The sequence below is a fragment of the Musca autumnalis genome, unplaced genomic scaffold, assembly GCF_047663935.1.
Source record: "Musca autumnalis isolate F117 unplaced genomic scaffold, ASM4766393v1 scaffold_3, whole genome shotgun sequence".
NCBI lineage: Eukaryota > Metazoa > Arthropoda > Insecta > Diptera > Muscidae > Musca > Musca autumnalis.
This window is the reverse complement of record NW_027411866.1, coordinates 250,000,393-250,054,446: the sequence shown is the minus strand read 5'-3', so window position 1 is coordinate 250,054,446 and position 54,054 is coordinate 250,000,393. Positions and strand designations below refer to the sequence as shown.

The 54,054-nt window shown below is 37.0% G+C and overlaps 1 protein-coding gene across 1 annotated transcript; it reads right to left on the bottom strand.

Annotated features, from left to right (window-relative positions):
• Positions 1-9,872: 9,872 nt before the first annotated feature.
• On the bottom strand, positions 9,873-50,974 carry org-1 (T-box transcription factor 1). Its single transcript, XM_073973518.1, has 6 exons — positions 49,817-50,974; positions 33,168-33,663; positions 32,521-32,677; positions 31,963-32,124; positions 13,839-13,906; positions 9,873-11,160 (listed from the first exon to the last, which is right to left on the bottom strand). Exons 1-6 carry the CDS (start codon positions 50,019-50,021, stop codon positions 10,206-10,208), a joined length of 2,043 nt encoding a protein of 680 aa, XP_073829619.1. The 5' UTR covers positions 50,022-50,974; the 3' UTR covers positions 9,873-10,205.
• Positions 50,975-54,054: the final 3,080 nt, after the last annotated feature.

The window sequence follows — 54,054 nt, the reverse complement described above, 5'->3', positions numbered from 1 at the left end:
AAAGAACAAATTTTCACCCATTCCTGACTACAAAACGTGGATTTTTAAAGAACAAATTTTCAACCATTCCTGGACCACAAAACGTGAATTTTTAAAGAACAAATTTTCAACCATTCCTGGACCACAAAACGTGGATTTTTAAAGAACAAATTTTCAACCATTCCTGGATCACAAAACGTGGATTTTTAAAGAACAAATTTTCAACCATTCCTGGACCACAAAACGTGGATTTTTAAAGAACAAATTTTCAACCATTCCTGGACCACAAAACGTGGATTTTTAAAGAACAAATTTTCAACCATTCCTGGACCACAAAACGTGGATTTTTAAAGAACAAATTTTCAACCATTCCTGGACCACAAAACGTGGATTTTTAAAGAACAAATTTTTAACCATTCCTGGACCACAAAACGTGGATTTTTAAAGAACAAATTTTCAACCATTCCTGGACCATAAAACGTGGATTTTTAAAGAACAAATTTTCAGCCATTCCTGGACCACAAAACGTGGATTTTTAAAGAACAAATTTTCAGCCATTCCTGGACCACAAAACGTGGATTTTTAAAGAACAAATTTTCAACCATTCCTGGACCACAAAGCGTGGATTTTTAAAGAACAAATTTTCAACCATTCCTGGACCACAAAACGTGAATTTTTAAAGAACAAATTTTTAACCATTCCTGGACCACAAAACGTGGATTTTTAAAGAACAAATTTTCAACCATTCCTGGACCATAAAACGTGGATTTTTAAAGAACAAATTTTCAACCATTCCTGGACCACAAAGCGTGGATTTTTAAAGAACAAATTTTCAACCATTCCTGGACCACAAAACGTGGATTTTTAAAGAACAAATTTTTCACCCATTCCTGAACTTTTGTCACGCATCCCTGGGTCCCAAAATGTGAATTTTTAATGAAAAATGTTCAAAAAACGTGCATTTTTAATGCAAATTTGTTCATCCTATTGACCACCTGGTTTGTTCGTTCAAAGTCTTGGCATTTCTGTCATATGAACCGTCAAGAGGTTCATATGAAAGCGGCAATGTTATTAATATTGGAGATTTTTATTAAATTTGCAGGCTCTGAAAGAGGACTTTGATTTTTATAATTAATACTAATGTATGTATTCAACTTTGTTATTGTTTGTACTTTAACTTTCGTGCTTTTATTCCCTCTAAATGTTTTTTGTTTTCCCTACAAGTCTTGTACTTTCCCCAAAATTTCAATATTCCATTAAAATCATATCATTCAGCAGTGATTACCTAAACGTTCAATAAGATTAATGAATGTGTTTTATAAACATAATATTTTTCAGTTTTTTTTACGTAGCCATTCTATAGATAGATTTTCTTTACCACCAAACAGACTACGTATTCACGAAATAGTTTGTCTATTTTTAGCATTCCACATTTTCAAAAAAAAAAAAAAATTAAATATTTTTGCCTCATCTTGAATTTATTATTAAAGGACTTTGCCGACCAACATGACCTTGACTTCATTAATCGATTTGTGGTGTCATTTACAAAACAAAACATTTTGTTTGGAAGCAAAACTAAATTCCGTGTGTTTGAATACTCAAATCATGGACAAGAGTGACACATTTGTGACAGGCACATATCAAAGCGCGCACACGCTAAAATGTCAAAAAGTGAACACCAGAGAGAAACATCATTAGTTACAGATGTTTATGGGAAATTATCATTAACTGTGTAGCATCCCAGCAAACCAAATGTCGGATGTCCGACATATCGAAACAATTTCGGAAGCAAAATCGTTCAGATTTCGTATCGATTTCTATACGATTTTTCGTAGGGGAACTCGTTCAGATTTCGTTCCGATATCGGAGAAATGTTTTTCTTCCGATTTCGTTACGAATTCGGATCGATATGTCGGAAACAATTTTCCCTTCGCACAACAACCACCTTTTGTATATATCTAACAAGTAACATTTTAGTTTGTTGTCGAAAAACAACATGGTTGGTTATAAAATTCGTATATACAATTTTTAAATATTTTAAATATAAATGCAACATATAATAATTCAAGCTAGTGCTGATAGATTCAACATATTCGTACACAAAGTTTACATTGTTCTACTATAACTACAAAATGATAACAACAGTGAAAATCATTAGATATCTTTGAAATTAAAATCTTCCAATAAAAAAAAAATTAACAATAAAAAAGAGGCATCAGAGAAAAATTTTTTCCTTCGATAATCATACGAAATTATTCCAAAATTGTTCAGAAACCTTTACGAAAGTTCGGAAGGTACCTCAGATGTTCATACGACATTATTCCGAAATCGTTCAGAAATCTGTACGAAAATTCGGAGGAAGAAATTCGAATTCCGAATTTCCCAAGGATTTTCTTTCGATTTCGTTGCGAATTCTGACCGAAATCGATCCGATTTCGCTCCGACATTTCGTTCCGAAATTATGTCAACCACTTCATACAACTTTCGTTAAGATATCGTTACGATTTCGGATCAGATATCGGACGTAACGTCCGAAATTTGTTCCGATTTCGTTACGATATCGGTACGATTGGTTCGCTGGGATACTCGTCCTCCTCCTCCGCTTTATGCCACATTGCGACAAATGTCATGCAATGTTTACATGAAATGTAAACAAACTTAAGGTATTTTCAAAAAAATGTGTTCACATTAGTGACAGTGATATTCTGAATAAAAATTTAAAACTAATTAGAAGTGAGGAAGACTACATAAAGCATTCTATATCTCTATTTGTAATTAAATCTATTGGAATTCTGTGTTGGGGCGCTAAAGGTTTCATTGAAGAAAAACAAGCCGCGTAGAGATGCGGCGACTTGACTTAAAACCGGAAGAATATGCAACTTAATGGATTAAGCCAGAAATCCTCTTATGTGACGAGGCCAAGGTAATAAAAACCTCATGCATTCTCTCTTATTTTTTATTTTCCATTGATTAGCAGTGGAAACGGTATCGTTTAAATGCTACTGCAACTGAGAATCACATGGTTAGATGATCGTCATCCCAGTCGTTTCAACCAAAACTCATTTTTTCATTCGTAAAATGTGTTCCATACACGATGCGACCATCTGTATAATCTGAATATTACTTTAAATTAAAGACGCGGTTTCTCACTACAGAGTACAGAGTATCTCATTAAAGTTATCAACTTGCTACTAGCCACCCTCATTGTTCCTAAAATCTGGAAAATAGGTAGGGTTGTCCCGCTACTGAAGCCAGGCAAGGTTGCCAGCAAAAGTCGGAAATAGCTATCCAGTTGTCGATCATGAGCAGGGATTCCGTAAGCAGCACAGCACGATAACAGCGCATCATGCTATCTCCACACATATTTGTCGAGAACTCTACCAGAGACAGCCGTGTGATACCACAGTGATGGTGGTCGAAAAATAAATGCCTTATAGATACGCCTTTTTGGCAGATTCTTACATAAAGGTATAATTAACAAGTTAAAAAGTTTTAGTCGGCTTGCCGACAAAGATATATCCTCAGCCTGTGTAGACTGAAAAATTGTGGGTGTATGAACCGAAAAAAATATGGATTGGATTAAAGCTCAAAAATTGAGAAGATATTGATAGATAGGGCTTTTATGCCATACTTGCCTACGAAAAACAGTATTCGGTTTGAGCTCTCCAGCCTGTACATACGGTGTCAAAGGGGGTTTTTACAACTTTTGGGCTGTTTCCTCAAGAAGTGCGGACTTGCCCCTGAAAAAAACATGTAGGTCGTAATTAGGACAGCGAATGCAAGTTGCTTCAACAGAAATCGAAGTGTTTCGAGGCAGGTCTTAAAGTGAACTTATCCGAAAATTTGTGTGGGAGGTACCCGAGGTAGTGGACAAATATAGTCCATATTCAAACCTCATCTATATCTGGTAGATATTTTAGCATGTGTAAAGTATGGACCAAATCGGTCACTCCCATCAAGAGTTATCGTGTGCACAATTTTTCCGAACATTTTTTAACTTTTGTGGGGTAGGTACCTGAAGGAGTGAAACGATATGACTTACCTTCAAACTGAAACTAAGTTTGCACAAAATATTACAAAGACTAAATTGTGGACCGAATCGGCAGATCCGTTCGAGAGTTATCTTGCGCTCCAACCACTACACACGGTGTCATAGGTCTTTTTTTGTACCTTTCAGCCTATTTTCTCAGGAAGTATGGACTTGCCCCTGTTACAAAAAATTTCATAACGATTCGTGAGGTGTCACTAAACTGCACTTATTTCAAATTTTGTGTGGGAGGTACCTGACGGAGTGGACCGATATAATCCATATTCAAACCTGATGTATGCCTAGAGGTAGTATTACCATATGCAAAGTTTGGTTCAATTCGGTTACTCCCTTCGAGAGTTATCGTGCGCATAAATTTTGCGACAATTTTTGAACATTTGTGGGGGAGGTACCTGAAGGAGTGGATATATATGGCCCATCTTCGAACTTAAATCAAATTTGGACAAAATATTTGAACCGAAACGATTGATCCGTTCAAGAGTTATCGTGCGCACAAGCCAGACCGACAGACGGACTGACATTGGTAGATCTACTCAAAATTGTCTGAAACGGATATCGTACAAACATACTTGGGGTCTAAAACCATTATTTCGATGAGGCAAATTTTTTGTCGTATCAATGTGTAAATACCCTCTTTAGCCTAAAGGCTGAGGGTATAAAAATGGCTTTACCTGTACTGCGATTCTCTAACTAATTTTTTGAGTTACCGATAATTGTCGGTAAAATTAAAATGCTTATAATTTCGGTAATTACCGATGTTTTTCGGTAAGTTAGCGACGAATAAAAAATCTTCGCAAAGTTCTACCGCTAGCAAGAGTGTTGTCAACTTTTATTTTAACTTTTCATTCATAATTTTGCGTTTTAATTTTACCGATTTTCGGCGGTAGCTCAAAAATATGTTAGAGAATCGCACTACTGGGCTTAAAGATCAGAATACACAAATTTATGGGATACCAATCATTATATATTGCTTGAGGTAACAGCCAGAGTGTTAAACAAATCTAATCACTTAGACGAGAGTTCAATGTCGATGGTAGAAGAATTCCGACCAAAACTGCCTCAAAATTCTAGGTTCATTCTACTATGTGAACTGGAAATAATACAAACTACAACTGAATCGTGTATATACCCTTGCCTAAAAGCTTAATCAAATCGATTCGAGAGCAGATTGTAAAATGGACTTATCCGAAATTGTGTGTGGGAGGTAGTCGAGGGAGTGGACCGATAGAGTCAATATTGGAACCTAACCTAAGTCTGGTTGCGATTTCACGATGTGCAAAGTATGGACCAATTCGGTTACTCCCTTCAAGAGTTATTTTCCGAACATTTTTGAATTTTTGTGGGGGAGTGGACCGATATGGCTCATCTTCGAACTTGAACTAAGTTTGTACAAAATATTACGAAAGCCAAATTTCGGACCAAATCGGTTTAAAACGGATTTTGTCCTATCATACTTGGGGTCTAAAACCATTATTTCGATGAAGCACATTTTGCCCGTATGAATGTGTATATACCATCGTTAGCATAAATGCTGAGGGTATAAAAAGAACCTATGTACATTTTAAAGCGTATTTATTGTACGTGATTAGAAAATACAGCTCGTGCAATTTAAAAATGTTGTCTAAACTCCTCAGAATACATGATATCGCTTACATAGTAAGTCCTCTACAGAACATTTGCCCTACAAGCCAAACTAAGAATAGATTTGCATTCTACTCTATTTGTTGCGTTTCTTCCCAAATGTGGAATATCGTGCATTTTTATTTCGTTTTCCACTTGTTTATTCTATCGAAGCCTTGGTCTTCCATTTGTCAGTACTATGTAAAGTGTTATTTATAGGAAGATGTGCCTGTCATCAGTTCGATGTTTTACTTTTTGGTAGAATTTTCGGACTTCATTCTGGCTCCTGTACATTTCGATTTTTTCACACTCCCGCACTTTCATTTCTCTCTTTTGCCAGCGAAAAATGCGTTTTTCCTCTCCTTTTCTCCCGATACCTCTCTACAGTAGCCGATACCTCTCTCGTGCGCTACGCGTTGCTACTTATTGTAGAGCACTGTTGGGTAGAAATGCTCGGCCTCATACACAAAAGTGTACAAAATACATGAGTCTCTCGCAATTTACCCTCCATTGTTGTAGAGCAATGGTGGGCAAATTGCGAGAGACTCATGTATTTTTTACACTTTTGTGTATGAGGCCGAGCATTTCTGCCCAACAGTGTTGTAGAGTAGCATTTTTTCTTCGGTAGCAGCACGACATCTCTCTTGCGACAGTTTGCAGGAAGTGGGTAATAATTTGTCACTGTACTGATATGTTATCGGGGCGAGGAGTGTTTTGATTAAGCCATTGCACCAGTTGAGTGGAATATGCTATGGATATCTGTTGTAATTGCAGCTTATCGATGCACTGTGGGGCCAACGTTAGGGTTTTGAGGCAAAAAGTCACAGGGGCAAGCTAGACCTTCAAAATTTCGTGCAGATATTTATAATCGGCCTAGAAACGAATCTGCTAAATTTGGTTGATATCGGTTTATATATATGTAGATATAACTATCATATATATGTTCACCCGATTTCAAGTAATTTATGGACCAAACACGCAAATTCTCTCCAATTATGATGAAATTTGGACAATGCTACCGAATTCTGACTATAAATAAGTTTACCAAGTTATATTGAAATCGGTTCAGAATTGGATATAGCTCCCATATATATAAATTCGCCCGATTTGAGGTATTTAGTGCACCAATCACGCTCTGTCGGTCCAATTTTGATAAAATTTGGAATATATTACGGAATTTGCACTAGAAAAGAGTTTGCAAAGTTATACTGAAATTGGTTCAGATTTGTTGTACACAAAATTTGCACAATAAGTCCGATCTGGATTAAATTCCGTACTTCTGGCCGAAGAGTCGAGCCCGTAAATTGTTGTTATATTCAGTTCAGAGTTAACTATAGCCCCCTTATATATTTTCATCCCACTTAATGTTAAGTTGATAAGATAGGGTATCACATAGTCGGTCACGTCGGAATTTGGTATTTTCCTGCGAACAGAAGTTTTTTTATTTGGTTAAGCCTTGAACAAATATTAATAAATTGTTGTTTAACTCCCGTCATGTAGTTGTGTTTGACACTTCTATTAAATTTCGCAGAAATCTAGTCTATAACAAGTTTACGTTTTCCAACCAAAAATTAAAAATATGCAAAATTCAAAGTTTTACGAAATCTGGAAACTGATTTCTTTTTAATTCTCAAAATTTCTTTTCAGAAACTGTTAGCTGATATCGTCATCTTCGACCAATAATATATTTTAACGAGAATACGCCCCGATACCGAAAGTTCTAATCCAAAGAACACTTGGACGATACCACAGACTACTTAAAAAAACTTCACTTACTGACACAACAAATTATTGACCACATCTAATATTAGATTTGAATGTTTAATAATAATCTTAATTTACATACGATTACCCGAATTTTCCATTTTTACAAAAAATATATAATATCAACAGATCAGGTTTTGACGGCAAAATAACTAAATTGTTTAATGACGACTGCATGTAAATTATGACATCTTTGACAACTTGGCATGTTCCGTTTTGTACTGTGGATAATTTCCCGACTGTTGGCCCAAAGAAATTCTTATTTCTTATTTCGAATTTTGGCAATAAAGCTGGTGTTGAAGAATTTTGCTTATACCGGGGTTAAGCAGGAGTCCGGATGTTTTAACTCATGCTTTTTATCATGGAAGCTGCTATAATACAGTACGCCACCTTTAGGTGTTCTTGCTAAACCTTTCCCATCCACCGTATTTCCTGGCATATGTTGAATATACGGACTGGATTCGGATCGATGATAAAAAAAAATTTCGGTTTGAAGGAAAATTTTGTTCGCGTTAGCCGAGATTTGTTCCTGTCCATAGGAGAAAGTCTTAAATCCCCGGCCGAAGGCCGGCTATATATGAAAAAATGTCTATTTAAACTAAACATATCGTCAGAACCAAGGGATTTTTTGAACTTTCGGAGCCTATATCTCGGGAAGTATGGACTTCCTGCCCATGATATATATGTTGGCGTGATTAGCACTGCAAGCCCTATCTATGGGAAAAATATCAGGTCGATCCGAATCCAGTCCAAACATTCATCCTGCTCCTATTTCCTTGATGGCAACAGTATCGGCCTTGATTTTTTCAAGTACATCTGACATACGTAAACTGCACCTTCTCTATAAAGAGTGCGAACGTTCTGGATGGATACACGCAGATCATGGTAGTTACAACATTTGTGTGGTCGTCAACTTTATAAGTGTTTGTTTTTCTTTTTTTTCATAGAACTATTTTTTCAGTTGGCACCACTGCGAGGTCAGTGTCCACTTGAAATGAAAGTAAACTAATGGTATCGCAGTAAAAAATATTAGCTTCCAAGGCATATTTATAGAAGAGAGAAGTGACAATCAGCTGTAGTTATACTTTTTTGTAAATTTGGTTTTCAACATGCAATAGAGTCCACTCATAAAATTTGAAACTTCGAAATTTGCTACCATAAAATACTTCATACCACCCAATGACCGCTATCATCATACATATCTCTTCGAATTTGGTGTATCGTATCGTCTGGATACTTTTCAACACCTTGTTCAATGGTGCTATCTTCTAGCAAATTTTACTTTTACTTTATAACTATACCTGTTAGCAATAACACTGCGTATTTGTTTTTTTAAAATTATTATTTATATAAATAGGTCGATCGTGACATAACTGGAATTTTTTCTAAAAATCGAAGTTGTTTCGATTTTTTGCATGGTTTAATAAGCAACGTTGTGGTCGAAAGGGTTAAAAAATATTTTTTGTAAAATTTATAAAAAAAATGCGTATACGTAATATCACACGTTAGTCTGTATGACGTTACTCATACGTGTTGGAACTAGTATAGTACTACTAACTAGATTGCACAACTCTAGTAAAATGGTTCTAAAATCACAATTTGAAATATATGGTCCAACATAGCAATTTTACAACAGGCCGCCGAATTTTCCGATGCTTTCTTATATTCACTATGATTAGCCTTATTAGGCGAAGTCTGTACATAATTAACACGATCATTATTCGAATGTCAGGATATAAAGTTTGGTAGTTTTTCATTCGCACACATTTTCGTTTCGACATACAGAAACAGGCTGTTAATTCTTTTCAATTCAATTTTTATTTGTTACGGATTTTACTATTCTTGAGTAAAAATATCTTTCTTAATTTTGTTGTCCTCACTTCGATGATGAATGTCAAATAACAAGAATATTATGAGATAATTATATAATAACGATGTCGGTATACTTAATGTACCCCTTGCCGCACATTTTTATTCAAATATTTATCAATTATGAGCAATTTTGTACCTATTTAACAAAACCGGTTAACCGGGTTTGAAACATTTTAAAAACCGAACACCGGTTGTTAAAAGAGTGAAAATTTCGGTTAACCGAAAACCGTTTTGTTTGGAAAAACCGGTTTTAACCGGACTACTGTCAAAAATTTTAGACTCGGACTAACGTAATTTAAACTCTGTAATTTTGATAACCTCTTTTAAATGGTCCTGTAGCGGCTTACGCAGCAGCGGAAGTAAGTAGGTCCAAATTAACATTAGATAATTTTCTTTGGGGCAATTCTCAGTTTGACGGAGAGATAGATGATGCATAATGGGAATTTTTTAATCTCAGCACCCTACCTTCTCTTGCCCACAAACTGACAACTGCCGCAAGAAAAATTGCCTAATGGAAATCTGGATTAGGTAAGTAAGGTATCTGGTGTCGAAGACCTGACGCCCGACGCCGTTAAAATAAAACTACTAATTTTAGTTAAAATTAGAAATTATTTACAAGTTTTATTAATAAAATAAAAAATAATAGTTTAATTAAAATTATTAAAAAATTGACTAAATGAGAGAGAGAGCTAACTGTGTGTTGTTGTTTCTTTGGTTTCAGAAAATCTTTGGTTTAGATATAAAATCTAAGGTTAACTAAACTTTGGCTTTGATATGTTTAATACTTTTCATTGGTATTTTTCACCAGAAGTCCAATACAATATACATTCCTCCTTGTCCTCATGCTTCTTGGCAAATACTATTTCAACAGTTCAGACAATAATACTATTGATGTGATTAGAGTGTGTGCGTTAAAACCTTCTTATCTTGGCACCAAATCAATGTAACCACCTGGTCGCATCATTTGATGGGCTGCCGAACCATAAAAACTTTGATAACTGCTCATACCATAGGAATTGCTTGAGGGTGAAACGCTGTTACCACCAGCCAAACCTGTTGGCGAATTGCTATTGGGAACTGCATGACCATGGGCTTGACGCATATGTCCTGTAACTTTAATTTTCTCATAGGGATTACCATAACTGTGGCCATGATAGTGGGGATTGTGATAAATTGGACCATAGTTGGAATTATCAGTGGCATAAGGTTGACTCAGCGATGAATAGATATTCGCCGAAGCCATGTGATGTTGCGTATGATGATGATGCTGAGGAGATGTTTGCGGTATGACTTGAGAGTTTAGATTTAAATTCAAATGTGTGGGATGATGATGTGGTGATGAAGCCATAAGACCAGTGGCAGAATTGCTTAAAGATGACGTAAGACCAGTTGTGGTGGCTGCAGCGGCGACATTCTGGCTGTGTGAATTGTGGCCATATGGAGAACTACCGCTACTGTGATGCGAGTGATCTGTTTTGGGTGAAATGCAATTCGTTGAATTGAGAAGGCCATTGTGGGGATTTGTGGCCAGTGTTTGATAGTTAATGAGATCAGGCGATGTACCAGTTGTAGAGGGGGTAGAGGGAGCAGTGTTCATGGTCGCATGATGATGGCTGGTGGCATTTGGGGATGTAATCATGGCACTGTGATTGTGATTATCTAGATCTGTTACAGAGATGCTGCTGGCCGTGGTGGTGTTGGCGGTCGTTTCTTTTGAATGACCCTTGAGGGCTTGTTGGTGTTGTTGTTGATGGTGGTGATGATGTTGTTGCTGCTGCTGTTGTTGGTGATGCTGTTGCTGTGCATGCTGCTTCATTCTGGCATGACTTTCATGGCTCATTTGATTCATGGCCGCCATGCCTCCTCCGTTTGGTGGTCTAGAAGAAAAAAATACAATTTTTAACATCAGTTTGGTAATTTATATCACTTTTGCATATTGTTGTTATTATTTTTGTTAACAAAGAACATTTCATAAACAATAACAATTTCTGACTACTTTGCACACACACACACACAATTCACACAAACATTCAGGGAAAATACTCTTATAAACAAATAAATGGGTCCATCTTCTTTATTGAGAATATTTTTCTTTATTATTATTGTTGTTATTTTTTGCTATTGTTTCAGCCGAAAAAATAATCCGCCACATCTAGGAAAAATATTAAAATTTTGAATTATGTATGTTTGGTGTTGTTGTTATTGTCGGGTGAGTGGCTACTCCACAAAAAGCCCTTTCGTGTTTAATTGAATATTGTTTATAACATGGCCTCAAATCGATTTCTGTTGTCGAATGGATAAAAATAGACGGACAACTAGTAATTTTATTGGTACACTGAGGCCTACATTTAATGGATTTTTAAAGATTTTTGGGAGTCACCAAAGGCCACAATAAACGTGGATTTTTTAATGATATTGGGAACCGCCAAAGTCCAAAATGAACGTGGATTTTTTAAAGATATTGGGAGCCGCCAAAACCCAAAATAAACGTGGATTTTTTAAAGATATTGGGAGCCGCCAAAACCCAAAATAAACGTGGATTTTTTTTAAAGATTTTTAAAAGCCATTAAAGGCCACAATAAACGTGGATTTTTTTTAAAGATTTTTAAAAGTCATTAAAGGTCACAATAAAAGTGGTTTTTTAAAGATTTTTAAAAGACATTAAAGGTCACAATAAACGTGGATTTTTTAAAGATTTTTGGCAGCCACCAAAGGCAATCAGAAACGTGGATTTTTTAAAGATTTTTGGCAGCCACTAATGGCCACAATAAATGTGGATTTTTTAAAGATTTTTGGCAGCCACCAAAGGCAATCAGAAACGTGGATTTTTTAAAGATTTTTGGGAGCCACCAAAGACAATCAGAAACGTGGATTTTTTAAAGAATTTTGGCAGCCACCAAAGGCAATCAGAAACGTGGATTTTTTAAAGAATTTTGGCAGCCACCAATGGCCACAATAAATTTGGATTTTTTAAAGATTTTTGGCAGCCACCTAAGGCCACAATAAACGTGGATTTTTTAAAGATTTTTGGCAGCCACCAAAAACACAATAAACGTGGATTTTTTAAAGATTTTTGACAACCACCAAAAAACACAATAAACGTGGATTTTTTAAAGATTTTTGGCAGCCACCAAAAAACACAATAAACGTGGATTTTTTAAAGATTTTTGGCAGCCACCAAAGGCCACAATAAACTTGGATTTTTTAAAGATTTTTGACAACCACCAAAAAACACAATAAACGTATTTTTTTAAAGATTAAAGATTAAATAAACGTGGATTTTTTAAAGATTTTTGGCCACCACCAAAGGCCACAATAAACGTGGATTTTTTAAAGATTTTTGGCCACCACCAAAGGCCACAATAAACGTGGATTTTTTAAAGATTTTTGGCCACCACCAAAGGCCACAATAAACGTGGATTTTTTAAAGATTTTTTGCAGCCACCAAAGGCAATCAGAAACGTGGATTTTTTAAAGATTTTTGGGAGCCACCAAAGGCAATCAGAAACGTGGATTTTTTAAAGTTTTTTGTCAGCCACTAATGGCCACAATAAATGTGGATTTTTTAAAGATTTTTGGCAGCCACTAATGGCCACAATAAATGTGGATTTTTTAAAGATTTTTGGCAGCCACCAAAGACAATCAGAAACGTGGATTTTTTAAAGATTTTTGGGAGCCACCAAAGACAATCAGAAACGTGGATTTTTTAAAGATTTTTGGCAGCCACCAAAGGCAATCAGAAACGTGGATTTTTTAAAGATTTTTGGCAGCCAGCAAAAAACACAATAAACGTGGATTTTTTAAAGATTTTTGGCAGCCACCAAAGGCCACAATAAACGTGGATTTTTTAAAGATTTTTGGCAGTCAACAAAGGCCGCAGCAAACGTAGATTTTTTAAAGATTTTTGGCAGCCACCAAAGGCCACAATAAACGTGGATTTTTTAAAGATTTTTGGCAGTCAACAAAGGCCGCAGCAAACGTAGATTTTTTAAAGATTTTTGGCAGCCACCAAAGGCCACAATAAACGTGGATTTTTTAAAGATTTGTATGTTCTTTATACCTAAAAGCAGACCCTCCTCGCAACAAAAGTCCTCAGTGTGCTTTCATAAATCTATGAATTATGGCCTTTTTGACTTGACGAAGCAAAACAACAGCAACAACAAAAAAATTGTGGGCGCATATCGTTAACACGCGGCCATAATTCATAAGAATTATTTTTATTCTTTGTACGTTTTTTTCTCACTTTTTATTCACATGTTCACATCTGAGGGAATTTCGGAAAGTTTTTTTTCGTTTCATTTTTGTTTAGTTAATGATTTGTTTGGTTTCGATTCAATTCGAGCAATATTTTTGTTGTCTTGGGAATTTATACACATCGCAAAGAGGAGTAAAGAGTTTTTTTTGTTTGCTGGGAATTCCTTCCAATCGATCTCTAATAAATAATAAATTTTTCATATGGGATCATAGATCGGTGGGTTGTTGTGTGTGCCAAGATTTGTTATTTGTTTTGAAATGCAATAAAAATTGTTTAAATTTCATTACAGAAAATACTTACGCATCACTTGTGCCATCATCTCGAAAGCCCTTGGCAAATGGATTGCTGACAATTTTTAATTGCGTTACCTAAAAGTAAAAAATGGGAAATAAATTAAAACGGTGATATGGAAAAGTTTCTTTACTTTTAAACGTATGAGTACCAAACTCATTCGTGTTTTCATTTCAAGTCTATTATTTGCATGAAACAAAAACGAAGTCGTAGTATTTTCATAATTTTTGTTTGGTTTTTTTCGTTCGTTTTCGAAGTATAACAAATTTTACTTAATTTATTTTTAACTATTCACTAGAATTTAGCATTTCATTGAGCCCTTTTGTTGAACTGAAAGAGTTTAGGACATTTCATACATTTCCAAATGTTTAGTTCAGTTTGTGTTTTATGAGTCCACATTTAACAATGAAAATGTTAAAAAAAAACTTCATATGAAATTTAAAAATTCTCAAGCAGAATGATAAATAAGACAAATGAGAACGAATACAAATGAAAATATGACATGAAATAAATGTTTGCCAAAAATACATAGAAAAATTATTGGCCATTTGTCTCAATAAACCAACATAATTTGTGTCTTTAATAATTATGTCAGGTATGACAGAAACAGAAGCAGCAGTGGCAACATTGGTATTTGTTCATTGACTTTTGCAGAAATTGCGACAAAATGAGACATCGTTCACAGGCACATGTTAAATGAAGAATTAAAATGTGTTTTTGTATACATACATACATATAAGAAATTTATGTCCGCTATTACATGTAATATTGTGTTATCAGTTAGTCTTATCAAATATATTTCTCTTCTTCAGGTAATGTGAAAGTTAAACGTGGTTAATAAATTGGCAATCTTAGTGTAATTTCAGTGTGGAGTTCATATCTCCAAATGTGTTTATTTAGTCCTTTTAAATCTGAAAAAAGTTTAGTCCATCCATAACACTTCCCTAGCTCCTTAATCTTTAACAAAAGCTTATACTTTTGTACGATTGAAAACCCTGAAAGTGACTGATGTTATACATATTCTAGTTAAATACAAAATCGAAACTGAGAAGAAACATGCAGCCGATTATATGAACTTGGAGAGATTTATATAGGACAAAGGAAAAATGAATTCTGTTAGAGAAGAGAAATATGTTCAGACCATTCCTGTGATAAAATAACATGTAAGTAAGTAACAAAGAAAGTCAAAATATCACCACGAGGAGCCAACAATATGAAAAAAATCATAAAATCAGCCGATCTGACGATTGCAAAACAAATGGCGGGGCATTACCCTCCGCAACACCATATATAAAATACTTGCACGTGTTAAAACCAGTGTGTCGGAGTCGAACCAAAAATGCATCGACCCTGGTAAGAACCACAATGTATGGATGTGAATCATTGCCCAATGGCTACATACTGCGCTCACGCCCCATCCGAAAAGAAGACAAATGAACAGTCCAAGGATATATTTTACGAACGCCTAGAGAGAGATAGGACATATGGCTGCTGTTCTGGCCAAAACATTAAGATTGTTCCAAGAGTTGTTAATGCTAAAATAGGGAGTGAACATGACTTAAGCAATGAGGCCAATCGATTTGGCAGCTTCAAAAAACAAAGTAAAAAGCAGCCCCATGTTCCAACACCTCGATATACACAAGGCTGGATGTTCCCGGATGGAAAAAAACAGAACCCATGCTGTAATTGACGGAATAATTTCTTTCAGTGTGAACAAATTGAAGAGCGAACCGTTTCCTCTAGCAGCCAAGTGGGAAAAATTTCAGAAAAAACAAGTTTAAAAGTATCAGTCGGCTTTACCCACAGAGATATACCCTCAGATTGTGAGAATTGAAACTATCATCTATTGACAATATCGAATGGATTACCTTTTCCCCAATAAGTATGTATTAGGGAGTTTTCAGATATTAGTTGTGTCTTTTTACTTTTTCAGTAATAATTATTCAGTAACATCTTTTCGGAGAGTAAGAGAGATTCTACTCTTTGATACGAAAATAGAGAAAAAAGTTAAAAGACTGCATTTAGTAAACTTTAGCAAGGTAATAGTTGATAACAAAAACAAAAACATAAATATAGCTGAATCGTAATATTTTTAGTATTTTTCCACAGAAATCAGATAAACATTTAGCAGATGATTCAAAAACAGCTGATCGAACTTGCTGAATGTTGCTGGGAAAAATTCTTTCAACAACTTTTAGAAAATTCTCAGCAAACAACTGTCAAAATTGTTCTCACTTCGCTCTCTTTTACTGAACTTTTGTGTAAAAAGGCAGCATTTAGTAACATTCCGTAATAATTATTACAAATTATCACGTAAAAAACACACCTATTGTTACCTCCTTTGTGCGTATGAACCGACAAAAATATGTATAATGGGGACAGTGAATACAAGTTGTTACAACAAAAAACCAGTAAGGAAAGGATCAATGTCGGGCGGGGCCGACTATATGATACCCTACACCACTGTGAATATGTAAAATATAAATCGGAGCTATATCCAGATCTTAACCGATTTTGATATAATTTGGCACATTTATTTCCAGACCGAATTCAGTCACTCATTCCAAATATCATTGAAATCGGACTTATATAGCGTGTTTGGAGCAGCAAATTCGCAAAATCAGCCGAAAATAGATATGGGTGCTATATTCAAATCTGAACCGATTTCGATATAATTTGGCTCATTTATTTCTAGACTGAATTCAGTCACACATTCCAAATTTCATCGAAATCGGACATATATAGCGTGTGTGGTACAGAAAATACGTGAAATCGGCCGAAAATATATATGGGAGCTATATCCAAATCTGAACCGATTTATATAATTTGGCACACTTATTTCTAGACCGAATTCAGTCAAACATTCCAAATTTCATCAAAATTGGACGTATATAGCGTGTTTGGTGCAGCAAATACGTCAAATCGGACGACAATATATACGGGAGCTATATCCAAATCTGAACCGATTTTCACCAAAAGCAATAGCGTTCTTCCTATGGCTAAAAAAGTTGTAGTCTCCAGTTTTCAGCTGAATCGGACAAAAAATGCGACCTGTACGTTGCGAACAAAAATACATGGACAGACGGACAGACAGACAGACGGACGGACATGCATAAATCGACTCAGAAAGTGATTATATGTATATCCCCTAAAGGAACTATGGGTCTATTTCGTTTCCTTTTGTATGTTACATACAAATGCACAAAGACATAATACCCCTTACCACATAGTGGTGTAGGGTATAATCAAAACTGATATGAGAGCAACTCTTAAACTGCGTACATTTTATGTGGCACGTAGCCGAAGGAGTAGGCCAATATAGTCGATATTCGAACCCGATCTATGTCTCGTAGTAATATTTCGAAGTAGAGTTGTACAATCTAGTTCATTTTAAAGATCTAGTTCAATAGCTCAGCTCTTTTAACTGAACTAGTTCAGTAATCTAGTTCATAGTTCATTATCCAGTTCAATTATTCGGATCAGAATCGTTCACGAGCTCTTAATCGTTCTCTTGATGAAAACACATACATACATACATCAAATAGGAACAAACATTAGAATAGTATATGTTAACGCCAAAATCCTGGGTCTCTGAGGTCCTTGTTGGCTTCTGGCAACTCAGGCTTTTCCCTATTTCATTTACTCTTTTTCTTTCTCACTGCCGTTCACCTACTTATATATGTATGCGTGTCGTCTGTGCTTTCTCGGACTTTCATACTTTTCTTTTTGTTCAACACAAATCACTTGCTATTCAACCATCCTGTCATTCGGTAAGAATCTGCTTTCGTAATTTTCTACTGCTATTTTCTTTCAATAAAAAGAGCTTTTTTCTGTTCAAATACACATCCTGATTCTGCCTGTGTTTTTCTTTTCTTTTCTATTTCACGCAATCCAATCTGGGAGAAATATTGTATTTCAAACAATATTTCTTTGGTTCGGGTGCTAAGCTTTCATCTTCTACAGGAAAGCATCCAACGCGTTCAAACTTGGTGTTTTCATTTGGTCCTAGCGAGCCGGATATTACTGCCCTGAAAATTCTGTTCCAGTTTGGGATTCATTGCATACAGCCTTACATTTTTCATCCCTTCATCCATCATCACCTAAGGTAAGTTTGTGATTCGTTCTTGTTTAAAAAGTGCAAATTTTTCTTCATACAAAAAGTGCATTTGCCGTCGGCAAAACATAATTTCATTTCTTTCAATACGCGGTTTCGGTGGAAGAGTGTCGGTTTTGTTTCATCTATTTTCTAAGAGAAAAGTGCAATTGTGTTTTTTTCTGTTAAAATTATCCATTCGGTGGTTATTTTAATAAAAAGATAATAATTTCTCTTTAATTCGTTAAATTCCATTGCATTTGTTGTTGCATTTACAAACAAAAAAAAAAAAAAAAAAGAATAAGAGAAGTTTTTTACTCTTTTTTTCATTCCATAAAAACATAATTGCATTATTTCTCCTTCTTTTGTGCTTTATTCCCGTATAAATTCGACGTTTCGCGCTGCATTAATTCGTGTGTGTTGATTATATACCAACAAGTGACAACAACAATTCCATTCTTTCATTATTCTCTCATTGCATTCCTTCCCGCTGGTGATATTTCGTATTTTTGTTGTTGTTACTTGTTTTCTATTCCCTCTCATACGATCATATGCTAATAGGGTTCTACACATCGATTTTCGACTCTTAGAACACAATCAAAATACAGGGTTGTCAAAATCGACACAATTCGACTTTGATATTTTGAAATTCGACTTTCACACAGGGGTCTCGAATTCGATTTTTTCTTTCCAAATAATATTAATTATTTGCATTTTTTCATATTTTTTTGATATTTTCTATTCAAAAGCAATTAAAATTATTTAATTTTCATTCGCATTGATACGATAAAATATTTTTTGAAACATAATTCTTGTTTTTTGAAAATATTTTATTTTTCAACGCATAATTATTTTTTCATATAATTATAAGTGTGATTTTGAGTACAAGTGTACTTATTTATCATAAAAATACCTTTGTAAAAGGTCTAATTTATTATCAAATTCTTGAATTTAGACTTTTTCACAATTTCAAGGATTTTTTCATACATTTCTGCCGTTTTAGTTGTCCGCTTTCTCTAAAACTGACCGTATTTTCCAGTGTTCTTTGGTTTCATTATCACTTTTGAATACTTTTCCTTGAATTCTGCCTAACAAAAAAGTTATTTCTTGCCATTTATACAGCAAATTTCTGTACTAAAGCTGTTTTTATCTCAACTTTTTTCTCGAAAGTTCCAATTTCCGTCTATTCGACGTACATTTGTTACGTTTTTGTTCATTTTTCTTTCGATTCGAAGTTATTCTCAAAATGTCTCTAGATTCGTTCATTCGTCTAGCCGACACCCTCGTGGGATTTGACTCTGATCTGGCTAATAATATTCTTCCAGTCAACTCTGTTCACTTAATTCGGCTTCATACCGAGGAAATAAAGTCTTTATGGACTAAAATTAAATCAGAGTATGACAGTTTCGTCAAAGACTATGTTTCAGAAGCCCACGAGGAAGAAGAATCAGGTGACGAAGATCAAGCTTCTGAACTGGACACAATTCGCGCTAAGTTCAAAACCATTTACCTTACTTATTGTAAGTGTATTGCCAAATTGTCCGAAATTTCAGACGAACTGCGGGCAGATGCTGCTCCTAAGCAATCTCCAGCCCAGTCTAGTCCAGTTCCTCAATCCCATTCCTCCAACATTCCTTCAGGATATTCTTTCAATTTGCCACCTTGCGATCTTGAAGTTTTTTCAGGGGATTCTATGGCATGGCCCACATTCCGTGACATGTTCACGGCTATGTACATAGATAACTCCCGTCTCAGTTCTGTGGAAAAACTGTTTCACTTGGTCCAGAAGACCAAAGGTGAAGCGAAAGAGATCGTTCAAAAGAGTCCTCTTACCAATAGTGGTTTCTCCCAAGCTTGGTCCAATCTTAGCGATCGCTATGAAAACAAGCGAGTTCTCGTCAATGGCCAGCTTAAGGTCCTCTTCAATTTACCCACTGTTCATTCCGAGTCCTCTCAGGGTCTAAAACGCCTTCAGCGCGATATAAATTCCTGCATTTCTGTCCTGAAGACCTATGATATTGATGTGAAGAGCTGGGATCCGATCTTCGTCTTCTTATGTTCCAACAGACTGCCTGATTCAACACTCACGCTTTGGGAACAAACTCTATCTGACAAGTCCAGTATTCCACGGTGGGCGGAATTGGACAAATTTCTGACCAACAGGTACCTAACGTTAGAGTCTGTTTCCGAGATGCGTAGAGGTGTTCCTGGGTCCAGTCATAAGGAAAATTCGTCCGAAGGGAAGTCGAAGCCTTCCAAGAAGTTAAGTTCGTTCCAGAGTAAGGTCTCTGATCCAAAGTGTCCCTTATGTCCGAATGAGGCTCACATTATTCGAAAGTGCCCAAAATTCCTAAGGATGAATCCTGATATTCGCAGTTCAGAGATAAAGCGACAGGGGTTATGTCTCAATTGCTTCTCAAAAACACATTCGGTCAAGAATTGTCCCAGCAAACATAACTGCTATACTTGTAATAAGCGACATAACACGCTTCTTCACAAGATTCCCGCCAATTCCGCTTCCTCCGTACCGTCTTCTGTATCTAACACAGCCTCCAATTCAAATCTCAATCCCAACTCTGCTTCATTCTCTCGTTCAGAAATACAGTCCACTAGCAACGGAGCCGGGAATGTGCAAAATTTCTTTTCAACCAATGCTCAGGGAGTTTTGTTGGGAACCGCCATGGTACAAATTGTGCATAATGGCGTAACTTATTCAGCTCGTGCCCTGTTTGATTCTGGGTCTGAAGGTACATTTATCACAGAGCGTTTATTCAACCAGATTAAGTTACCCTACAAGCGTACAAATGCTCAAATTTCAGGACTAAATAATTCAAACTCTGCCAGTGTACGTAAACAGTGCACTTTCATTCTTGCTTCTAAAGTCGACCGCAATTTCGAGTTGACAGTTAACGCTTTTGTAATTCCAAGACTTTCGGGCAATCTTCCAAGCCATTCTATTCCGGCATCCTTCTTTAAAGATCTTCCTAATATTTCGTTGGCTGACCCAAATTTCTTTAAGAGTTCGCAAATCGACTTGCTGTTTGGTAGCGACGTTCTACCTTTTCTAATGCTTCCTAATTCAAAGGCAGGTATTTGTGGCTCACTTCTGGGTCAAGAGACTATCTTCGGATGGATCTTGACAGGTCCTATTGCTAATAATTCGTCCAGGTCAGTTAACATTAGTTCAAATTTCTGTGAAATCTCTTTACATAAAGAGATTTCACGCTTTTCGGAGGTGGAGAATCTTCCAAGGAAGAACTTCCTATCCCCTTCCGATCAATTTTGTGAAGATCTGTTCAAATGTACTACTACAAGAGCAGGTGATGGTAGGTATATTGTTCGCTTGCCTTTTAAGGAGGCAAATTCGAATGGCGTAGGTTTGGGACATTCCAGGTCTAGTGCTATGGCTCAGTTCCTTAGGAACGAAGCTCGACTCATGCGAACTCCCGAGTTAAAGGAAGAGTATGATCGAGTTGTTCGGGAATACAGTGAGTTGGGTCATATGCACTTGGTTCCTTCTTCCAGTTCTTCCTCCCGTACTAATTATTATTTACCTCACCACGCGGTGGTCAAGCCTGATCGCGCATCCACAAAGGTTCGAGTGGTTTTCAATGCGTCCTCTCCTTCTTCAAGTGGTTTGAGTCTCAATGATATTCTTCATACTGGTCCAATTCTACAATCAGACTTAACCATGCTAATTCTAAGATGGAGATTCTTTCGTTACGTATTCAATGCCGACATCGAGAAGATGTATAGGCAAATTCTAGTTCATCCAGAAGATGCTAAATTCCAGAGGATCTTATTTCGTTCTACTCCAAATGAAGAAGTTCAAGATTTTCAGTTACAAACAGTAACATTCGGTGTGAATTCGGCACCTTACCTTGCAATTCGTGTTCTACATCAGTTAGCTGATGACGTTCTTTCTGAGCTTCCTAGAGCGAGTGACATTCTTCGCAACTTTATGTACGTCGATGATGTTTTAGGTGGTGCTCATTCCATTTCGTTGGCACTAAGTTCTATTCAGGAGTTGCAATCTGCTTTGAAATCCGCAGGCTTCTCCTTGCGGAAATGGACCGCAAATGTCAAAGATATTCTGACTGATATTCCTTCCGAACATCTACTTCGAAAGGACTTTCTTGAGTTCGAAGAAAGTAGTACTGCCAAAATGCTAGGCATACGATGGGATGCTCATTCCGATTCCTTCTTCTTCATGGCCAAACCATTCTCCGACTCAGCCACGTATACCAAGCGTTTACTTCTTTCGCAAATAGCGAAATTATTCGATCCAGCCGGTTGGCTTTCGCCATGTGTGGTTTTGGCAAAAATTCTGATGCAGAGGATTTGGGCTTCTGGCATAGATTGGGATGAGATTTTGTCCCAGGACATCGTTTCAGATTGGTTGCGGTTCCAGGCTGACTTTCCCTCCATCAACAAAATTAGGATTCCACGCTGGATAGATTTCTCTCCAGTCAGCAATATTCAGTTCCATGGCTTCTGTGATGCGTCGGAGAGCGCGTATGCAGCGGCGTTGTACGTTCGTATTTCATCCGGTGCTTCTATTTCAACGCACCTAGTCTATTCGAAGACTAAAGTAGCTCCCTTAAAAACTTTGTCCATTCCGAGACTTGAGTTATGTGGAGCAGTACTTCTTTCAGAGATGATCGATAGCCTTCTTCCTCTGTTGGATGTTCCGTCATACTCCATATTCTGTTGGACGGACTCCACAATTGTTCTTTCGTGGTTGGCTAAACCGCCTTGTTTCTGGAAAACTTTTGTGGCCAATCGAGTTTCTAACATTATTCAGGTCGTTGATTCTTCCAAGTGGCGTCATGTTTCTTCCGAGACGAATCCTGCTGATCTGGCAAGCAGAGGGGTTCTTCCGTCCGACCTAGTCGGTAATGACTTATGGTGGCAGGGCCCTTATTGGTTGCGAGATTCATCGATAACGTGGTCCGCAGATAACGTTCCAGTTCCGGAAACCACTCTGGAGAGGAAATCCGTTCACGTAAATTTCGCGTACTTTTCCGAATTTGAAGATGTTCTAGAAAGGTTCTCTTGCTTTGGCAAAGCCCTTCGTTCTCTCGCTATAGTCTATCGATTCATCTCCCGTACGCATCCAAGGCATCGTTCAAATTCTGTCCCTCAATCTGGTCCCTTGACTAGAGATGAGTTAAACCTGGCACGGAATCGCTGGATTCAAGTGTGTCAGAAAGCATTCTATCCGAACGAGTACAATGCATTATCCGCTAAACGTTCCATTCCTGCTTCCAGTTGTATTCGAAACCTTAATCCTTTCCTTGATTCGGAAGGAATAATTCGTTCAAGTGGCCGACTTTCTTCGTCACCTGGATTATCTTATAATGAGAAACATCCAATAATCATTCCATCCAATTGTCATTATTCAAAGTTGCTGGTTTCGTTCGTTCATTCGGTAACTCTTCATGGTGGTAACCAACTCGTTCTGAGAATAATTCGATCTCAATACTGGATTCCTAAGGTCAAGAATCTCATCAAGGTTACCTTAAATAAATGTAAAGCTTGCATTCTGTACAAGCATCGTTGCCAGCGACAATTAATGGCTGCACTTCCTCCAGAAAGAACTGAGTTCTCTCGTCCGTTCACCCGAACTGGTCTTGATTTCGCAGGGCCTTTCGATATAAAAATCTATAACGGTCGTTCTTGCCGTATCACCAAGGGATACGTATGCGTTTTCGTGTGTTTCTCCACGAAGGCTATTCATCTGGAGGCCACATCGGATCTTTCGACATCCACTTTTCTTTCCGCCTTTCATCGCTTCGTTTCGCGACGAGGGTGTCCTTTACACTTGTATTCTGACAATGGTACAACATTTGTAGGTGCTTCGAAACTCCTCGCTCGGAACTTCCTTCAGGCCGTTCGTGAGGGTGTTACTGCTCACTATGGACTCCAGCAGCTAACGTGGCACTTCATTCCACCAGCTGCCCCTCACATGGGTGGTTTGTGGGAGGCAGGAGTGAAAAGTTTCAAAGCCCACTTTCGAAAATTCGCAGGTACTATGAAATTCACGTTCGAGGAATTTTCCACATTGCTTTGTCGCATAGAGGCATGCTTAAATTCGCGCCCTCTCTCTCCGATGTCCCAAGATCCTTCCGACTTGGTTGCCTTGACTCCAGGTCATTTCCTTATTGGGGCTCCTATTCTGGTTCCCGTTGATCCACATGCCGATATTTCTTCGATTTCAATTCTAAATCGCTGGGAAAAGCTTAAGGCAATTCACCAAACTTTCTGTTCTCGATGGAAGAACGAATACTTGCGTGAACTTCAGAAGCGCAATAAGTGGCAAACTTCCGAGCCCAACGTCACCGTCGATTCATTAGTAGCCGTCATCGATGACAATCTTCCACCGAACGCGTGGCGTCTCGGCCGCATTTCGAAAGTATATATGGGTTCAGACGGTCGTGTTCGAGTCGCGGATGTAGTTACCCAACGGGGAACTATAACCCGGCCCATCACGAAACTCGTCGTAATATCCGCCCAAAACTAATACTTTCTGCCGATACCCTTATTCGTTCTGATGTCCAATATATAACATTCCGTTATATTCGTTCCGATGTCCAAACTATAACGATCCGTTATATTCGTTCCGATGTCTAACCTATAACAATCCGTTATATTCGTTCTTTCTACGTCTAGTAGAACAATATGCCGAGATCACCTTCCCGTGCGAGGTCCGTCATCCGTTCCAGCGTGGAGAGGCAGCGTCCATCCTACTCCTGCCGCATCTGCAAAAGCCGTCACCCGTTGCGACTTTGCCACAAGTTTCTGGCCATGAGCACATCAGACCGCATTGGCGCGGTTGAAAAATATAAATACTGCCAGAATTGTCTGGCTCACGAGCACTCCCACGGCGACTGCTTCTCCTCTCGAGGTTGCAAGAAGTGCCACCGACGCCACCACACGCTACTTCACGTCCAACAGGACAAGAAAAAGGACCCCGTGCCAGTTCGCCCCCGTACCGAAGGAGGAAACCGTTCGCCGGCAGAACCGTCGACATCCAAGGGCAATTCCACCCCGACGCTGTCCGCTCTCTTAAGGCAAAACACCGTCATCCTGGTACCCACTGCCGTGGTGAAAGTTACGGATGGCAACGTCAAGGCATCAGCGAGGTGTTTGTTGGATTCTGGTGCCTCCGTTAGCAGAATTTCGAAGAAGCTGGCGAGTTCCTTGAACTTTACCTCACTAACAATGGATGGGGAAACGCTTTGCCCCCTTATCTTGCAATCCCAGTTCAATTCCGAGCGGCAGGTGGAGGTGATGCTAAAGGTTGACAGCCGAATCAACCTCAAAACCCCGTCGAAGGCAATACCTGAAAACATCAAGGACAACTTCCAAAATCTTTATCTTGCCGACTCCAAATTTTATGAGCGTTCCTCCATCGATATCATCCTTGGCGCTGACATCTACACCAAGGTGGTTTGTGAGGGATCTATTTCCAAGCCAGGTTTACCCACAGCAATGAATACCATTTTCGGCTGGTCAATATTCGGACCGTACACATCCTAGTTCCAGCATCTTACTCTCTATTCTGAGTTATCTCTATTATTGTCCTAAAACCCTGAAATAAACTATGAAGTTTAATCCTGAATTCTAATGAAAAATTTGCACTCATTGTTCTTATTCTGATTTTTATGAACGAAACACAAACTTTCCTTTTCAGCTTCATACACATCATCCATAATATACATATTCGAATTTTTCTTTCAATAACTATCACTTCGATTACATTACATTGTAATCCGGGAAAGTACACACGACACGAGTTCTATTCTTTCATTTCATTGCAGCATTACTGCAAGGTGGGCGGTAATGTTAACGCCAAAATCCTGGGTCTCTGAGGTCCTTGTTGGCTTCTGGCAACTCAGGCTTTTCCCTATTTCATTTACTCTTTTTCTTTCTCACTGCCGTTCACCTACTTATATATGTATGCGTGTCGTCTGTGCTTTCTCGGACTTTCATACTTTTCTTTTTGTTCAACACAAATCACTTGCTATTCAACCATCCTGTCATTCGGTAAGAATCTGCTTTCGTAATTTTCTACTGCTATTTTCTTTCAATAAAAAGAGCTTTTTTCTGTTCAAATACACATCCTGATTCTGCCTGTGTTTTTCTTTTCTTTTCTATTTCACGCAATCCAATCTGGGAGAAATATTGTATTTCAAACAATATTTCTTTGGTTCGGGTGCTAAGCTTTCATCTTCTACAGGAAAGCATCCAACGCGTTCAAACTTGGTGTTTTCAGTATAATCAAACTACAAAAATATTACATTTAGATATTTTTATTCCATTCATAAAGAAATATTAAGTTTAGAAAAAAAACATCCTTCGAAAAAAATGTAATTACAATTTCATTTAAGTGGTTGGCAAAAAAATCTTACGTTCTGTGTTTGTAGAAATTATCACTGTATGTATGTTTCTTTTTATTTTTTCCTTTTTTCTATCCAAAACAAGGTACATTGAATAGGTAATGGATTCGATATATTGGGATACGATGTGTTTAAAATGCTCTTAAAATTTATTTTTATTACAATGGGGGATGACACTTCACATTGATCCAAAACATAAACAAAACTTATTACATTACGAAGGCGTCACTTAGTACAGATGACGCTGACACTTTATGTAAATGACATGCTGAACTAGATTGTGAATCATTCGTTCGTTGATCTTCTTCGTGGATCTTTCGGCCGGCGCTCAGTGAGATATTGAACTATAATGAACTATATCGACTGATCTAGTTCATACGCCCTTTTCAATGAATCGTTCAATTGAACTAGTTCGTTCATGAACTATACAACTCTATTTCGAAGTGTAAAGTATGGACCAAATCGGTTACCAAATCGGTTACTATCATCGCGAAACGTTTTTAACTTTTTTGGGAGAGGTACCCGAAAGAGTGGACCGATATGGCCCATCTTAGAACTTAAAATAAGTGTCGACCAAATATTACAAAGGGCAAGTTTTGGACCGAATCGTTCGAGAGTATCGTTCGATCCGGACAGACAGACGGACGGACATTGCTAATCGACTCCAAATTGTCTGGAACGGATTCCGTCCAAACATTATTGCCATGAGTCACAACCCAACATACCAAATAAAAATAAAAAGTAATAGGACTTGAGAATAATATTATAAAAATAGAAAATTCACAATCAATTTGTAACAATGCTTGTAAAACTATTACTGGAATAAACTTTTCTAAAGTCAGCCTGACTTTTGTTGATAAATTAGTTTTCGTAGATTTTTTTTTTTTTTTTTTTTTTGTATTTTACATCGATTTCTTAGTTTTCATATGATTAAATGTATATCCGCGTTGCGTGAAATAAATTATTATATCCGTGTTGTGCTAAAATATAATTACCGATGCCTACATAATATAAAACAGTGTTAAGAGGCAAAAAGTCATTGAACTTTTGAATCATAAAAAATATGAATCTGAAGAAGTTTTCAGGATTGGTGATGTAAGTAGCGGTTGTGATGAAACTAGTAGTGAATGCGAGTAACGAAACTACGAATAATTATAAATTTGAAATTCATACATATTTGGCCGCTGAATTTTTTATTCACGACAAACGCTTTTTTCCTTTTTCACTTGCAAATAATTTCCGATCATCAAGCTTAACTCTAAATGACAAAATTAAAAAAAATAATTAAAAATGATCTTCGCCCTAAAAGGCAGCGCAAAAAAGCGTTTGTCGTGAAGAAAATACATTTCAGCGGCCAAATATCCGCGTAAATGTATAAAACACATTTGCATTTGAAAAACGAAAAGTTCTAGGACAGAGAAGCCACTACATAGTAGATACGTCCGAAGATCTGCTTTACCGCCAGTGAAACCAGGTAACGTAATTTGGTGACTATGTGGGTTCGAGTCCTTGGCTTTCCTTTTTCACTTGCAAATAATTTCCGATCATCAAGCTTAACTCTAAACGAGAAAATTAATAAAAAAGTCAAAATTTTAATTTTAACCGTTCCTTTATCAAAAATCGGAAAAAAATAAAAAATTGTCTCGCTTAAAGACAAGATTTTTATGTATTTAATAATCTCGCCAAAAAAAATGTATATGAAAATCGGTCATTCGTTTTGAGCTATCTTTGGCACCAAAATGCCATTTCGGGAAACACGCGTTTAAAGTTTCTTTGCTACATATAAATTACAATAAAAATTTCCATTCCCACCATGGCACAATTACCAAGGTAGTGGTATCGTATAAATTTGAATATGTGATGTCAAAACTTTCTTTATGTTGTTGGGGAAATTACATGGTAGAACAAATACAAGGTAAAGTTAATACTACAACAAATACAACTCGAACAACAACCACAAAGGAATTTGTTTTTGTTTGTAACGTTACTGCCAGTTGTATTTGTAAACAAAACAAGGAAATGTCTATAAATTATTGGAATTTAAAAAACTAATAATTTTTCACATTTGGTTGAATATTTTGGAAAACATGAATGAAAATTCGTTACATTTTCAATTTTTATGCTTCCACATCATTCCACTAAATGCATAAATTCTCGCAGAAAGTAGAATTCTTGCAGAAAATTTTGGGGTCGCTGGAAATTCATAGAAAAAGGAGAAGCTGTTTCAATGTTTTGTTTTAGAAATCAAAGAAGCACATGTTTATTAGGGCTTTATTTTTTTAAATTTTAACAAAATACCTCACATATTAACAAACGTTGTATCGCCTCTACAAGCGGGGATTTACTGCGCGGCTTATCGTTCGAACTTGGAGGAGGTTACATATCATTGATATGAAGAAGTCTTTCTGGGAAATGTTTTTTCCGAATGATATATTTTTTTTTCTCAAAAAATATATGTCCCTAATGTACATCGAAATAGAAATAAATGTATAAAATGTCATATGAAATTTGACACTAACGGGTATTGCTGCTATCCATGGTACAATAATACAGGTAGCATTATCATGCCAGCTGATGGTAACACAATGTGTCAACTGCATTGAATTGATGTCAAATTTTGACACCTTATGTTACCAACAATTGCCGATGCGGCTACCTGTGTATTTGTACCATGCTGCTATCTTTTCTTGTTCTACCATGGGGAAATTATAACAAAAATATTTTTTTATAAAGGGATTTCACACTTCATATTCGAACAGCTGGTGTGATACCACTATCTTGGTAATTGTGCCATGCTTCCAACATATTTTGGTCCGATCGACTTGAAATTTAAAATTCAAATTTAAATACTACCTGTACTTCAGAATAATCTAATAATATTTTTTTTCCATTTTTATACCCTCAGCCTTTAGGCTAAGGAGGGTATATACACTTTGATACGATGAAAATGTGCCTCATCGAAATAATGGTTTTAGACCCCAAGTATGTTTGGACGAAATGTGTTTTAGACAATTTGGAGTCGATCTAGCCATGTCCGTCCGTCTGTCTGTCTGTCTGTCCTGCTGGCTGGAGCGCACGATAACTCTCGAACGGATGAACCGATTCGGTTCAAATTTTGGCTTTCGTAATATTGTGCCCAAACTTAGTTTAAGTTGGAAGATGAGCTACATCGGTCCACTCCTTCAGGTACCTCCCCCACAAAAGTTCAAAAATGTTCGGAAAAATTGTCCGCACGATAACTCTTGAAGGGAGTAACCGATTTGGTCCATACTTTGTATATCGTAAACATACTACAAGAGGAAGATGAGGTTCCATTATGGCCTCAATCGGCCCACTCCTTCGAGTACCTCCCACACAAAATATCGGAAAAGTTCAGTTTAGGGCCATCTCTCGAATCACTGCGATTTTTGTTTTAGCAACTTGTATTCTCTGCCCTCCATACGACGGTACAAGTTTCATTAGGGGCAAGTCCATACTTCCTGAGAAAATAGTCTGAAAGTTGTAAAAAACCCCTTTGACACCGTGTGAGGTGGTTGGAGCGCAAAATAACTCTAGAACGGATCGGCCGATTCGGTCCAAAATTTGGCCTTAGTAATATTTTGTCCAAACATAGTCTAAGTTTGAAGATAAGCCATATCGGTCCACTCCTTCAGGTACCTCCCCCACAAAAGTTCAAAAATGTTCGGAAATTTGTTCATACTGTAACTCTTAAAGGGAGTGGCCGAATTTGTCCATACTTTACACATCCTAATATATCTACTAGATATAGATCAGGTTAAAATATGGACTATATTTGTCCAATCCATCCGATACCTCCCACACAAAATTTCCGATAAGTTCACTTTAAGACCTGCTCTCGAATCACTTTGATTTTTGTTGAAGCAACTTGCATTCGCTGCCTCAATTACGATGGTAAACGTTTTTTCAGGGGCAAGTCCATACTTCTTGAGTAAACATCCCGAAGTGTGTAAAAACCCCATATGGCACCATATGTAGTGGCTGAAGATCCACTTCCATAATGGCCAATGTAGATCCATTCCTTTTAGTATCTCCTCCGCAAAACTTTTGATCCCTAATCCTAATGAAAATTTTTGTCGGTTAAAAACCCCTAAATACATACATACGTTTTTTGGGAAAAAATTGTATCAATATATACAGGCTGAGGGTATATCTCTGTCGGCAAAGCCGACTGATACTTTTTTACTTGTTTAAATTAATTTCTCGTTGGAGTTGAGATTTATGATTAAATATAACTATGCAACACTGAAAATGCAAACAACTTCTAGTATGCATTTTTTGAAAGTACATATTAAGACTACAAAAACCCTAGTAGGGTTTTGTCCTGTCAGATCTAGTTCGGATTTTATGGCGTCATCTAAACCGGGCTAAATCTAGACTTTTTGCATTTATCAGGCCTTTATCTCAGAAACGAATAGGAATTTGGCCTTACTGTCCTAAACTAGTAGAACTTATCTTTTGAAAAAACCACACAAGAAAAACTCCATCTAGGGCATCAAAATCTAGAAAATATAGAAAATTTTACATAATTGCTGAAATTCTGGTCAGTATCGGCTAAACTATTGGGAGTTGAACTAAGTAACATTTCGCAAAAATCTTCCAAATAAAATTCTCAGCAATTCTTTAGAACATTCTGAAACTCTAAAATGCTTACTTCATGTTGTTTCAGCGGTATTTTGCATCATATCTTTTACAACACGTATTTCAAACACAGTTCACACCAACAGAGTATTCTCGCATTTCGGATTTCCCCACATTATTGACATACTTATTAAATGGTCGTTGAAAAATGTACTGAAACCATGTTCTGAAGAGTTGTGTATTACATTCCAGTGAATATTTTTCCAAAAGCAATTTTCAGAAAAAAATGACGGTTTTGGACATACGGTGCGAAATGTATAAAAATTGTAGAATTTTTGTATATATTTTGAAATTTGAGGCAATAAATGTAGTTTTTCGAGTTCATTATTTCTCTAAAATATTTTGTTCTTGTCCTTATCTACAAAATTTGCTTCAGAGGTCAGAAGAAGATTCGCATTGGTTTAAGAGATATAGCCCCGAATTTCTTTAAAAACTCAATATTTAACCATGTTTAGGTAGGGCCATAAAATCCGAGCTGGATCTGACACAACAAAACCCAACTAGGGCTTATTGTCGTTTGGGTCTGTACTTTCAAAAAATCTTCAGTTCGAATTGTTTGCACAAGATCACCTCAAAAATGTTGCACAGTGTATTTGTGCAAGTGAAAAAGGGAAAGCCGAAGATTCGAACCCACACAACCACCAAATTGACCTGGTTTCGCTGTTGGTTTAGACAGCTCATCAGACATATCGGCTGTGCAGTGCCTTCCATGGGAACGCTTCGAAACTCTTATTATTAAATAATTATAGGCTTTGCCATCGAGCTTTGATTTTTCAAATGCAATATTGTTGTTTGCAGTGATGAGCTTTTTTCCCATTCAACCTGCATGCTATCACAAAACATGACATTCAAAATTTGAGAAGTATCTTCTACTTTAATCTTCTCCTTTTTAATGTCACGTGGTAAATGCGTGCTCTTTAGAATATAAAGCCACTAAAATTAGTATAACACAACTTTGGAGTTCTAGAATTTTACTTACACGTTGATTTTGATAGGCCGTAACTGCAGTAAACGATGTTTCCGGAAATATAAATGTCCGATAGTGGCTAGAATGTTCACTTTCATCCATGGATGCATTTTTAGGTGGCAAATAGACGATGTGGAAACGTGGCTGATAACGATGCATAGAATTTAAAATAATCTGCAAGAAATAGAAAAGGAAAAGACAGCTTTAAAAACTGGAATTTATTTAAGAGTTTGATGAAATTTTGAAAATGAATAGTAAAATATTCTGCACGTGAGCGGCCCCCAACAAATTATTCAGAATATGGGAATAAAAATGGTTCACTTTCAAATGTCAATAAAAATATTTCAGTGCATAATACTTAAGGCCTAGTTACATAAGACGCCTCGCCGGCATTCCTTGCTTACTCAGCTTAATTTTTGATAAAAGAAAAAAGAAGGCCGAGCCAATTTCGAACTAGGTTGCCCATTTCTATTTTCTTCGTTTATCAGGAATGAAGCAGAGTAAGCAAGGCACACCGGCAAGGCTTCTAATGTACCGAAGCCTTTACTGTCTATTAGTTGTTTAACTTACATGTCCATTTTCATCCAATTGATTGTTGGTCAATTTCAATTTGTCAAAGGATATAATCTGTTTCATCCAATTGGTACCGGGTGCCGGCGAATCAGGGTGTACGTGTATGCGTGGTGGTGAAATGGGATCGGCTTTTCCTGCTACAACCCAACTGGAACTGTAATGATAAAAAATAGTATGTTAATTACACTGTATAACAAATTTCGGTTCATGGTCTGTGGGTGGGAAATTCCGAGTGGTGCTGATAGTATTCGGTTAGTAGACCAAAACAACAAAAGGGTCTTGGGTTCTCAGGCCAAACTTTTTATATAATATAACATTAACCAAAGACAATGGGTTCCCGATATTCTTTCTCTCCTCCATTTGAATACTTCAAATTGAATCGTGTCTAATAATGACAGCTTCAGTCTGTATTAATGGAAAATGGCCTCATTCCGATCGCAATGTCACCGGAATGGGGGATAAAGATTAACATATATATTCAGGCTTCGGAAAACTTTCTGAAAGACAGCTTCTTCTTTGTTTGGCCGCTTAAGAAATCTACCACCCTATTAGACATAAGAAGACTTTGATGTGTGCACTTTAAATTCGAGAACGAAAGAATCCCTACCTTAAATCTCAACTCATATCTCTCCCCTTCTACTTACTTGTGAAATGCATAACGATAGCGTTTATCATCGACCGGCACAAAATCCATCATCATAATATACGTGGCCTGAGGATCTAGGCCTCCAATGCGAACTTGAAAAGTGGGAAACATGCGACGACCCGATTTGGTGACAATCATTTCGGTGCCTTGTTCATGGAATTTATCCCACAGAGTTTTGGTTTCCAGCACCACAACGGCCTGGGCCAATGAGGGGTGGAGGCTTTCTTCATCTTTGCCGCCTCCGTTGTTGTTGTTGCCATTTGTTGTTCCATCTTTTTTCTGTTTATTTGATGATTTTTTGTTATTGTTGTTGTTACTGCTGCCGTTGTTATTATTATTGTTGTTGTTATTGTCATTGTAATGATTATTTGTTGTGTTGACAGAATCATCCTTTCCGCTGCACGAACTATTTGTGTCAATATCCGATATTTTCGAGTCAACACTTTCAAGTGGTTTATAACTGCTACGATCTCTTCCGGCTGTTTGGATGCAAGCTAGAATGAGAAGAGAGGAATATAATTTGTTTAGAGAAATTTTGTTTATATGAAAATGTCACGGGTCATAAATGAAAACAAATATGGGTCATTGAGTTAGTTTAGGTTAGCTTGGGTGATGAATGTGGCAAAACAAAAATTCTCAAATAGTTTTCAAATCATTTCAAACCCAAAGCATCGCACATTCCATAAAACCCCAAAAAATTGGTCTGCTGTGGCCGAACACATGTGTTCATTCCACTTGATCAACTTGCCAAGTAGAATTGTCGTCCTGCTCGATTTCAAAGCCATTGTTGTTTATGACCCATGACCCCATGATTGCAGTACCACCATCATCAAGCTAATTGTTTGGCAATCAAGCGACCAATGGAATTTCTATGAAAATAAGAAAAACAAAAGGGAGCAGGCGAAAGATTTTCAACGAAGTCTACAATACATCGTTCTGGGGGAATCCTTGACAAAATACAAAGCATATTTCACAGTCTGAGGGATGCTAGTTGTTCTTATTTTTTTTTTCATTCCCTCTCTCTATATCTATAGAATGTTGTTGTAATTAAATGAATTCGAAAATCAATTAGTATTTGGCACATAGAAACGTTTTTCTGTCACAATTGACGGATTTTCTTCCCCAAGCAATACCAAGCGATTTTTTGGCCCATTGTTTTCTACTTTGGTAAGAATTTTAAATAGAATTTAAATTTGTTGTTGGACCACAAATAAATGCTGTGCGGACACTTGCCACACTATTGGAAGGGGAAATTGGGTCGAATTTAAAACAAAGGGTTGCACTTTTGTTTATTTATTCCTAGAATTGTGACCCACTTAAAAAATATTGTAACAAATATTTAAAGTAAAAGTTTTCCACTATTTAAAATTGGGTCATTCAATAATCAAAGTCTAATCAAATGTAGTCGCATTTGATTTGTATATAAACAACAACAAAGCAACATATGGTCATTTGAAAAAATGTTCTCAATTTGGCCTTTGAAACATCTGGCAAGTCTTTTATAGATGTAATATTTTTGTGGTTGTTGTAATTTACATAAATACATTGTTGTTGAGGAGGAATGTGAAGTACGAAGTTGAGGTAGACCAGTGCCCAATTTTGCATCTTCTATAAGTTTTACATACGGGTGAAAAATGTGCCTCAAAGAATATAGTTTTGGAGTAAGACAAATGCATACAGTGGATAGACACACTGTCGATTCAAATACCGCAAGCTTCATAGACACCGCAAACTTCATAGATCATGTTCAAAAATGACATTCTTTTGGAACCTCTCCGCCTAGAAGTCTTCGCTTAAAGCAGTTTAGGGCTGTTCTCGGAAAGTTTTGAATTTTTTGCCTCTTATAGCTCCTGTCATCTCTATTATAGCGTCATATTTTTCCTCTTGAGGAAGTCTACACCTCCTAGATAATGGCCCGAGAGCTCTAATAACTGATCTGATCTGTCACTAAAATAGCTGGTGCGCACGATGATCCTCGAAAAAGTAACCGACATGATCCAAACTTTGTATATCGTAGTATTTCTTGCAGAATTAATTCAAGTTCGAATATAGATTAATCCTGAGGACACATGTCCTCAAAAAGTAAATCTATGGAACAAAAAGCAGCTTTGATATGAGCGTTAGACGCGGTTTTCTCGAAATTGCATTTTTAAAGCGGTGCCCACTGTAGCTCGAAAACGGATGATCCGATCTTCATATGTTTTGTGGGATTATTATACACATAAAAAGTTTGCCATAAGCGAAAGAAATAAAAAAAATCGAATTTATGGCGAAAAAACTTTTTATTGTTTAAAATCAAAGTTATGACTTTGACTATTCACAATGTTTTAAAAAATGGATATTTTTTATTTCCGTTTCGCGTAAGGACAAGACTATTTGATTGTTAATGAACTCACAAAAATATATACTGATCGGTTTATTCGTTTTCGAGCTACAGTGGGCACCGAAAACTGTTTTAGTAAAAACAGCGTTTCTTAGTCGGCCATTTGTCAGAAAACTGTGTAATATTTTTCAACAAAAAAATCCGAATATGGCTCAAGTTGTGACCTTTCACATGAAAATAAAATCTTCTAACAAAAATTTTGGTAGATTTCTTGTAAAAACTTCATGAAAAATTGAATGGAAAATTGTGCTCAATATGTGGCCATAACCCCTTCTTAAATCCAGTTAAAAGTTACTACTCGGATGGTCTTGAAAGTTTTAATAGAAAATATTGCTTGTGGTTTTGAATACTTCGTTATAATTTTTTCTTTGGGAAGCGCAAGTGATATAAACCTCAAAAAGACCCAAAAACCCTGTAGGTACCAAATAGGACAATTTATCATATATCCGTTCTATAAGCCATTCATTCACATCCTCTCGTTACTTGAGGTCTCTGCGCTCTTGAAGGAAATGGAAGGAAATGCTTCAACTACTTATGCAAAGTCAGGAGAAAGTAAATAATTAAAAACAGTAATATCTCGGCCTAGCCTTCATGTGTTGGATAACTAAGGGTCTGACCGTAGATCGAAACAGTTTCTCAGGAAGTACGTCGTTCTCCATTACGTTCTGAGAAAGTAAATTCAAGCAGAGCAGTGTCAAAATAATGAACAAAATCGATAGGAAGTAGCTTCTGACAACCAAGAGAAGACCATCTCAATCGATTTGCTCTCAATTTAATATTCACCGTGGTGAAATTGGTTTCGTATTGGGTTAGGTTAGTCCAAAAGCCTCTAAAGCCCCATTGTATGTAATGTTGCTGATGATATGCTGCTATATCAGTGCATCATTCTTCTTTGCCACATGCTGAGTAGTCCAAGAAGAAGAACCAACCTCAAATATCCCCAAAGGCGCATAGAGTTTGGAAGAATGGCTCAGCATTGGCCTCAAACCCATCCGATGATACACAACCGAAGTCCAGAAACCTACACTAAGACAGGATATCAAATCCACAAGCGCAGCCTCAGAAGCAGACAACAAGATACCCTGCAGAAACAACAGATCCCACCCTATAATAAAGGATCAAATCGGGACCACATGACCTTAGAGGACCTTCGATCGGCAATCATTGATATGGCTGTTCTCTTGAGGGGAATATTAGCTATGAGGGCTGATCGTCGAAGACCGTCTGTGAGACATTGAGTTCTCTGGCGATGAGGAACTTCAGACACATTCACAGTTCGGCAATGAATGCACTTTCAGAGGAGTCCATATGGGTTTTCTTAACCTAGTGTCTGTGAATATGAAGAAGATCCTTGCAGAATAATATCGCGAACATCAGGGTATGCATAGTGACAAAAACACAACAGACAAACCCCCAAACCTGAAGTAATGCTAATAAAAACCATTAAAAAAGTAAAAGTTGGCTTTGCCGACGGAGAAATACCCTCCGCCTGTGTGAATTGAAACATGCATATATGGACAGATCGAATACAAAATCCTTTTCCCCAAAAATTATGTATTTACGGTGTTTTCAAAATGTTGAGGCCATTTTTGGATGTATGAATTTACCGATCTTATTTGGGAGTCATTACTTTCGAAAGATGTCACGTCCAGCATTCATTTGAGTGGGTAGCCATATAATTTAGAGATTTGGACCAGCATTTATACGAAAAACATAATATCACTGTACACAGGACCACAAAGAGTATCTTCCATTTATGGTCCATTTATGAATTTTTACTAAGTTTGGACAAAACATTACGACGGCCAACTTTTGAACCGAATAGGGCTCCAGCCAGACAGGCAAACGGACGGACATTGCTTAGTCGACTCCGAACTGTCTGAAACAGATTTCATCCAAACATTCTTATAATAATAATAATTGTTCCACAAACATCCCAGATGGGACAAGGGAGACTTCTCTCATATCAATGAGTGCACCCCGATTCATATTAGCTCAATGATATGGGACCTACTGTTTATTGCCGAGTTCGAACGGTGTGTCCTAAGACACCACTTGTTACATGGCTGAAATACTCAGGAAATGTCGGAAACATCACTGAGGGGTATTTTGCCACCGTTGAAAATTTGATGTTGCCTGGCCTGGGAATCGAACCCACGACCTTTAGAGTGCAAGGCGGGTGTGCATGCCATTGCACCACGGTGGCACCCAAACATTCTTAGGATCTAAATTTTAGATTCTAAATCCATTATTTTGGTGGGGCAAATTTCATTGTATGAACCCTCTTTAGCCTAAAGTCTGCGTTAATAATGTTTCTGTAATAATATTTCAAAAAACAGTATATACTTAAAATCAGAGTATAATCGGGAATCTTACGTTGAATATTTCAAAAATAGTATTAAATGGGAAGTATTGGCCGCCCTTTTAGGTTATCACCCGACGCACAGGGATCAGAATCGTTTTTCTGGGTCAAAATTCTGTAACTTGTGAACGGATAGACATTACTTACTTAGCTGGCCCATTGCAGAACATTTGTTCCATAGACCGAACTAAGAAAAGATCTCCAATTCTCTCTGTTTCGTGCTTCGCTTTTTGGAATACCGCGCCTTGTCATCTCTCCATCCACTTGTTTGCGCTATCTATTCTTTGGCCTGCCAATTCTGCGTGCACCGCCATGTGGCTCGAATTTATATTTTTAGCGGGTTCATCATCGCTCATTCTTATTATATGGTCTACCCAACGCAATCGCTGCATTTCGACACGTTTGACTATATTGATATCGTTGTATAGCAGATACAGCTCGTGGTTCATACGACGTCGATATTCACCATCAACGCAGATCGGTCCATAGATCTTTAGAAGAATTTTTCTCTCAAACACGCCAAGCACTTTCTTATCTGCTTGCGCAAGTACCCAGGCTTCGAAACCATGTATCAGCACGGGTAGTATCAGTGTTCTGTGAAGCGTTATTTTTGTTTGACGAGTTGTGGCTTTGTTTTTAAACTGCTTACGTAAACGAAAGTAGCATCTGTTGCCCAATACAATTCTTCTTTTTATTTCACAACTGATGTCGTTTGTTGTGTTTACGGCGGTGCCGAGGTAGACGAAGTCTTTTACTACCTCAATATTATAGGAACCAACTTCAACAGTTGGTCCGATCTCAATGGAAGCATTGCGCGTCGACACCATTAGATTGGTCTTCTCACCGTTTACCGCCAGACCCACTTTAGCCGATTCTCTTTCGACCTTTATGAAGGTATCAGTTACTTCTTTTACTGATCGGTCCATGATGTCTATATCATCAGCGTAAGCAAGTAACATGTGGCTATGGTGTAGATTGTGCCACTTCTTTTGACGTTTGCCTCTCGTAGAACCTTTTCTAGCAGGATGTTGAAGAGATCACACGAAAGGCCTGAAACCTCTTTTGGTACAAAACTCTTCGGAGATGTTCTTTCCTATTTTAACTGAAGATCTTGTGTGAGTTAGAGTCTTTTACAAAGCCGAATGAACTTTGCGGGGATTCCAAATTCAGACATTGCTTGGAATACCTTTGAACGTAGCAGGCTGTCGAGGCTGCTTTATAATCGACAAAAAGGTGGTATGTGTCGATCTGCATCTCTTGGGTCTTCTCCAGGATTTGCGCAGGGTAAATATCTGGTCAATGGTGGACTTGCCAGGTCTAAAGCCGCATTGGTATGGTCGAATTATTTCGTTGACCATGGGCTTTAGTCGTTCGCACAATATCCCTGACACTATCTTGTAGGCAATAGGGAGAAGACTTATGCCCCTATAGATGGAGCATAAAGTCTTATCTCCTTTCTTATGGACAGGACACAGGATGCTCAGGTTCCAATCGTCGGGTACGCGTTATTCCTGCCAGATGGAGCTAACTAGCTGATACACCTTATCAGCGTGTCGCCTCCGGTTTTAAACAGCTCGGCTGGTAGGCCATCAACTCCTGCTGCCTTATTATTCTTCAGCCGGTTTATAGCTGTCTTTACCTCATCTTGGCTGGGTGGTATACAATCAATACCATCTTCTGGGATTGGATCTGTGGTATCTTCGTCGACTTCGCTACTATTGGATACCAACAGTTTGGAAAAATGCTCTTTCCATATCCTTAGCACACTATCTGTATCAGTTACCAGATTACCTTGCTGATACAGGAGGATGTGCCAGTTCCAAAGCCATCAGTTTGATGTTTCACTCTTTGGTAGAATTTTCGGAATTCATTCTGTCTCCTGTAGATCTCGATTTGTTCACACTCCCGCTTTTCCATATCTCTCTTTTTCCTCCTTTTCTCCCGATACCTCTCTCGTGTGCTACGCGTTGCTACTGATTGCAAAGTAGCCCTATATGTCGCATTTTTCTCTTCGGTAGCAGCACGACACTCCTGGTCATACCATGGATTCCTTGGTGGAGGTCTCTGGTATCCAAGTACTGATTTTGCGGCTGTTTGCATGGAGTGGGCAATGTTTTGCCATTGTCCTGATATATTATCGGGACGAGGAGTGCTTTGATTAAGCAGTTGGGCCAGTTGAGTGGAATATGCTGTGGCTATCTGTTATGATTTCAGCTTACCGATGTCCAACTTCCGTGTTGGGTCTGTTCGCACTTTGTTTGCTACGTTTAATCTGGTACGTACCTTTACTGCAACAAGCTAGTGGTCCGAGTCTATGTTTGCACCTCGGAACGATCGTATATCCAACACGCTTGATGCATGTCTTCCATCTATCACAACGTGATCAATTTGATTTCTTGTTCTTTGATCTGGCGACAGCCAGGTGCCCTTATGGATATCGAGATGCTTAAATCTGGTACTGCTAACTACCATGTTTCTTGCAGCTGCAAAGTCTATCAGCCTCATACCATTGTCAGATTTTTCACTGTGGAGACTGAATTTCCAGACTGTTGCGCCAAAGATATTCTCCTTTCCAATTTTGGCATTAAAATCGCCTAGTATAATTTTAATGCCATGGACAGGGCAACGGTCATAAGTTTCTTCTAAGCGCTCGTAAAATATATCTTTGGTCTGTTCGTCCTTGTCTTCAGTGGGAGCATGAGCGCAAATAAAGCTGATGTTGAAGAAGTTTGCTTTTAATCGAATTGCAGCGAGTCTTTCATTCACTGGGTTGAAGCTGGAGACCAGATGTTTTAACCTCCGACCAACTACAAATCCGCAGCCAAACTCATGCTTTGTGTCATGGCAGCTATAATACAGTGCGTCACCTTTAGGTGTTGTCGTGACGCCTTTCCCGTTCCATCGTATTTCCTATATGGCAGTAATGTCGGCCTTGTACTTTTCAAGTACATCTGTCAATGCGTAAACGGCACCTTCTCTATAAAGAGTGCGAACATTCCAGGTGCAGACTCGCAGATCATGGTCCTTGAAACGTTTGCGGGGGTCGTCAACTTTTGAGGGATTTGTTTTTCTTTTCTTTCGTTTTTTCATAGTAGGCTGTTTTTTGTAGGGGAGGGTTACTAACCCGACGACCAAACCCAAGTTTTAAACATTATTATGGGTGTACGCGCGGCACATGTTAGCTCACTACCTTTAACGGGTGTTAAAGGCAGTTCCCCAGGTGACACCACGGGGAGTTCAGTATCCACATGAGATGAAAGAGGGACCAAGATAGATCCTGGATAGAGATATGTTTATATTTTTGTTCGATAGATAACAGTAGGTCAAAGTTAAAAATTTGAGTTTTTTCATATTTTGCTACAAAAAATGCGTTTTCTGTGTCAAATTTTCATTTTGATGTCTCTATAACTCAACAAGTTACATATCATGCAACCAAAATTTTTTTGAGTTTATAGAGCACTAAAACACTTCAAATAATGCTTGATCTTGCACAGACATTTAGCATTGATATCTGGCTACCATTTACGAAATAGCGTCCAAGTAGTTATCTTAATTTTTGTTTAATAATATTTTTAAGATGAGAAGTCAAATTTCAATGGGAAACTCAAAACGCGTTTCTCTTCGAAACTGGATTTTTTGAGGTGTGTAACTCTTTGAGTAAATGAGCGATATGTTCCAACTAAGGCCACATACCAATAAACAAACCATAAAAATACAAACAATTTAAAATTAAAAAAATCGTATTTTTTTCAAAAATTTCGAAAATTTTTTTTCGAAAAATTAAATTTTTTAAAAAAAAAAACCTATTCCTTAGGTTTTCATAAAACTTATATAACTCATGCCCATTTGTGTAAAAATGCTAAAATTTATATCGGAAACGATATGAAAAAACACAAATTTTTACTCATGTAATTTCAAATATGTTAAAAAGTGGGAGCGGGAGGTGTACAAACATTTATATGGGCTGAAAGAGGACACTTTCGGCCGTTATTCTGTGAAAAGGGAACAGTGTTAGGAGTTCTAGTCCACTGAAGTTGGAATTTCACTAAAATATGTTACCTAAAGAAAAATAAAATAGCTCACTTCGTGTAGCCGCTGCGGCTATTTAAAGGTAACAATCCTACCTACCTAACAAAAAACAACGAATGCAATATCTGTTATAGTTTCAGAGAAATAGCTATTTCATTCTTCAGAAATTTTCAAAAATTACGTATTCTCCAAAATTGCGAAGAAATTGTCGTTTTTAAGAGCACGCCACACATTCCAATATTTTGACTTAATTTTTTGGTGTCCTTAGTTTTAATATGTTTACTATCGAATCCCATATAGAAAGTAACAATCGGTGACGACAACAAATTTTGGCTTTTGGTCAGGAAAATCCATGCCTGAACCCCTGTGCGACGTTTACTTTCAAAACGCCGATACAGGTATCTTCTATTTTTCGTCCCTCTTTCATAGCCTGTCCGATTTTGGTTCTAATTCTAAAAGTCACAGAATTTGAATATTAAAAGCCAATTCTGAATCATTGTGAGGCCTTCGGAATCGACAAAAAGAAGGATATCCGATATTAGTATGGGCTAAAAAGGATTCTGGGATGGAAATTGCGGCTCCATTAGGTTCATATGAAATACATACCTTCTGAAATGTATGTGTGAAAAGTTTCGACAGACAATTATACCACAAACTATCTTAGAATCAAAAATATGCACCCGAGTATTGTTCCAAAAGTGAATGACTACTATGCCATGCGAAATGAAAGTTGTAAGTAATTGTATCTGACATCATGCACAACATTGTTGTTTTTATCAAAATTATGATGTGAAATGCATTTTATCCCCACAAAACCACCAAATGTGTAATAAAATTCACAATGTAATAGGATCAACAGATCTTTGTGGTCGATCTGGCGCATACTCGTACATATTTCGAACATATTTCATATTTGTTTTCATCTTATAACTAATTAATTTGACGCATGTTCATTGTGAGACCCCAACCCCGCCAAACCCCACATTTCACATGTTTTGTCTTTTGTTCATGTTACACGTTTTTATTATTTTCTGTGAACACAGAGAAAACAGAACACAAATCGTCGTAATTCGATGTTGCAGACGGTGGAATATTTCATTGGATCAGCTTTAAAGATAGAACAAAAGAAAAGAACCAAACAGCCACTGTCTGCATTAATGGGTAGTTGGATGGTTGGATGATCGGTTTGTTGCTTGAATGGATGATCTGAGGAGATGTTTAAAATTTAGTTATAGTGTGTGCCTTCTTCTCTTCGTCTTATCTAAATTTAGCTAGAATGCAACTTGTTGTTGCCTTGCGGTATCCATGTGCTATACGTCGTCGTCGTTGAACATCTATCTCCTCAATCATCCAGGAAGGGAGAAACTGATATCCGAGGAAAAGTATGAAAACGAATATTTATGTGGATTATCCATCCTTCCATTGACGTAACTCTCTCCCCCTCCTTTGTAGTGGGGAAAAAGAACCCAAACAAACGTGTTGTTGTGGTGGCGTCGTTGGACGGACCAGTGTCACTCAACACTTGCAGCATATGACTATAAATTGCTAATTAAGTGCTTCAGAAATATAAAATTCAATTACAATTTGTGTTGATACATTTATTGCTGAAGATTATTATTTTAAGGGAAAGGCGCAATGAATATTTTGGGAAAAATGTTACATATAAATATAAATTAGGAAACTTTAGAAGTAAATCTTAAAAACCCCGAGCTGGCATGTCAAGGAATTTAAATTAGTTTTTACGGGGAAACGATGTTGACACGTGTTGCTGTATTATCCGTAAGTTAGTGATCAAACCAAAGCAATCGACTTGATTTACCGATTTATAAAATAATTATAAAATCTTTTATTTAAATTTCTAACAAATTCTTTATTTTTTGAATTGATCCAAATATTTAAATTTAGTTTCGGAATGAATTCAATAAAACATTCAGAGTTTATCCTGAACTTTGTTCGTTTGCACTTAAGATTTTTCTGCAAAAATTCTGTACAATTTCTGCTCAACTTATTAGAATTATTTTTTATTTTATTCTTGGAGGCCGTAATGTTGTAAAATGCCTGGCGTAAAACAATAATCTGAATAGTTCGACCTATTATATGAACATAAATATTAACATATATATTCTGGGCAAAACAACTATAAGCTATTTTAGCGATACTAAAAAATAGTGTGGACATGACACAAAACAAAAGATATATTTATGAAAGTTTGCGTATTCCAGAGGGAAAACAAAAGTCAATTAACACCAAAGAGGATAAGGACAATACTAAAATTGCAGTATTTAGTTGCAATCATTTGTAATTTATATTTGTTTTGTAATTTATATTTTTTTTATATTTTTTATACATTATTAGTAATTACTATCTAAATTTCGTTGTGAAGTCTGTTTCATATAATAGGGATAATATTTATTGGAAATGTTATAGAAAATTAATTGTAAGTAAACTTAAACTAATTATCAAAAACCAATGATCAAAAAACTGTATAACATTAATATTGTATTTTTTCGTTAGAATTTAGATTTTGGAAATAAAACTCCTGTAGAAGTTGGAATCTTGTTAACGAAAAGTTGTGCGGATAATCGAATACATTAGTTTTATTTATCCCATAACAAAATTTGTTTCACATTAACTTTGGTATTTTTGCTGAGATGTGATTATCTTTTCATTTGCAAATATAATTCACGGAGATGCTGTGGTTTAGGATTTGGCCACAAAACTTTTTAATTATCATTATTTTCATACACTCACCGTCGAGGGTATATACACTTTCATATGAAATCCGTTTCAGACAATTTGAAGTCGATTCAGCACTGTCCTTTGGTCCGATTCACCACTTTTCGTTGGGTGGTACGCACGGCAGCTCTAGAACGTATCAATCGATGTGGACCACATTCCTATGGTCCACTATTCCAAATTTTGCACATCGCAAATTTTGCACATCTTCCAGACATATCGCTCATTTACTCAAAGAGTGGCATAAAATCAAAATATTCTATATTTCCTACGACTTCTTCTTCTTTATCTTGTGTCAAATTTTAACATTGATATCTCTAAAACTCAACGAGTTACATCTCATTTTCTAGGAGTTTGGCTTAAATCAACAAACATGTTTTATTTTTGCCTTATTTAGGTGAAGGTAATTTAAAAGTGATATTTGAATTAATTCTGTTTCGAGAATTTCCAGACTGGGATTCTAACCTGGGTCTCCGACAGCCGGTGTCTCAGCGTTCTAAGCCACAATCAACTTGCCAAAGCTTGAGATGACAAATATTGATGATCAAATCTTCTAATACAAAAGGACAAATACAAATAAAGGTGGCAAAATAAATAAAGGTGCTTTTGAATCAAAATTAAATGGAAGGTGCTTACACCTGGGAAGTTTTTGCGGATTCCGAAACTACAATGTTCATAGATGAACAAAATCAAAAAACAAAAAAAATCGCCGGAGCGCTTTTTAAATAAATCGCGATTCAAGTTGACATTTTTAGGGGTTGTTTAGGTTTTTGCGATTTTGCTTGGAAACCGCAAGTCCTATCAAATTGGGAATAAAGAAAATGTTGTAGCTATCAAAATTCTCTACAAGATTGGCCTTAATAATATTTTAGTAGGTTTTACAGCTTTTGAGATATAGAAGTTGAAATTGGGACAGTTCAAATTCAATTTAATTCTGTATCGTCTCCTTATAAAACAATGTCATGACTGCAATTTCCCAACTTAAACTTATATATCCAAAAAAATGGTACAACCTAGGAAAAATTACATAAGCCAGTTTTGTAGAGAATTTTCACAGCTATAAAATTTTCTCAGGTCCCATGCCTATAAGACTTGCCGTATTCAAGCAAAATCGCGAAACCTTAACAAAAAAACCTAAACATGTAAACTGAGCTTCTTTAACTCAAAAATGGTACAGCCTGAGAACAAATCATAAACGTCAATCCTGTAGAAAATTTTCACCGCTACAACATTTTCTTTAGCTCCATTTCGATTGGACTTGCGGTTGGTGAAAACCTAAAAAACACCTATAAATGTGAATTTTGACCGCGATTTATTTAAAAATCTCTACAGCGATTTTTTCTTGTTTTTGGATTTTTCTCATCTATAAACATTGCTGTTTCAGAATTCAGAAAAACTTCCCCTATGTAAGCGGTTTTCATTAAAAGTTAGTTAAGGCGCACCCTTCATGACATTGCTTTATAAGGGGGCGATACAGTCAGTCCATTGTCCCAATTTGAACTTCAATATCTCAAAAATGGTACAACCTACGATTTTTTTGATTTTTCTCATCTATGAAGATTTTAGTTTCAGAATCTGCAAAAACTTCCCAGGTGTAAGCACCTTCCATTTAAATTTGATTCAAGAGCACCGTGAGTACTTGTGATAAACATTGAAAAATAGGCTTACCAGCCAAGTCGGACCATAGAAAAAGTTTAGAATTAAATAACTGACATTAATTTGTATATACAATTTTTGACTTATTTACGTATAAATTCTAGTTTCCAAACTTAGCCTTCGTCCACCTACTAAAATAACGTTCTAATATGCCTGGTAATCGGACTTAACCAACCATGAAACGGAGCATAATTGTTGAATGTGTGGGACTTTGGTGAACTCCTAATTTTTCAAATGCACCTCTAAGGTCGTAACAGCTCAACTCGAAAGAGCAATAACTCAAATATCACTACAAAATGACCTTCGTATTAATAAGGCATAAATAAAAATATTATTTTTTAATTAATTTCTCGTTGGAATTGCGCTTAATGATCATTGATCAATGATGCAAGTAAAAAAGGAAAGCCGACGATTCGAAGCCGCTCCACAGCCGATATGTCTAAAGAGCCTCTGCCAAAGGCGAAACATGCATGTCACATAGTGGTGGTTGTGTTGGTTCGAATCTTCGGCTTTCCTTTTTCACTTGCATCATTGATCATTCAGCTCGATTCCAAGGAGAAATGAATAAAAAATTTATATTACAAATGATCTCCCCCTAAAAAGGAAAATTTTCAAATAAAAAATATTTTGGGACACTTAATGAGGAACAAATCATTCTAAAATCCCAAGTTGGCTAAAAAATATTCAAGACTGGACTGATTACCATGATACACTCAGTCCTTTAACAGCGGTTAAAAACTGACAACAATCGCTTTTCACACAAAATACATACGGATACCTGTAGGCCTATTCTGTAACTTTTATCGATTGAAAAGTTGTTAAAATTTCTTTTGGTTTTGTAACAACTACAAAACAAACAATGAGTAAAGTTGTTAAAAAGTTACTGAATAGTGGTGCTGATATGCAAATAAAAAGAAGAGTTGTACTTGTATTTGACAACCATTAAAAATTATTTAATTTCTTGAAATTTGTTTCACATCAACTTTGGTATTTTTGATTAGATGTGTTTAACCTTTTCTTTGTAATATAATTCACACTTATGCCGATTTTGTTGTATTTACATTTTAAAACAATCGATTGTGGTTAAACGGAGAAACTATGATTTTGGATTTCGCAAAATTTTCTTAGTTATCTTAGTTTGTATACCTTCAGCTTTCTAGCTAACCTAAATTTTTCACTTTAATCTGATTCAAAATGCCTTCATGGAAATAATGGCTTTGAACCCCAAGTCCGTTCCTCCGTCTGATTGGGTGGTACTCACGACAACTCTCGAACGAAGCTTGTAATATTTTGTTCAAACTTCATGTTCATGTTTGAAGATGTGCCATATAGTTCGGGTACTTCCGTCACAAATATTCAAAATTTTCACTAATATGGAAGCCACCTTGTACGTCCGCCTTGCATTTAGAAGGTCTTCCCTGACCAGAACGTCAACATTTTGGGCGGTAGCAATATTTCTTCTAGACAAAGGTTTAATAGGCATCTGGACTATATCGTACCTCTCCCGAAAGAGGACTTGTATCGGATCGTTTTGAATTTTTACAACGGCACATTTTTTCATGGGCTAGTCCATACTGCCTATAAAATGTCTCAAAAGCTGTAAATACCCTGTCTGCTCCAACTAAAATGACAGATGACGATAAAATGGGTATCCAATTTAGCTAAAACGTTGCACATCTTAATATTTCTTTCAAATGTACATCTAGTTCCAATGAAGGCTTCGGGGTTGTTCGATTATCGTTTTTAAATTGTTACCGAAGGTACTCCTTTACCGTCCAGTTTACAGTCCTGACACCGGAAAGCTCTAGAAAATGCTACGGTGAACAACTAAAATGGGCGATAGGCACATCACAATATTTATCTCAAACTTTAATTGAATTCGACAATAGACAGTATCGGTTACAACATTTCAGATTTTTTTTTTTGCAAAAGTGCAGTTTAAGGACTGCTCGAGGATTTTATTTAAATTTCCTCAAAGGTAGCCCTTGTAATTTTAATTGCAACGATAGTTTTTTTCTAGGCAAGTTCAAGCTTCCATTGTGTCAGCGATAGATTTTTTTCTAATTTGCGTCAGAATATCTATGACTTATCTTCAGACATTGTGTTCGATGTAGGAAGAAACGAAAGTGATCGAATGTGTGGGGTCAGCAATTGACATTTCACCGAAATGTATATGTTTAAATTATTTCAAAACTACTTTGGAATGTTTAAACTTAAGGCCTGGGCACATAAGCTGACTCGCCTGCTTGCTTCTGATAAAAGAATAAAAAAGAAAAGGGCAACCTAGTTCGAAATTTGCTCGGCCTTCTTTATTCTTTTATTTTTATTATGTCAGAAATGAAGCAGAAAAGCAAGGCAGCTTATGTACGCAGGCCTTAAAGCTGCCTCGCCTGGTTGCCTTGCTTTCCTACTTCATTTATGACATAATAAAAATAAAAGAATAAAGAAGGCTGAGCAAATTTCAGACTGGGTTGCCCTTTTCTATTTTATTCTTTTATGAGAAGCAAGCAAGGTAAGCAGGCAAGGCAGCTTATGTACTCACCCCTTTATGCTTTTTTGTTTGGCTTTGATGACTTTCGAGGAAAGTCGAAATATTGGAACAATAAAAAACAAAACCAAAATGATGTTTTTAATTATTTTAATTATATGTACAGATCAGGTCCGCGTACAGACTAAATCGGTATACTCCTTCGTGTACCTCCCACAAAAAGTTGGAAAAAGTACAGTCTAACAGATCGTTTCGGATCGTTTTGAAATTTTTTTTTACAAATTCTTCTTGCGGGCCATGTAATAGCGGCGCAATTTTTTTCGGAGGCAAATCCATACTTAAGATAATGATCCTAAAGCTCCAAAAAGCCTGACGGCACCAACTAAACTGGGTAGTACTTAGGATAATCGTCGAAGGGAGAAACCGAATTGGTCCGTTGGACATCGTATTATGGCAATATGTCGCACATGCGACCCTATTTACATGTTTCCCTTTGAGGATTCTGCACTAAGTAATCGTTTTACGATTCTATGATTCGCTGAATGCTGCGAATCATAGAATCGTAAAACGTCTTTGAAACTTGGTGTAAACTTCGCAAACGTTATTTACCAATAGGATTTATGTTCATGTTAGCGAACATAAAGGTACATTTGGAATCCTTGCAATCTATGTGGCCCTTCTATGAACCAGCAATTTACTCCGCCATTCATCTCTTTGAGAGTGAGCTTTCTAGTGTTCTAGTGTTTTTTTCGTGTTCTTCTTTATAACTTTTTTATAAGGAAATATCCCAAACATCCCTTGTCCCGTATGGGATGTTTGTGGAACAATTATTATAAGGAATAAGTGCCTTCTTTGATCAATAAATCTTGAAACTTTAAAAACTAAACTTCTTCTTATGCTTTGATTTTGAGATTTTCCATTTGACATTTTTGTTTCCTATCCTCTCAGATTATAGATTTTTTTCTACATTTCATAAATATTTAACACAATTACCTTCAATTTGTTTCATTGGACTGAGAGTGCTCATATAGGGCGATGACCAATGATCTGTCGTAGAATAGCAACCGTAATCCGTTATATTGGTGGTGAGACCAGCATTGTCCATAAAGGGCATGCTGGACATAAGGGCGCTGGAACATTCAGTGGGACCCATTAGATTGGAATTTGTTGGTGGGCGCATGTAGACAGTTTGATGCATAGCACTTTATTCGAAAATATTTGAGATCACTTTTTTGTTTTATAAATTATTGTTTAATTTCACTTAAAATTTATTTTAAAATTTTACAAGTTTGCCAATTTTTTTATGTTTATCCAAATTTGTTTTGTTTTATTTGTAACACCTTTATATTCTTGTTTTATTTATTTATTTTGCCAAATATCAATTAAAATATCAATCAACCTCAGGTCCAATATTTGATCCATTCATTCCTTCAATTTCACAAATCACTAATCATCACTGATGTTCAATTAAGAATTGTTGGTAGACGGAACTTGAGAAGTCAATTGTTGCGATAGTTGTTTGCTATTTTTTGACACTTTTACTTTTTGTTTGTTGTGGTATATCGATAGGATCAGTCGTCGTGATCAACGAATTAATTAAACTTTCAACGCGATATGATATGAACGAACAGGTCTGTGTGATTGGATAGGCACGGCGGTTATCATCAACACATCACTTTTGTTGTTGGAACGCGGTATGGTTGGTGGCGGACATTGATGATGACGGCTATTGTTGGTTGATTTGTTGTGAATTGACAATCGTCGAAAACAAGACGAGAACGTCAAGTACCATTTGCATTTTTTCACAATTTTTTGGTTTCATTCATTCATTCCTTCACTCAGTGGAGGTGGACGTGTGTGAGCGAGAGTTAAGTGCGAAGTGATCCGTAAGCGTGGCACCGATCAACGAATATTATCTTTTTAATGACACGGAGTGTGAAGAATTCCTTCTTCTTTATACAGAACGAACACAGAAAACGCGAAGTGTGATGGCTATGTTTTACGTTCGAGTAGTTTTTTCTGTGGTGTTTGCTTGTCTTGTCTTTGTAACGGGTTAGACTAAAATAAACAGTCTGCTAGCTGAATACACTTCTTGAGATCGTCCCGTCTGTCAGATGTTCACATCAACAACAGAGCACCATTATCATCAGTAGCAGGCAGACAGGCAGCATCATTATTACCACCAAATAGTGTGAGTTGTCGCAGCAGCAGCATCAGCGTAAGAAAAATATACTCAATATTGGTATCGAATGTTGGACCAATGGCAGGCACCTTACATCATAGTCCGTATGCTAATCAAGAGGATTCCTGTGGTTACACAAACATGTGTTGGTGAGTGTGAAGATCAGCACATCGCATCAGCCACACCAACCACTTGAGTGGAATGGGTGTGAAATACATGCGGATGGGTTTGTTGTTTTTGTTGCCTCTCTTTAATCCCCAAGATCATCAATGGACTCATTCACACTCACTGTATTTGAATAAGAAAATAAATGAGATGGCAATACAAGTTTCTGATTGGTTGCCAAGAATGATTTCTTTGCTCAGTTTTTTTGAGTTGTTAGCTATTGTTTTTGATATAGAAACATGATAATACCGTTTATACTGCATTTAACGACAGATTAATTTTCGTTAGACTTCTACTTGGTTTTACGTGGTTACTGACCTACCGTGTCACAAAAATCGATAATGTAATAAATTGGATAACAAACATAACAATTCCCAGTAATCAATGAACAACAACAAATTCATTGTGTCTGTTTTAAATTAGCTGAAAACAATAAATCTCCGAAAATTTTCAATGCACACATCGATTTGTCCTCTGCAAAGCACTTTGTGATCAATTATTCTAATAAATATATAGATATGACATTATCGGGGGCCAACACAATGTTATGCATGCTTACAAAAGGACGGAAATTGAGTCTCCGGTCTGTGTTATGAAATAACCCACGAATGAACATATTTACGTTGTTGCAACAACAACTAATAAGCACGATAACCTATGATTTAAGCATCTGATTTCGCCGCAACTTTTCAAAATTTCCTCCAAACGTACATCAAGTTCAAAGAAGGTATTTTGTTTCATCGCGCTGCACTTATGTTCGCGGAGCACACTGTCGCCGCATAACCTACCACAAACCGACCTATTGCCCAGAATCTTCGGCTGTTTAGTGGTCGGAATTCTGCTACCATCGACTAGGACATTCAACTCTATGCTCATCTTTACGGGACTTCAACTTCTTGTTTCTGAATTCCACGTACGACTGACGTCCATACATGTAATTCCTTATCCAACGTTTCAAACTGGGAAGTAGGGTAGTCTGTTCGGTGTTCTGAAATACCTTGCAGTGCTTGACAGTATCAAAGGCTTTTGATAAATGGAGCGCAATCAACATTGTTCTATAGCACGGCTTGTTCTGGTGAAGTCCTCGACGTATATGTATGGTGATGTGAGTGTTGAAGTGAAGCGTTGTTATAGTATTGTGCAGCTTACGAAACCCGTGCTGATGATCGGCCACTGAATATCCATTCGTGACGCTTGGGAGCGGTAAACCCTATCGAGTCGTCCCTTTGCTGGCATTCCTCTCTGTATTTAGTAGAAAGACCACCCTGCCAATTTTCCAAACTTCAGGCACTATGTGGGTGGTTAGCGACAGGTGGAGGACTTTCGTAAGATACTCAACTCCCGGCTCATCCAGCTGTTTCAGCATTACCATGGAGATTTCGTCAGGGTCTAACGCTTTGGATGATTTAGCGCTACTGACGCCATTTGCAACATCGTCCATTGTAAATTGTGGTGGGTTCCCCTCGGCAGGAAGAAATGTAATGCGACGCTGTACTCTTTTCCATTCGGCCTGTCACTCCCGGGGTGCTTGACAAATTGTCTATTAGAAAAACTTCTTAACTTAACTCATCTATTAGAATAACTTCCTCTTCCGATTAGTCAGCGTAGCGCACAGTGGTCGGAATCACTGATCTAGCGGCGCGAAATTAATAACTTGGAAACGAATGGATATCTCTCTGAAATTTTGCACAAACTCAGTCTGTGTCCGTGGGTAATAATGGACTAAATATGAACAACATAATATAATAATATTTTGGTATAGGCCCCATATAACGGTACCTCCTGATATTCGGTATTTTGAGGATTTAAGCCACCCTTTCCTTCCAAATTAGTTGTAATTTGGTACTTAGGGTTTCTAGTGATCACTAAACCTTTCCACCAAAAATTGTGGACATAGGTCCACGTTTGGGTATAGGCCGATTTTAAGGTACCTCCCGATTTTCAGTATTTTTCCGGCCAAATTAGGTGTAATTTGGTATTTGGGGTTCCCTGTGGACGCAAATATTCTCCACCAAAAATTTGGGATAAAACGTAGACCTATTTTGATATTGTCCCCATATAACGGTACCTGCCAATATTCGGTTTTGTTAGGATTTTGTCTACATTTTCAACCAAATAAGCTTTGTCATAGGAGGTTTTCGTTGGTTATACATCTTCTCCACCATTATAAATTGTGGACATAGGTCTACATTTTGATATAGCCCCCATATAACTGTACCGACAGATTTTAGGTATTTTGAGGATTTAAGCTATTTTTCAAAACCATTTGCCAGCAAGATTTGCAGCTATTTGCAGCTAAATTGTGGTTATTCGGATTCTAGGAAGTCCAATTTAATTAGTAAAAAAAATTGGACTGAACCTTAGTGGACCTTGGTAGTTACGCTCCATTCAACAAAAGTATGTTGCACTAAAAACATAAAAAAATAATAATTTTTGAAAATTTATTGCTATATAACTATTTAACTTCAGTTATTACTTACTTACTTAGCTGGCCCATTACAGAACATTTGTTCTATAGGCCGAACTAAGAAAAGATCTCCAATTCTCTCTATTTGTTGCTTCGCTTTCTGGAATACCGCGCTTTTTCATCTCATCATCCACTTGTTTGCGCCATCTATTCCTTGGCCTGCCAATTCTGCGTGCACAGCCAAGCGGTCCGTGTTTATACACCTTTTTAGCGGGGTCATCATCACTCATTCTTATGATATGGCCTAGCCAACGCAATCGCTGCATCTCGATACGTTTAACAATATTGATGTCATTGTACAGCAGATACAGCTCGTGGTTCATGCGACGTCGATATTCACCGTCAACGCAGATTGGTCCGTAGATCTTTCGAAGAATTTTTCTCTCAAACACACCAAGCACTGCCATGTCTGCTTGC

Coding starts and splice junctions, on each gene's coding strand:
- org-1 (XM_073973518.1), bottom strand. CDS start 50,021: ATGCATCAAACTGTCTACATGCGCCCACCAACAAATTCCAATCTAATG. Junction 32,678..33,167: donor TATCGTTATGCATTTCACAA/GTAAGTAGAAGG, acceptor TTATCATTACAG/TTCCAGTTGGGTTGTAGCAG. Junction 13,907..31,962: donor CGGCCTATCAAAATCAACGT/GTAAGTAAAATT, acceptor TTTTACTTTTAG/GTAACGCAATTAAAAATTGT.